Here is a 72,089-nt window from a genome sequence, read left to right as displayed (position 1 = left end):
CCCCCTAAAGCGTTGTCGTACCCTCACCTGGACCCTAAACCGTCCTCGTCACCTAACCCTAACCCTAGCCCGAGCCCTAACCCTAACCCTTCCCCGAAGCCTGACCCTCACCCGTCCCCTAATCCTAACCCGTACGCTGACACTAACCCGCGCCCTCACACGTACGCTCCCCCTAAAGCGTTGTCGTACACTCACCTGGACCCTAAACCGTCCCCGTCCCCTAACCCTAACCCTAGACCGCACCCTAACCCTAACCCTTCCCCGAAGCCTGACCCTCACCCGTCCCCTAATCCTAACCCGTACGCTGACACTAACCCGCGCCGTCATACGCACGCTCCCCCTAAAGCCTTGTCGTACCCTCACCTGGACCCTAAACCGTCCCCGTCCCCTAACCCTAACCCGAACCCTAACCCTAACCCTTCCCCGAAGCCTGACCCTCACCCGTCCCCTAATCCTAACCCGTACGCTGACACTAACCCGCGCCCTCACACGTACGCTCCCCCTAAAGCGTTGTCGTACACTCACCTGGACCCTAAACCTTCCCCGTCCCCTAACCCTAACCCTAGCCCGAACCCTAACCCTAACCCTTCCCCGAAGCCTGACCCTCACCCGTCCCCTAATCCTAACCCGTACGCTGACGCTAACCCGCGCCCTCACACGTACGCTCCCCCTAAAGCGTTGTCGTACCCTCATCTGGACCCTAAACCGTCCCTGTCCCCTAACCCTAACCCTAGCCCGAACCCTAACCCTAACCCTTCCCCGAAGCCTGACCCTCACCCGTCCCCTAATCCTAACCCGTACGCTGACACTAACCCGCACCCTCACACGTACGCTCCCCCTAAAGCACTGCGATACCCTCACCTGGACCCTAAACCGTCCCCGTCCCCTAACCCTAACCCTAGTCCGAACCCTAACCCTAACCCTTCCCCGAAGCCTGACCCTCACCCGTCCCCTAATCCTAACCCGTACGCTGACGCTAACCCACGCCCTCACACGTACGCTCCCCCTAAAGCGTTGTCGTACCCTCACCTGGACCCTAAACCGTCCCCGTCCCCTAACCCTAACCCTAGCCGGAACCCTAACCCTAACCCTTCCCCGAAGCCTGACCCTCACCCGTCCCCTAATCCTAACCCGTACGCTGACACTAACCCGCGCCCTCACACGTACGCTCACCCTAAAGCGTTGTCGTACCCTCCCCTGGACCCTAAAGAGTCCCCGTCCCCTAACCCTAACCCTAGCCCGAACCCTAACCCTAACCCTTCCCCGAAGCCTGACCCTCACCCGTCCCCTAATCCTAACCCGTACGCTGACACTAACCCGCACCCTCACACGTACGCTCCCCCTAAAGCACTGCGATACCCTCACCTGGACCCTAAACCGTCCCCGTCCCCTAACCCTAACCCTAGTCTGAACCATAACCCTAACACTTCCCCGAAGCCTGACCCTCACCCGTCCCCTAATCCTAACCCGTACGCTGACACTAACCCGCGCCCTCACACGTACGCTCCCCCTAAAGCGTTGTCGTACCCTCACCTGGACCCTAAACCTTCCCCGTCCCCTAAACCTAACCCTAGCCCGAACCCTAACCCTAACACTTCCCCGAAGCCTGACCCTCACCCGTCCCCTAATCCTAACCCGTACGCTGACACTAACCCACGCCCTCACACGTACGCTCCCCCAAAGCGCTGTCGTACCCTCACCTGGACCCTAAACCGTCCCCGTCCCCTAACCCTAACCCTAGCCCGAACCCTAACCCTAACCCTTCCCCGAAGCCTGACCCTCACCCTTTCCCTAATCCTAACCCGTACGCAGACGCTAACCCGCGCCCTGACACGTACGCTCCCCCTAAAGCGTTGTCGTACCCTCATCTGGACCCTAAACCTTCCCCGTCCCCTAACCCTAACCCTAGCCCGAACCCTAACCCTAACCCTTCCCCGAAGCCTGACCTTCACCCGTCCCCTATTCCTAACCAGTACGCTAACGCTAACCCGCGCCCTCACACGTACGCTCCCCCTAAAACGTTGTCGTACCCTCACCTGGACGCTAAACCATCCCAGTCCCCTAACCCTAACCCTAGCCCGAACCTTAGCCCTAACCCATCCCCGAAGCCTGACCCTCACACGTCCCCTAATCCTAACCCGTACGCGGACACTAACCCGCGCCCTCACACGTACGCTCCCCCTAAAGCGTTCTCGTACCCTCACCTGGACCCTAAACCGTCCCCGTCCCCTAACCCTAACCCTAGCCCGAACCCTAACCCTAAACCTTCCCCGAAGCCTGACCCTCACCCATCCCCTAATCCTAACCCGTACGCTTACACTAAACCGCGCGCTCACACGTACGCTCCCCCTAAAGCGTTGTCGTACCCTCACCTGGACCCTAAACCGTCCCCGTCCCCTAACCCTAACCCTAGCCCGAACCCTAACCCTAACACTTCCCCGAAGCCTGACCCTCACCCGTCCCCTAATCCTAATCCGTACGCTGACGCTAACCCGCGCCCTGAAACGTACTCTCCCCCTAAAGCGTTGTCGTACCCTCACCTGGACCCTAAGCCGTCCCCGTCCCCTAACCCTAACCCTAGCCCGAACACTAACCCTAACCCTTCCCCGAAGCCTGACCCTCACCCGTCCCCTAATCCTAACCCGTACGCTGACACTAACCCGCGCCCTCACACGTACGCTCCCCCTAAAGCGTTGTCGTACACTCACCTGGACCCTAAACCGTCCCCGTCCCCTAACACTAACCCTAGCCCGCACCCTAACCCTAACCCTTCCCCGAAGCCTGACCCTCACCCGTCCCCTAATCCTAACCCGTACGCTGACACTAACCCGCGCCCTCACACGTACGCTCCCCCTAAAGCGTTGTCGTACCCTCACCTGGACCCTAAACCGTCCCCGTCCCCTAACCCTAACCCTAGCCCGAACCCTAACCCTAAACCTTCCCCGAAGCCTGACCCTCACCCGTCCCCTAATCCTAACCCGTACGCTTACACTAAACCGCGCGCTCACACGTACGCTCCCCCTAAAGCGTTGTCGTACCCTCACCTGGACCCTAAACCGTCCCCGTCCCCTAATCCTAACCCTAGCACGAACCCTAACCGTAACCCTTCCCCGAAGCCTGACCCTCACCCGTCCCCTAAGCCTAACCCGTACACTGACCTTAACCCGCGCCCTCACACGTACGCTCCCCCTAAAGCGTTGTCGTACCCTCACCTGGACCCTAAACCGTCCCCGTCCCCTAACCCTAACCCTAGCCCGCACCCTAACCCTAACCCTTCCCCGAAGCCTGACCCTCACCCGTCCCCTAATCCTAACCCGTACGCTGACACTAACCCGCGCCCTCACACGTACGCTCCCCCTAAAGCGTTGTCGTACACTCACCTGGACCCTAAACCGTCCCCGTCCCCTAACCCTTACCTTAGACCGCACCCTAACCCTAACCCTTCCCCGAGGCCTGACACTCACCCGTCCCCTAATCCTAACCCGTACGCTGACACTAACCCGCGCCCTCATACGTACGCTCCCCCTAAAGCATTGTCGTACCCTCAGCTGGACCCTAAACCGTCCCCGTCCCCTAACCCTAACCCTAGCCCGAACTCTAACCCTAACCCTTCCCCGAAGCCTGACCCTCACCCGTCCCCTAATCCTAACCCGTACGCTGACACTAACCCGCGCCCTCACACGTACGCTCCCCCTAAAGCGTTGTCGTACCCTCACCTGGACCCTACACCGTCCCCGTCCCCTAACCCTAACCCTAGCCCGAACCCTAACCCTAACCCTTCCCCGAAGCCTGACCTTCACCCGTCCCCTATTCCTAACCAGTACGCTAATGCTAACCCGCGCCCTCACACGTACGCTCCCCCTAAAGCGTTGTCGTACCCTCACCTGGACGCTAAACCATCCCAGTCCCCTAACCCTAACCCTAGCCCGAACCTTAGCCCTAACCCATCCCCGAAGCCTGACCCTCACCCGTCCCCTAATCCTAACCCGTACACTGACCTTAACCCGCACCCTCACACGTACGCTCCCGCTAAAGCGTTGTCGTACCCTCACCTAGACCCTAAACCGTCCCTGTCCCCTAACCCTAACCCTAGCCCGAACCCGAACCCTAACACTTCCCCGAAGCCTGACCCTCACCCGTCCCCTAATCCTAACCCGTACACTAACGCTAACCCATTCCCTCACACGTACGCTCCCCCTAAAGCATTGTCATACCCTCACCTGGACCCTAAACCGTTCCCGTCCCCTAACCCTAACCCTAGCCCGCACCCTAAACCTAACCCTTCCCCGAAGCCTGACCCTCACCCGTCACCTAATCCTAACCCGTACGCTGACGCTAACCCGCGCCCTGACACGTACGCTCCCCCTAAAGCGTTGTCGTACCCTCACCTGGACCCTAAACCGTCCCCGTCCCCTAACCCTTACCCTAGCCCGAACACTAACCTTAACCCTTCCCCGAAGCCTGACCCTCACCCGTCCCCTAATCCTAACCCGTACGCTGACACTAACCCGCGCCCTCACACGTACGCTCCCCCTAAAGCGTTGTTGTACACTCACCTGGACCCTAAACCGTCCCCGTCCCCTAACCCTTACCTTAGACCGCACCCTAACCCTAACCCTTCCCCGAGGCCTGACACTCACCCGTCCCCTAATCCTAACCCGTACGCTGACACTAACCCGCGCCCTCATACGTACGCTCCCCCTAAAGCGTTGTCGTACCCTCAGCTGGACCCTAAACCGTCCCCGTCCCCTAACCCTAACCCTAGCCCGAACTCTAACCCTAACCCTTCCCCGAAGCCTGACCCTCACCCGTCCCCTAATCCTAACCCGTACGCTGACACTAACCCGCGCCCTCACACGTACGCTCCCCCTAAAGCGTTGTCGTACCCTCACCTGGACCCTAAACCGTCCCCGTCCCCTAACCCTAACCCTAGCCCGAACCCTAACCCTAACACTTCCCCGAAGCCTGACCCTCACCCGTCCCCTAATCCTAATCCGTACGCTGACGCTAACCCGCGCCCTGAAACGTACTCTCCCCCTAAAGCGTTGTCGTACCCTCACCTGGACCCTAAGCCGTCCCCGTCCCCTAACCCTAACCCTAGCCCGAACACTAACCCTAACCCTTCCCCGAAGCCTGACCCTCACCCGTCCCCTAATCCTAACCCGTACGCTGACACTAACCCGCGCCCTCACACGTACGCTCCCCCTAAAGCGTTGTCGTACACTCACCTGGACCCTAAACCGTCCCCGTCCCCTAACACTAACCCTAGCCCGCACCCTAACCCTAACCCTTCCCCGAAGCCTGACCCTCACCCGTCCCCTAATCCTAACCCGTACGCTGACACTAACCCGCGCCCTCACACGTACGCTCCCCCTAAAGCGTTGTCGTACCCTCACCTGGACCCTAAACCGTCCCCGTCCCCTAACCCTAACCCTAGCCCGAACCCTAACCCTAAACCTTCCCCGAAGCCTGACCCTCACCCGTCCCCTAATCCTAACCCGTACGCTGACGCTAACCCGCGCCCTCACACGTACGCTCCCCCTAAACCGTTGTCGTACCCTCACCTGGACCCTAAACCGTCCCCGTCCCCTAAACCTAACCCTAGCCCGAACCCTAACCCTAACCCTTCCCCGAAGCCTGACCCTCACCCGTCCCCTAATCCTAACCCGTACACTGACACTAACACACGCCCTCACACGTGGCTCCCCCTAAAGCGCTGTCGTACCCTCACCTGGACCCTAAACCGTCCCCGTCCCCTAACCCTAACCCTAGCCCGAACCCTAACCCTAAACCTTCCCCGAAGCCTGACCCTCACCCGTCCCCTAATCCTAACCCGTACGCTGACGCTAACCCGCGCCCTCACACGTACGCTCCCCCTAAAGCGTTGTCATACCCTCACCTGGACCCTAAATCGTCCCCGTCCCCTAACCCTAACCCTAGCCCGAACCCTAACCCTAACCCTTCCCCGAAGCCTGACCCTCACCCGTCCCCAAATCCTAGCCCGTACGCTGAGACTAATCCGCGCCCTCAAACGTACGCGCCCCCTAAAACGTTGTCGTACCCTCACCTGGACCCTAAACCGTCCCCGTCCCCTAACCCTAACCCTAGCCCGAACCCTAACCCTAACCCTTCCCCGAAGCCTGACCCTCACCCGTTCCCTAATCCTAACCAATACGCTAACGCTAACCCGCACCCTCACACGTACGCTCCCCCTAAAGCGTTGTCGTACCCTCACCTGGACCCTAAACCGTCCCCATCCCCTAACCCTAACCCTAGCCCGAACCCGAACCCTAACCCTTCCCCGAAGCCTGACCCTCACCCGTCCCCTAATCCTAACCCGTACGCTAACGCTGACCCAGGCCCTCACACGTACGCTCCCCCTTAAGCATTGTCATACCCTCACATGGACCCTAAACCGTCCCCGTCCCGTAACCCTAAACCTAGCCCGAACCCGAACACTAACCCTTCCCCGAAGCCTGACCCTCACCCGTCCCCTAATCCTAACACGTACGCTAACGCTAACCCGCGCCCTCACACGTACGCTCCCCCTAAAGCGTTGTCGTACCCTCACCTGGACCCTAAACCGTCCCTGTCCCCTAACCCTAACCCTAGCTCGAACCCTAACCCTAACACTTCCCCTAAGCCTGACACTCACCCGTCCCCTAATCCTAACCCGTACGCTAACGCTAACCCGCCCCCTCACACGTACGCTCCCCCTAAAGCTTTGTCGTACCCTCACCTGTACCCTAAACCGTCCCCGTCCCCTAACCCTAACCGTAGCCCGAACCCTAACCCTAACCCTTCCCCGAAGCCTGACACTAACCCGTCCCCTAATCCTAACCAGAACGCTAACGCTAACCCACGCCCTCACACGTACGCTCCCCCTAAAGCGTTGTCGTACCCTCACCTGGACCCTAAACCGTCCCCGTCCCCTAACCCTAACCCTAGCCCGAACCCTAACCCTAACCCTTCCCCGAAGCCTGACCCTCACCCGTCCCCTAATCCTAGCCCGTACGCTGAGACTAATCCGCGCCCTCAAACGTTCGCGCCCCCTAAAGCGTTGTCGTACCCTCACCTGGACCCTAAACCGTCCCCGTCCCCTAACCTTAACCCTAGCCCGAACCCTAACCCTAACCCTTCCCCGAAGCCTGACCCTCACCCGTCCCCTAATCCTAACCCGTACGCTGACGCTAACCTGCGCCCTCACACGTACGCTCCCCCTAAAGCGTTGTCGTACCCTCACCTGGACCCTAAACCTTCCCCGTCCCCTAACCCTAACCCTAGTCCGAACCCTATCCCTAACCCTTCCCCGAAGCCTGACCCCCACCCGTCCCCTAATCCTAACCCGTACGCTGACGCTAACCCGCGCCCTCACACGTACGCTCCCCCTAAAGCGTTGTCGTACCCTCAGCTGGACCCTAAACCGTCCCCGTCCCCTAACCCTAACCCTAGCCCGAACCCTAACCCTAACCCTTCCCCGAAGCTTGACCCTCACCCGTCCCCTAATCCTAACCCGTACGCTGACGCTAACCCACGCCCTCACACGTACGCTCCCCCTAAAGCGTTGTCGTACCCTCACCTGGACCCTAAACTGTCCCCGTCCCCTAACCCTAACCCTAGCCCGAACCCTAACCCTAACCCTTCCCCGAAGCCTGACCCTCACCCGTCCCCTAATCCTAACCCGTACGCTGACACTAACCCGCGCCCTCACACGTACGCTCCCCCTAAAGCGTTGTCGTACCCTCACCTGGACCCTAAACCGTCCCCGTCCCCTAACACTAACCCTAGCCCGAACCCTAACCCTAACCCTTCCCCGAAGCCTGACCCTCACCCGTCCCCTAATCCTAACCCGTACGCTGACACTAACCCGCGCCCTCACACGTACGCTCCCCCTAAAGCGCTGTCGTACCCTCATCTGGACTCTAAACCGTCCCCGTCCCCTAACCCTAACCCTAGCCCGAACCCTAACCCTAACACTTCCCCGAAGCCTGACCCTCACCCGTCCCCTAATTCTAACCCGTACGCTAACGCTAACCCGCGCCCTCACACGTACGCTCCCCCTAAAGCGTTGTCGTACCCTCATCTGGTCCCTAAACCGTCCCCGTGCCCTAACCCTAACCCTAGCCCGAACCCTAACCCTAACCCTTCCCCGAAGCCTGACCTTCACCCGTCCCCTATTCCTAACCAGTACGCTAACGCTAACCCGCGCCCTCACACGTACGCTCCCCCTAAAGCGTTGTCGTACCCTCACCTGGACGCTAAAACATCCCCGTCCCATAACCCTAACCCTAGCCCGAACCTTAGCCCTAACCCATCCCCGAAGCCTGACCCTCACACGTCCCCTAAACCTAACCCGTACGTGGACACTAACTCGCGCCCTCACATGTACGCTCCCCCTAAAGCGTTCTCGTACCCGCACCTGGACCCTAAAGCGTCCCCGTCCCCTAACCCTAACCCTAGCCCGAACCCTAACCCTAAACCTTCCCCGAAGCCTGACCCTCACCCGTCCCCTAATCCTAACCCGTACGCTTACACTAACCCGCGCCCTCACACGTACGCTCCCCCTAAAGCGTTGTCGTACCCTCACCTGGACCCTAAACCGTCCCCGTCCCCTAACCCTAACCCTAGCCCGAACCCTAACCCTAACCCTTCCCCGAAGCCTGACCCTCACCCGTCCCCTGATCCTAATCCGTACGCTGACGCTAACCCGCGCCCTGACACGTACGCTCCCCCTAAAGCGTTGTCGTACCCTCACCTGGACCCTAAACCGTCCTCGTCACCTAACCCTAACCCTAGCCCGAGCCCTAACCCTAACCCTTCCCCGAAGCCTGACCCTCACCCGTCCCCTAATCCTAACCCGTACGCTGACACTAACCCGCGCCCTCACACGTACGCTCCCCCTAAAGCGTTGTCGTACACTCACCTGGACCCTAAACCGTCCCCGTCCCCTAACCCTAACCCTAGACCGCACCCTAACCCTAACCCTTCCCCGAAGCCTGACCCTCACCCGTCCCCTAATCCTAACCCGTACGCTGACACTAACCCGCGCCGTCATACGCACGCTCCCCCTAAAGCCTTGTCGTACCCTCACCTGGACCCTAAACCGTCCCCGTCCCCTAACCCTAACCCGAACCCTAACCCTAACCCTTCCCCGAAGCCTGACCCTCACCCGTCCCCTAATCCTAACCCGTACGCTGACACTAACCCGCGCCCTCACACGTACGCTCCCCCTAAAGCGTTGTCGTACACTCACCTGGACCCTAAACCTTCCCCGTCCCCTAACCCTAACCCTAGCCCGAACCCTAACCCTAACCCTTCCCCGAAGCCTGACCCTCACCCGTCCCCTAATCCTAACCCGTACGCTGACGCTAACCCGCGCCCTCACACGTACGCTCCCCCTAAAGCGTTGTCGTACCCTCATCTGGACCCTAAACCGTCCCTGTCCCCTAACCCTAACCCTAGCCCGAACCCTAACCCTAACCCTTCCCCGAAGCTTGACCCTCACCCGTCCCCTAATCCTAACCCGTACGCTGACGCTAACCCACGCCCTCACACGTACGCTCCCCCTAAAGCGTTGTCGTACCCTCACCTGGACCCTAAACTGTCCCCGTCCCCTAACCCTAACCCTAGCCCGAACCCTAACCCTAACCCTTCCCCGAAGCCTGACCCTCACCCGTCCCCTAATCCTAACCCGTACGCTGACACTAACCCGCGCCCTCACACGTACGCTCCCCCTAAAGCGTTGTCGTACCCTCACCTGGACCCTAAACCGTCCCCGTCCCCTAACACTAACCCTAGCCCGAACCCTAACCCTAACCCTTCCCCGAAGCCTGACCCTCACCCGTCCCCTAATTCTAACCCGTACGCTGACACTAACCCGCGACCTCACACGTACGCTCCCCCTAAAGCGTTGTCGTACACTCACCTGGACCCTAAACCGTCCCCGTCCCCTAACCCTAACCCTAGCCCGAACACTAACCCTAACCCTTCCCCGAAGCCTGACCCTCACCCGTCCCCTAATCCTAACCCGTACGCTGACACTAACCCGCACCCTCACACGTACGCTCCCCCTAAAGCACTGCGATACCCTCACCTGGACCCTAAACCGTCCCCGTCCCCTAACCCTAACCCTAGTCCGAACCCTAACCCTAACCCTTCCCCGAAGCCTGACCCTCACCCGTCCCCTAATCCTAACCCGTACGCTGACGCTAACCCACGCCCTCACACGTACGCTCCCCCTAAAGCGTTGTCGTACCCTCACCTGGACCCTAAACCGTCCCCGTCCCCTAACCCTAACCCTAGCCGGAACCCTAACCCTAACCCTTCCCCGAAGCCTGACCCTCACCCGTCCCCTAATCCTAACCCGTACGCTGACACTAACCCGCGCCCTCACACGTACGCTCACCCTAAAGCGTTGTCGTACCCTCCCCTGGACCCTAAAGAGTCCCCGTCCCCTAACCCTAACCCTAGCCCGAACCCTAACCCTAACCCTTCCCCGAAGCCTGACCCTCACCCGTCCCCTAATCCTAACCCGTACGCTGACACTAACCCGCACCCTCACACGTACGCTCCCCCTAAAGCACTGCGATACCCTCACCTGGACCCTAAACCGTCCCCGTCCCCTAACCCTAACCCTAGTCCGAACCCTAACCCTAACACTTCCCCGAAGCCTGAACCTCACCCGTCCCCTAATCCTAACCCGTACGCTGACACTAACCCGCGCCCTCACACGTACGCTCCCCCTAAAGCGTTGTCGTACTCTCACCTGGACCCTAAACCTTCCCCGTCCCCTAAACCTAACCCTAGCCCGAACCCTAACCCTAACCCTTCCCCGAAGCCTGACCCTCACCCGTCCCCTAATCCCAACCCGTACGCTGACACTAACCCACGCCCTCACACGTACGCTCCCCCAAAGCGCTGTCGTACCCTCACCTGGACCCTAAACCGTCCCCGTCCCCTAACCCTAACCCTAGCCCGAACCCTAACCCTAACCCTTCCCCGAAGCCTGACCCTCACCCTTTCCCTAATCCTAACCCGTACGCAGACGCTAACCCGCGCCCTGACACGTACGCTCCCCCTAAAGCGTTGTCGTACCCTCATCTGGACCCTAAACCTTCCCCGTCCCCTAACCCTAACCCTAGCCCGAACCCTAACCCTAACCCTTCCCCGAAGCCTGACCTTCACCCGTCCCCTATTCCTAACCAGTACGCTAACGCTAACCCGCGCCCTCACACGTACGCTCCCCCTAAAACGTTGTCGTACCCTCACCTGGACGCTAAACCATCCCAGTCCCCTAACCCTAACCCTAGCCCGAACCTTAGCCTTAACCCATCCCCGAAGCCTGACCCTCACACGTCCCCTAATCCTAACCCGTACGCGGACACTAACCCGCGCCCTCACACGTACGCTCCCCCTAAAGCGTTCTCGTACCCTCACCTGGACCCTAAACCGTCCCCGTCCCCTAACCCTAACCCTAGCCCGAACCCTAACCCTAAACCTTCCCCGAAGCCTGACCCTCACCCGTCCCCTAATCCTAACCCGTACGCTTACACTAAACCGCGCGCTCACACGTACGCTCCCCCTAAAGCGTTGTCGTACCCTCACCTGGACCCTAAACCGTCCCCGTCCCCTAATCCTAACCCTAGCACGAACCCTAACCCTAACCCTTCCCCGAAGCCTGACCCTCACCCGTCCCCTAAGCCTAACCCGTACACTGACCTTAACCCGCGCCCTCACACGTACGCTCCCCCTAAAGCGTTGTCGTACCCTCACCTGGACCCTAAACCGTCCCCGTCCCCTAACCCTAACCCTAGCCCGCACCCTAACCCTAACCCTTCCCCGAAGCCTGACCCTCACCCGTCCCCTAATCCTAACCCGTACGCTGACACTAACCCGCGCCCTCACACGTACGCTCCCCCTAAAGCGTTGTCGTACACTCACCTGGACCCTAAACCGTCCCCGTCCCCTAACCCTTACCTTAGACCGCACCCTAACCCTAACCCTTCCCCGAGGCCTGACACTCATCCGTCCCCTAATCCTAACCCGTACGCTGACACTAACCCGCGCCCTCATACGTACGCTCCCCCTAAAGCATTGTCGTACCCTCAGCTGGACCCTAAACCGTCCCCGTCCCCTAACCCTAACCCTAGCCCGAACTCTAACCCTAACCCTTCCCCGAAGCCTGACCCTCACCCGTCCCCTAATCCTAACCCGTACGCTGACACTAACCCGCGCCCTCACACGTACGCTCCCCCTAAAGCGTTGTCGTACCCTCACCTGGACCCTAAACCGTCCCCGTCCCCTAACCCTAACCCTAGCCCGAACCCTAACCCTAACCCTTCCCCGAAGCCTGACCTTCACCCGTCCCCTATTCCTAACCAGTACGCTAACGCTAACCCGCGCCCTCACACGTACGCTCCCCCTAAAGCGTTGTCGTACCCTCACCTGGACGCTAAACCATCCCAGTCCCCTAACCCTAACCCTAGCCCGAACCTTAGCCCTAACCCATCCCCGAAGCCTGACCCTCACCCGTCCCCTAATCCTAACCCGTACACTGACCTTAACCCGCACCCTCACACGTACGCTCCCGCTAAAGCGTTGTCGTACCCTCACCTAGACCCTAAACCGTCCCCGTCCCCTAACCCTAACCCTAGCCCGAACCCGAACCCTAACACTTCCCCGAAGCCTGACCCTCACCCGTCCCCTAATCCTAACCCGTACACTAACGCTAACCCGTTCCCTCACACGTACGCTCCCCCTAAAGCGTTGTCATACCCTCACCTGGACCCTAAACCGTTCCCGTCCCCTAACCCTAACCCTAGCCCGCACCCTAAACCTAACCCTTCCCCGAAGCCTGACCCTCACCCGTCACCTAATCCTAACCCGTACGCTGACGCTAACCCGCGCCCTGACACGTACGCTCCCCCTAAAGCGTTGTCGTACCCTCACCTGGACCCTAAACCGTCCCCGTCCCCTAACCCTTACCCTAGCCCGAACACTAACCTTAACCCTTCCCCGAAGCCTGACCCTCACCCGTCCCCTAATCCTAACCCGTACGCTGACACTAACCCGCGCCCTCACACGTACGCTCCCCCTAAAGCGTTGTTGTACACTCACCTGGACCCTAAATCGTCCCCGTCCCCTAACCCTAACCCTAGCCCGAACCCTAACCCTAACCCTTCCCCGAAGCCTGACCCTCACCCGTCCCCAAATCCTAGCCCGTACGCTGAGACTAATCCGCGCCCTCAAACGTACGCGCCCCCTAAAACGTTGTCGTACCCTCACCTGGACCCTAAACCGTCCCCGTCCCCTAACCCTAACCCTAGCCCGAACCCTAACCCTAACCCTTCCCCGAAGCCTGACCCTCACCCGTCCCCTAATCCTAACCCGTACGCTGACGCTAACCTGCGCCCTCACACGTACGCTCCCCCTAAAGCGTTGTCGTACCCTCACCTGGACCCTAAACCTTCCCCGTCCCCTAACACTAACCTTAGCCCGAACCCTAACCCTAACCCTTCCCCGAAGCCTGACACTCACCCGTCCCCTAATCCTAACCCGTACGCTGACGCTAACCCGCGCCCTCACACGTACGCTCCCCCTAAAGCGTTGTCGTACCCTCAGCTGGACCCTAAACCGTCCCCGTCCCCTAACCCTAACCCTAGCCCGAACCCTAACCCTAACCCTTCACCGAAGCCTGACCCTCACCCGTCCCCTAATCCTAACCCGTACGCTGACGCTAACCCGCGCCCTCACACGTACGCTCCCCCTAAAGCGTTGTCGTACCCTCACCTGGACCCTAAACCGTCCCCGTCCCCTAACCCTAACCCTAGCCCGAACCCTAACCCTAACCCTTCCCCGAAGCCTGACCCTAAACCGTCCCCGTCCCTTAACCCTAACCCTAGCCCGCACCCTAACCCTAACCCTTCCCCGAAGCCTGAACCTCACCCGTCCCCTAATCCTAACCCGTACGCTGACACTAACCCGCGCCCTCACACGTACGCTCACCCTAAAGCGTTGTCGTACACTCACCTGGACCCTAAACCGATCCCGTCCCCTAACCCTAACCCTATCCCGCACCCTAACCCTAACCCTTCCCCGAAGCCTGACCCTCACCCGTCACCTAATCCTAACCCGTACGCTGACACTAACCCGCGCTCTCACATGTACGCTCCCCCTAAAGCGTTGTCGTACCCTCACCTGGACCCTAAACCGTCCCCGTCCCCTAACCCTAACCCTAGCCCGAACCCTAACCCTAACCCTTCCTCGAAGCCTGACCCTCACCCGTCTCCTAATCCTAACCCGTACGCCGACACTAACCCGCACCCTCACACGTATGCTCCCCCTAAAGCGTTGTCGTACCCTCCCCAGTACCCTAAACCGTCCCCGTCCCCTAACCCTAACCCTAGCCCGAACCCTAACCCTAACACTTCCCCGAAGCCTGACCCTCACCCGTCCCCTAATCCTAACCCTTACGCTAACACTAACCCGCGCCCTCACAGGTACGCTCCCCCTAAAGCGTTGTCGTACCCTCACCTGCACCCTAAACCGTCCCCGTCCCCTAACCCTAAACCTAGCCCGAACCCTAACCCTAACCCTTCCCCGAAGCCTGACCCTCACCCGTCCCCTAATCCTAACCCGTACGCTGACACTAACCCGCGCCCTCACACGTCCGCTCCCCCTAAAGCGCTGTCGTACCCTCACCTGGACCCTAAACCGTCCCCGTCCCCTAACCCTAACCCTAGCCCGCACCCTAACCCTAACCCTTCCCCGAAGCCTGACACTCACCCGTCCCCTAATCCTAATCCGTACGCTGACGCTAACCCGCGCCCTGACACGTACGCTCCCCCTAACGCGTTGTCGTACCCTCACCTGGACCCTAAACCGTCCCCGTCCCCTAAACCTAACCCTAGCCTGAACCCTAACCCTAAGCCTTCCCCGAAGCCTGACCCTCACCCGTCCCCTAATCCTAATCCGTACGCTGACGCTAACCCGCGCCCTGACACGTACGCTCCCCCTAAAGCGTTGTCGTACCCTCACCTGGACCCTAAACCGTCCCCGTCCCCTAACCGTAACCCTAGCCCGAACCCTAACCCTAACCCTTCCCCGAAGCCTGACCCTCACCCGTCCCCTAAACCTAACCCGTACGTTGATACTAACCCGCGCCCTCACACGTACGCTCCCACTAAAGCGTTGTCGTACACTCACCTGGACCCTAAACCGTCCCCGTCCCCTAACCCTAACCCTAGCCCGCACCCTAACCCTAACCCTTCCCCGAAGCCTGACCCTCACCCGTCCCCTAATCCTAACCCGTACGCTGACACTAACCCACGCCCTCACACGTACGCTCCCCCTAAAGCGTTGTCGTACCCTCACCTGGACCCTAAACCGTCCCCATCCCCTAACCCTAACCCTAGCCCGAACCCTAACCCTAACCCTTCCCCGAAGCCTGACCCTCACCCGTCCCCTAATCCTAACCCGTACGCTGACACTAACCCGCGCCCTCACACGTACGCTCCCCCTAAAGCGTTGTCGTACCCTCACCTGGACCCTAAACCGTCCCCGTCACCTAACCCTAACCCTGGCCCGAACCCTAACCCTAACCCTTCCCAGAAGCCTGACCCTCACTCGTCCCCTAATCCTAACCCGTACGCTGACACTAACCCGTGCCCTCACACGTACACTCCCCCTAAAGCGTTGTCGTACCCTCACCTGAACCCTAAACCGTCCCCGTCCCCTAACCCTAACCCTAGCCCGAACCCTAACCCTAACTCTTCCCCGAAGCCTGACCCTCACCCGTCCCCTAATCCTAACCCGTACGCTGACACTAACCCGCGCCCTCACACGTACGCTCCCGCTAAAGCGTTGTCGTACCATCACCTGGACCCTAAACCGTCCCCGTCCCCTAACCCTAACCCTAGCCCGAACCCTAACCCTAACCCTTCCCCGAAGCCTGACCCTCACCCGTCCCCTAATCCTAACCCGTACGCTGACACTAACCCGCGCCCTCACACGTACGTGCCCCCTAAAGCGTTGTCGTACCCTCACCTGGACGCTAAACCGTCCCCGTCCCCTAACCCTAACCCTAGCCCGAACCCTAACCCTAACCCTTCCCCGAAGCCTGACCCTCACCCGTCCCCTAATCCTAACCCGTACGCTGACGCTAAGCCGCGCCCTCACACGTACGCTCCCCCTAAAGCGTTGTCGTACCCTCACCTGGACCCTAAACCGTCCCCGTCCCCTAACCCTAACCCTAGCCCGAACCCTATCCCTAAACCTTCCCCGAAGTCTGACCCTCACCCGTCCCCTAATCCTAACACGTACGCTGACGCTAAACCGCGCCCTCACACGTACGCTCCCCCTAAAGCGTTGTCGTACCCTCACCTGGACCCTAAACCGTCCCCGTCCCCTAACCCTAACCCTAGCCCGAACCTAAACCCTAACCCTTCCCCGAAGCCTGACCCTCACCCGTCCCCTAATCCTAACCCGTACGCTGACACTAACCCGCGCCCTCACACGTACGCTCCCCCTAAAGCGTTCTCGTACCCTCAGCTGGACCCTAAACCGTCTCCGTCCCCTAACCCTAACCCTAGCCCGAACCCCAACCCTAACCCTTCCCCGAAGCCTGACCCTCACCCGTCCCCTAATCCTAACCCGTACGCTGACACTAACCCGAGCCCTCACACGTACGCTCCCCCTAAAGCGTTGTCGTACCCTCCCATGGACCCTAAACCGTCCCCGTCCCCTAACCCTAACCCTAGCCCGAACCCTAACCCTAACCCTTCCCCGAAGCCTGACCCTCACCCGTCCCCTAATCCTAACCCGTACGCTGACACTAACCCGCGCCCTCACACGTACGCTCCCCCTAAAGCGCTGCGGTACCCTCACCTGGACCCTAAACCGTCCCCGTCCCCTAACCCTAACCCTAGACCGAACCCTAACCCTAACCCTTCCCCGAAGCCTGACCCTCACCCGTCCCCTAATCCTAACCCGTACGCTGACACTAACCCGCGCCCTCACACGTACGCTCCCCCTAAAGCGTTGTCGTACCCTCACCTGGACCCTAAACCGTCCCCTCCCCTAACCCTAACCCTAGCCCGAACCCTAACCCTAACCCTTCCCCGAACCCTGACCCTCACCCGTCCCCAATCCTAACCCGTACGCTGAGACTAACACGCGCCCGCACACGTACGCTCCCCCTAAAGCGTTGTCGTACCCTCACCTGGACCCTAAACCGTCCCCGTCCCCTAACCCTAACCCTAGCCCGAACCCTAACCCTAACCCTTCCCCGAAGCCTGACCCTCACCCGTCCCCTAATCCTAACCCGTAGGCTGAGATTAACACGCGCCCTCACACGTATGCTCCCCCTAAAGTGTTGTCGTACCCTCACCTGGACCCTAAACCGTCCCCGTCCCCTAACCCTAACTCTAGCCCGAACCCTAACCCTAACCCTTCCCCGAAACCTGACCCTCACCCGTCCCCTAATCGTAACCCGTACGCTGACACTAACCCGTGCCCTCACACGTACGCTCCCCCTAAAGCGCTGTCGTACCCTCACCTGGACCCTAAACCGTCCCCGTCCCCTAACCCTAACCCTAGCCCGAACCCTAACCCTAAACCTTCCCCGAAGCCTGACCCTCACCCGTCCCCTAATCCTAACCAGTACGCTGACGCTAACCCGCGCCCTCACACGTACGCTCCCCCTAAAGCGTTGTCGTACCCTCACCTGGACCCTAAACCGTCCCCGTCCCCTAACCCTAACCCTAGCCCGAACCCTAACCCTAACCCTTCCCCGAAGCCTGACCCTCACCCGTCCCCTAATCCTAACCCGTACGCTGAGACTAACCCGCGCCCTCACACGTACGCGCCCCCTAAAGCGTTGTCGTACCCTCACTTGGACGCTAAACCGTCCACGTCCCCTAACCCTAACCCTAGCCCGAACCCTAACCCTAACCCTTCCCCGAAGCCTAACCCTCACCCGTCCCCTAATCCTAACCCGTACGCTGACGCTAAGCCGCGCCCTCACACGTACGCTCCCCCTAAAGCGTTGTCGTACCCTCACCTGGACCCTAAACCGTCCCCGTCCCCTAACCCTAACCCTAGCCCGAACCCTATCCCTAAACCTTCCCCGAAGTCTGACCCTCACCCGTCCCCTAATCCTAACACGTACGCTGACGCTAAACCGCGCCCTCACACGTACGCTCCCCCTAAAGCGTTGTCGTACCCTCACCTGGACCCTAAACCGTCCCCGTCCCCTAACCCTAACCCTAGCCCGAACCTAAACCCTAACCCTTCCCCGAAGCCTGACCCTCACCCGTCCCCTAATCCTAACCCGTATGCTGACACTAACCCGCGCCCTCACACGTACGCTCCCCCTAAAGCGTTGTCGTACCCTCACCTGGACCCTAAACCGTCCCCGTACCCTAACCCTAACCCTAGCCCGAACACTAACCCTAACCCTTCCCCGAAGCCTGACCCTCACCCGTCCCCTAATCCTAACCCGAACGCTGACGATAAACCGCGACCTCACACGTACGCTCCCCCTAAAGCGTTGTCGTACCCTCACCTGGACCCTAAACCGTCCCCGTCCCCTAACCCTAACCCTAGCCCGAACCCTAACCTTAACCCTTCCCCGAAGCCTGACCTTCACCCCTACACTAATCCTAACCCGTATGCAGACACTAACCCGCGCCCTCACACGTACGCTCCCCCTAAAGCGTTGTCGTACCCTCACCTGGACCCTAAACCGTCCCCGTCCCCTAACCCTAACCCTAGCCCGAACCCTAACCCTAACCCTTCCCCGAAGCCTGACCCTCACCCGTCCCCTAATCCTAACCCGTACGCTGACACTAACCCGCGCCCTCACACGTACGCTACCCCTAAAGCATTCTCGTACCCTCACCTGGACCGTAAACCGTCCCCGTCCCCTAACCCTAACCCTACCCCGAACCCTAACCCTAACCCTTCCCCGAAGCCTGACCCTCACCCGTCCCCTAATCCTAACCCGTACGCTGACACTAACCCGCTCCCTCACACGTACGCTCCCCCTAAAGCGCTGTCGTACCCTCACCTGGACCCTAAACCGTCCCCGTCCCCTAACCCTAACCCTAGCCCGAACCCTAAACCTAAGCCCTCCCCGCAGCCTGACCCTCACCCGTCCCCTAATCCTAACCCGTACGCTGACGCTAACCCACGCCCTCACACGTCCGATCCCCCTAAAGCGCTGTCGTACCCTCACCTGGACTCTAAACCGTCCCCGTCCCTTAACACTAACCCTAGCCCGAACCCTAACCCTAACCCTTCCCCGAAGCCTGACCCTCACCCGTCCCCTAATCCTAGCCCGTACGCTGGCACTAACCTGCGCCCTCACACGTACGCTCCCCTAAAGCGTTGTCGTACCCTCACCTGGACCCTAAACCGTCTCCATCCCCTAACCCTAACCCTAGCCCGAACCCTAACCCTAACCCTTCCCCGAAGCCTGACCCTCACACCTCCCCTAATCCTAACCCGTACGCTAACACTAACCCGCGCCCTCACACGTACGCTCCCCCTAAAGCGTTGTCGTACCCTCACCTGGACCCTAAACCGTCCCCGTCCCCTAACCCTAACCCTAGCCCGAACCCTAACCCTAACCCTTCCCCGAAGCCTGACCCTCACCCGTCCCCTAATCCTAACCCGTACGCTAACACTAACCCGCGCCCTCACACGTACGCTCCCCCTAAAGCGTTGTCGTACCCTCACCTGGACCCTAAATCGTCCCCGTCCCCTAACCCTAACCCTAGCCCGAACCCTAACCCTAAGCCTTCCCCGAAGCCTGACCCTCACCCGTCCCCTAATCCTAACCAGTACACTGAGACTAACACGCGCCCTCACACGTACGCTCCCCCTAAAGCGTTGTCGTACCCTCACCTGGACCCTAAATCGTCCCCGTCCCCTAACCCTAACCCTAGCCCGAAACCTAACCCTAACCCTTCCCTGAAGCCTGACCCTCACCCGTCCCCTAATCCTAGCCCGTACGCTGAGACTAATCCGCGCCCTCAAATGTACGCGCCCCCTAAAGCGTTGTCGTACCCTCACCTGGACCGTAAACCGTCCCTGTCCCCTAACCCTAACCCTAGCCCGAACCCTAACCCTAACCCTTCCCCGAAGCCTGACCCTCACCCGTCCTCTAATCCTAACCCGTACGCTGATGCTAACCCACGCCCTCACAGGTACGCTCCCCCTAAAGCGTTGTCGTACCCTCACCTGGACCCTAAACCTTCCCCGTCCCCTAACCCTAACCCTAGCCCGAACCCTAACCCTAACCCTTCCCCGAAGCCTGACCCTCACCCGTCCCCTAATCCTAACCCGTACGCTGACGCTAATCCGCGCCCTCACACGTACGCTCCCCCTAAAGCGTTGTCGTACCCTCAGCTGGACCCTAAACCGTCCCCGTCCCCTAACCCTAACCCTAGCCCGAACCCTAACCCTAACCCTTCCCCGAAGCCTGACCCTCACCCGTCCCCTAATCCTAACCCGTACGCTGACGCTAAACCGCGCCCTCACACGTAAGCTCCCCCTAAAGCGTTGTCGTACCCTCACCTGGACCCTAAACCGTCCCCGTCCCCTAACCCTAACCTTAGCCCGAACCCTAACCCTAAGCCTTCCCCGAAGCCTGACCCTCACCCGTCCCCTAATCCTAACCAGTACGCTGAGACTAACACGCGCCCTCACACGTACGCTCCCCCTAAAGCGTTGTCGTACCCTCACCTGGACCCTAAATCGTCCCCGTCCCCTAACCCTAACCCTAGCCCGAACCCTAACCCTAACCCTTCCCCGAAGCCTGACCCTCACCCGTCCCCTAATCCTAGCCCGTACGCTGAGACTAATCCGCGCCCTCAAATGTACGCGCCCCCTAAAGCGTTGTCGTACCCTCACCTGGACCCTAAACCGTCCCCATCCCCTAACCCTAACCCTAGCCCGAACCCTAACCCTAACCCTTCCCCGAAGCCTGACCCTCACCCGTCCCCTAATCCTAACCCGTACGCTGATGCTAACCCACGCCCTCACACGTACGCTCCCCCTAAAGCGTTGTCGTACCCTCACCTGGACCCTAAACCTTCCCCGTCCCCTAACCCTAACCCTAGCCCGAACCCTAACCCTAACACTTCCCCGAAGCCTGACCCTCACCCGTCCCCTAATCCTAACCCGTACGCTGACGCTAATCCGCGCCCTCACACGTACGCTCCCCCTAAAGCGTTGTCGTACCCTCAGCTGGACCCTAAACCGTCCCCATCCCCTAACCCTAACCCTAGCCCGAACCCTAACACTAACCCTTCCCCGAAGCCTGACCCTCACCCGTCCCCTAATCCTAACCCGTACACTGACGCTAAACCGCGCCCTCACACGTACGCTCCCCCTAAAGCGTTGTCGTACCCTCACCTGGACCCTAAACCGTCCCCTTCCCCTAACACTAACCCTAGCCCGAACCCTAACCCTAACCCTTCCCCGAAGCCTGACCCTCACCCGTCCCCTAATCCTAACCCGTACGCTGACGCTAAACCGCGCCCTCACACGTACGCTCCCCCTAAAGCGTTGTCGTACCCTCACCTGGACCCTAAACCGACCCCGTCCCGTAACGCTAACCCTAGCCCGAACCCTAACCCTAACCCTTCCCCGAAGCCTGACCCTCACCCGTCCCCTAATGCTAAACCGTACGCTGACACTAACCCGCGCCCTCACACGTACGCTCCCCCTAAAGCGTCGTCGTACCCTCACCTGGACCCTAAACCGTCCCCGTCCCCTAACCCTAACCCTAGCCCGCACCCTAACCCTAACCCTTCCCCGAAGCCTGACCCTCACCCGTCCCCTATTCCTAACCCGTACACTGACACTAACCCGCGCCCTCACACTTAGGCTCTCCCTAAAGCGCTGTCGTACCCTCACCTGGACTCTAAACCGTCACCGTCCCCTAACCCTAACCCTAGACCGATCCCTAACCCTAACCCTTCCCCGAAGCCTGACTCTCACCCGTCCCCTAATCCTAACACGTACGCTGACGCTAAGCCACGCCCTCACACGTACGCTCCCCCTAAAGCGTTGTCGTACCCTCACCTGCACCCTAAACCGTCCCCGTCCCCTAACCCTAACCCTAGCCCGAACCCTATCCCTAAACCTTCCCCGAAGCCTGACCCTCACCCGTCCCCTAATCCTAACCAGTACGCTGACGCTAAACCGCGCCCTCACACGTACGCTCCCCCTAAAGCGTTGTCGTACCCTCCCCTGGACCCTAAACCGTCCCCGTCCCCTAACCCTAACCCTAGCCCGAACCCTAACCCTAACCCTTCCCCGAAGCCTGACCCTCACCCGTACCCTAATCCTAACCCGTACGCAGACACTAACCCGCGCCCTCACACGTACGCTCCCCCTAAAGCGTTGTCGTACCCTCACCTGGACCCTAAACCGTCCCCGTCCCCTAACCCTAACCCTAGCCCGAACCCTAACCCTAACCCTTCCCCGAAGCCTGACCCTCACCCGTCCCCTAATCCTAACCCGTACGCTGACACTAACCCGCGCCCTCACACGTACGCTCCCCCTAAAGCATTCTCGTACCCTCACCTGGACCCTAAACCGTCCCCGTCCCCTAACCCTAACCCTAGCCCGAACCCTAACCCTAACACTTCCCCGAAGCCTGACCCTCACCCGTCCCCTAATCCTAACCCGTACGCTGACACTAACCCGCTCCCTCACACGTACGCTCCCCCTAAAGAGCTGTCGTACCCTCACCTGGACCCTAAACCGTCCCCGTCCCCTAACCCTAACCCTAGCCCGAACCCTAAACCTAAGCCCTCCCCGAAGCCTGACTCTCACCCGTCCCCTAATCCTAACCCGTACGCTGACGCTAACCCACGCCCTCACACGTACGCTCCCCCTAAAGCGCTGTCGTACCCTCACCTGGACTCTAAACCGTCCCCGTCCCTTAACACTAACCCTAGTCCGAACCCTAACCCTAACCCTTCCCCGAAGCCTGACCCTCACCCGTCCCCTAATCCTAACCCGTACGCTGACACTAACCCGCGCCCTCACACGTACGCTCCCACAAAAGCGTTGTCGTACCCTCACCTGGACCCTAAACCGTCCCCGTCCCCTAACCCTAACCCTAGCCCGAAACTGAACCCGAACCCTTCCCTAAAGCCTGACCCTCACCCCTCCCCTAATCCTAACCCGTACGCTAACACTAACCCGCGCCCTCACACGTACGCTCCCCCTAAAGCGTTGTCGTACCCTCACCTGGACCCTAAACCGTCCCCGTCCCCTAACCCTAACCTTAGCCCGAACCCTAACCCTAACCCTTCCCCGAAGCCTGACACTCACCCGTCCCCTAATCCTAACCCGTACGCTGACACTAACTCGCGCCCTCACACGTACGCGCCCCCTAAAGCGTTGTCGTACCCTCACCTGGACCCTAAACCGTCCCCGTCCCCTAACCCTAACCTTAGCCCGAACCCTAACCCTAACACTTTCCCGAAGCCTGACCCTCACCCGTCCCATAATCCTAAGCCGTACGCTGACAATAACCGGCGCTCTCACACGTACGCTCCCCCTAAAGCGTTGTCGTACCCTCACCTGGACCCTAAACCGTCCCCGTCCCCTAACCCTAACCCTAGCCCACACCCTAACCCTAACCCTTCCCCGAAGCCTGACCCTCACCCGTCCCCTAATCCTAATCCGTATGCTGACGCTAACCCGCGCCCTGACACGTACGCTCCCCCTAAAGCGTTGTCGTACCCTCACCTGGACCCTAAACCGTCCCCGTCCCCTAACCCTAACCCTAGCCCGAACCCTAACCCTAACCCTTCCCCGAAGCCTGACCCTCACACGTCCCCTAATCCTAACCCGTACGCTGACACTAACCCGCGCCCTCACACGTACGCTCCCCCTAAAGCGTTGTCGTACCCTCACCTGGACCCTAAACCGTCCCCGTCCCCTAACCCTAACCCTAGCCCAAACCCTAACCCTAAGCCTTCCCCGAAGCCTGACCCTCACCCGTCCCCTAATCCTAACCAGTACGCTGAGACTAACACGCGCCCTCACACGTACGCTCCCCCTAAAGCGTTGTCGTACCCTCACCTGGACCCTAAATCGTCCCCGTCCCCTAACCCTAACCCTAGCCCGAACCCTAACCCTAACCCTTCCCCGAAGCCTGACCCTCACCCGTCCCCTAATCCTAGCCCGTACGCTGAGACTAATCCGCGCCCTCAAATGTACGCGCCCCCTAAAGCGTTGTCGTACCCTCACCTGGACCCTAAACCGTCCCCGTCCCCTAACCCTAACCCTAGCCCGAACCCTAACCCTAACCCTTCCCCGAAGCCTGACCCTCACCCGTCCCCTAATCCTAACCCGTACGCTGATGCTAACCCACGCCCTCACACGTACGCTCCCCCTAAAGCGTTGTCGTACCCTCACCTGGACCCTAAACCTTCCCCGTCCCCTAACCCTAACCCTAGCCCGAACCCTAACCCTAACCCTTCCCCGAAGCCTGACCCTCACCCGTCCCCTAATCCTAACCCGTACGCTGACGCTAATCCGCGCCCTCACACGTACGCTCCCCCTAAAGCGTTGTCGTACCCTCAGCTGGACCCTAAACCGTCCCCGTCCCCTAACCCTAACCCTAGCCCGAACCCTAACCCTAACCCTTCCCCGAAGCCTGACCCTCACCCGTCCCCTAATCCTAACCCGTACGCTGACGCTAAACCGCGCCCTCACACGTACGCTCCCCCTAAAGCGTTGTCGTACCCTCACCTGGACCCTAAACCGTCCCCGTCCCCTAACCCTAACCTTAGCCCGAACCCTAACCCTAAGCCTTCCCCGAAGCCTGACCCTCACCCGTCCCCTAATCCTAACCAGTACGCTGAGACTAACACGCGCCCTCACACGTACGCTCCCCCTAAAGCGTTGTCGTACCCTCACCTGGACCCTAAATCGTCCCCGTCCCCTAACCCTTTCCCTAGCCCGAACCCTAACCCTAACCCTTCCCCGAAGCCTGACCCTCACCCGTCCCCTAATCCTAGCCCGTACGCTGAGACTAATCCGCGCCCTCAAATGTACGCGCCCCCTAAAGCGTTGTCGTACCCTCACCTGGACCCTAAACCGTCCCCATCCCCTAACCCTAACCCTAGCCCGAACCCTAACCCTAACCCTTCCCCGAAGCCTGACCCTCACCCGTCCCCTAATCCTAACCCGTACGCTGATGCTAACCCACGCCCTCACACGTACGCTCCCCCTAAAGCGTTGTCGTACCCTCACCTGGACCCTAAACCTTCCCCGTCCCCTAACCCTAACCCTAGCCCGAACCCTAACCCTAACCCTTCCCCGAAGCCTGACCCTCACCCGTCCCCTAATCCTAACCCGTACGCTGACGCTAATCCGCGCCCTCACACGTACGCTCCCCCTAAAGCGTTGTCGTACCCTCAGCTGGACCCTAAACCGTCCCCGTCCCCTAACCCTAACCCTAGCCCGAACCCTAACACTAACCCTTCCCCGAAGCCTGACCCTCACCCGTCCCCTAATCCTAACCCGTACGCTGACACTAAACCGCGCCCTCACACGTTCGCTCCCCCTAAAGCGTCGTCGTACCCTCACCTGGACCCTAAACCGTCCCCGTCCCCTAACCCTAACCCTAGCCCGAACCCTAACCCTAACCCTTCTCCGAAGCCTGACCCTCACCCGTCCCCTAATCCTAACCCGTACGCTGACACTAACCCGCGCCCTCACACGTACGCTCCCCCTAAAGCATTCTCGTACCCTCACCTGGACCCTAAACCGTCCCCGTCCCCTAACCCTAACCCTAGCCCGAACCCTAACCCTAACACTTCCCCGAAGCCTGACCCTCACCCGTCCCCTAATCCTAACCCGTACGCTGACACTAACCCGCTCCCTCACACGTACGCTCCCCCTAAAGAGCTGTCGTACCCTCACCTGGACCCTAAACCGTCCCCGTCCCCTAACCCTAACCCTAGCCCGAACCCTAAACCTAAGCCCTCCCCGAAGCCTGACTCTCACCCGTCCCCTAATCCTAACCCGTACGCTGACGCTAACCCACGCCCTCACACGTACGCTCCCCCTAAAGCGCTGTCGTACCCTCACCTGGACTCTAAACCGTCCCCGTCCCTTAACACTAACCCTAGTCCGAACCCTAACCCTAACCCTTCCCCGAAGCCTGACCCTCACCCGTCCCCTAATCCTAACCCGTACGCTGACACTAACCCGCGCCCTCACACGTACGCTCCCACAAAAGCGTTGTCGTACCCTCACCTGGACCCTAAACCGTCCCCGTCCCCTAACCCTAGCCCGAACCCTAACCCTAACCCTTCCCCGAAGCCTGACCCTCACCCGTCCCCTAATGCTAACCCGTACGCTGGCACTAACCCGCGCCCTCACACGTACGCTCCCCTAAAGCGTTGTCGTACCCTCACCTTGACCGTAAACCGTCTCCGTCCCCTAACCCTAACCCTAGCCCGAACCCTAACCCTAACCCTTCCCCGAAGCCTGACCCTCACCCCTCCCCTAATCCTAACCCGTACGCTAACACTAACCCCCGCCCTCAGACGTACGCTCCCCCTAAAGCGTTGTCGTACCCTCACCTGGACCCTAAACCGTCCCCGTCCCCTAAACCTAACCCTAGCCCGAAACTGAACCCTAACCCTTCCCTAAAGCCTGACCCTCACCCCTCCCCTAATCCTAACCCGTACGCTAACACTAACCCGCGCCCTCACACGTACGCTCCCCCTAAAGCGTTGTCGTACCCTCACCTGGACCCTAAACCGTCCCCGTCCCCTAACCCTAACCTTAGCCCGAACCCTAACCCTAACACTTTCCCGAAGCCTGACCCTCACCCGTCCCATAATCCTAAGCCGTACGCTGACAATAACCGGCGCTCTCACACGTACGCTCCCCCTAAAGCGTTGTCGTACCCTCACCTGGACCCTAAACCGTCCCCGTCCCCTAACCCTAACCCTAGCCCACACCCTAACCCTAACCCTTCCCCGAAGCCTGACCCTCACCCGTCCCCTAATCCTAATCCGTATGCTGACGCTAACCCGCGCCCTGACACGTACGCTCCCCCTAAAGCGTTGTCGTACCCTCACCTGGACCCTAAACCTTCCCCGTCCCCTAACCCTAACCCTAGCCCGAACCCTAACCCTAACCCTTCCCCGAAGCCTGACCCTCACACGTCCCCTAATCCTAACCCGTACGCTGACACTAACCCGCGCCCTCACACGTACGCTCCCCCTAAAGCGTTGTCGTACCCTCACCTGGACCCTAAACCGTCCCCGTCCCCTAACCCTAACCCTAGCCCAAACCCTAACCCTAACCCTTCCCCGAAGCCTGACCCTCACCCGTCCCCTAATCCTAACCCGTACGCTGACACTAACCCGCGCCCTCACACTTACGCTCCCCCTAAAGCGTTGTCGTACCCTCACCTGGACCCTAAACGGTCCCCGTCCCCTAACCCTAACCCTAGCCCGAACCCTAACCCTAAGCCTTCCCCGAAGCCTGACCCTCACCCGTCCCCTAATCCTAACCAGTACGCTGAGACTAACACGCGTCCTCACACGTACGCTCCCCCTAAAGCGTTGTCGTACCCTCACCTGGACCCTAAATCTTCCCCGTCACCTAACCCTAACCCTAGCCCGAACCCTAACCCTAACCCTTCCCCGAAGCCTGACCCTCACCCGTCCCCTAATCCTAGCCCTTACGCTGAGACTAATCCGCGCCCTCAAACGTACGTGCCCCCTAAAGCGTTGTCGTACCCTCACCTGGACCCTAAACCGTCCCCGTCCCCTAACCCTAACCCTAGCCCGAACCCTAACCCTAACCCTTCCCCGAAGCCTGACCCTCACCCGTCCCCTAATCCTAACCCGTACGCTGACGCTAACCCGCGCCCTCACACGTATGCTCCCCCTAAAGCGTTGTCGTACCCTCACCTGGACCCTAAACCTTCCCCGTCCCCTAACCCTAACCCTAGCCCGAACCCTAACCCTAACCCTTCCCCGAAGCCTGAAGCTCACCCGTCCCCTAATCCTAACCCGTACGCTGACGCTAACCCGCGCCCTCACACGTACGCTCCCCCTAAAGCGTTGTCGTACCCTCAGCTGGACCCTAAACCGTCCCCGTCCCCTAACCCTAACCCTAGCCCGAACCCTAACCCTAACCCTTCCCCGAAGCCTGACCCTCACACGTCCCCTTATCCTAACCCGTACGCTGACGCTAAACCGCGCCCTCACACGTACGCTCCCCCTAAAGCGTTGTCGTACCCTCACCTGGACCCTAAACCGTCCCCTTCCCCTAACCCTAACCCTAGCCCGAACCCTAACCCTAACCCTTCCCCGAAGCCTGACCCTCACCCGTCCCGTAATCCTAACCCGTACGCTGACGCTAAACCGCGCCCTCACACGTACGCTCCCCCTAAAGCGTTGTCGTACCCTCACCTGGACCCTAAACCGACCCCGTCCCCTAACGCTAACCCTAGCCCGAACCCTAACCCTAACACTTCCCCGAGGCCTGACCCTCACCCGTCCCCTAATGCTAACCCGTACGCTGACACTAACCCGCGCCCTCACACGTACGCTCCCCCTAAAGCGTTGTCGTACCCTCACCTGGACCCTAAACCGTCCCCGTCCCCTAACCCTAACCCTAGCCCGAACCCTAACCCTAACCCTTCCCCGAAGCCTGACCCTCACCCGTCCCCTAATCCTAACCCGTACGCTGACACTAACCCGCGCCCTCACACGTACGCTCCCCCTAAAGCGCTGCGGTACCCTCACCTGGACCCTAAACCGTCCCCGTCCCCTAACCCTAACCCTAGGCCGAACCCTAACCCTAACCCTTCCCCGAAGCCTGACCCTCACCCGTCCCCTAATCCTAACCCGTACGCTGACACTAACCCGCGCCCTCACACGTACGCTCCCCCTAAAGCGTTGTCGTACCCTCACCTGGACCGTAATCCGTCCCCGTCCCCTAACCCTAACCCTAGCCCGAACCCTAACCCTAACCCTTCCCCGAAGCCTGAAGCTCACCCGTCCCCTAATCCTAACCCGTACGCTGACGCTAACCCGCGCCCTCACACGTACGCTCCCCCTAAAGCGTTGTCGTACCCTCAGCTGGACCCTAAACCGTCCCCGTCCCCTAACCCTAACCCTAGCCCGAACCCTAACCCTAACCCTTCCCCGAAGCCTGACCCTCACACGTCCCCTAATCCTAACCCGTACGCTGACGCTAAACCGCGCCCTCACACGTACGCTCCCCCTAAAGCGTTGTCGTACCCTCACCTGGACCCTAAACCGTCCCCTTCCCCTAACCCTAACCCTAGCCCGAACCCTAACCCTAACCCTTCCCCGAAGCCTGACCCTCACCCGTCCCCTAATCCTAACCCGTACGCTGACGCTAAACCGCGCCCTCACACGTACGCTCCCCCTAAAGCGTTGTCGTACCCTCACCTGGACCCTAAACCGACCCCGTCCCCTAACGCTAACCCTAGCCCGAACCCTAACCCTAACACTTCCCCGAAGCCTGACCCTCACCCGTCCCCTAATGCTAACCCGTACGCTGACACTAACCCGCGCCCTCACACGTACGCTCCCCCTAAAGCGTTGTCGTACCCTCACCTGGACCCTAAACCGGCCCCTTCCCCTAAACCTAACCCTAGCCCGAACCCTAACCCTAACCCTTCCCCGAAGCCTGACCCTCACCCGTCCCCTAATCCTAACCCGTACGCTGACACTAACCCGCGCCCTCACACGTACGCTCCCCCTAAAGCGCTGCGGTACCCTCACCTGGACCCTAAACCGTCCCCGTCCCCTAACCCTAACCCTAGGCCGAACCCTAACCCTAACCCTTCCCCGAAGCCTGACGCTCACCCGTCCCCTAATCCTAACCTGTACGCTGACACTAACCCGCGCCCTCACACGTACGCTCCCCCTAAAGCGTTGTCGTACCCTCACCTGGACCGTAAACCGTCCCCGTCCCCTAACCCTAACCCTAGCCCGAACCCTAACCCTAACCCTTCCCCGAAGCCTGACCCTCACCCGTCCCCTAATCCTAACCATTACACTGACACTAACCCGCGCCCTCACACGTACGCTCCCCCTAAAGCGTTGTCGTACCCTCAGGTGGACCCTAAACCGTCCCCGTCCCCTAACCCTAACCCTAGCCCGAACCCTAACCCTAACCCTTCCCCGAAGCCTGACCCTCACCCGTCCCCTAATCCTAACCCGTACGCTGACGCTAACCCGCGCCCTGACACGTACGCTCCCCCTAAAGAGTTGTAGTACCCTCAGCTGGACCCTAAACCGTCCCCGTACCCTAATCCTAACCCTAGCCCGAACCCTAACCCTAACACTTCCCCAAAGCCTGACCCTCACCCGTCCCCTAATCCTAACCCGTACGCTGACGCTAACCCGCGCCCTCACACGTACGCTCCCCCTAAAGCGTTGTCGTACCCTCACCTGGACCCTAAACCGTCCCCGTCCCCTAACCCTAACCCTAGGCCGAACCCTAACCCTAACCCTTCCCCGAAGCCTGACCCTCACCCGTCCCCTAATCCTAACCCGTACGCTGACACTAACCCGCGCCCTCACACGTACGCTCCCCCTAAAGCGTTGTCGTACCCTCCCCTGGACCCTAACCGTCCCCGTCCCCTAACCCTAACCCTAGCCCGAACCCTAACCCTAACCCTTCCCCGAAGCCTGACCCTCACCCATCCCCTAATCCTAACCCGTACGCTGACACTAACCCGCGCCCTCACACGTACGCTCCCCCTAAAGCGTTCTCGTACCCTCACCTGGACCCTAAACCGTCCCCGTACCCTAACCCTAACCCTAGCCCGAACCCTAACCCTAACCCTTCCCCGAAGCCTGACCCTCACCCGTCCCCTAATCCTAACCCGTACGCTGACACTAACCCGCGCCCTCATACGTACGCTCCCCCTAAAGTGCTGTCGTACCCTCACCTGGACCCTAAACCGTCCCCGTCCCCTAACCCTAACCCTAGCCCGAACCCTAACCCTAAACCTTCCCCGAAGCCTGACCCTCACCCGTCCCCTAATCCTAACCCGTACGCTGACGCTAACCCGCGCCCTCACACGTACGCTCCCCCTAAAGCGTTGTTGTACCCTCACCTGGACCCTAAACCGTCCCCGTCCCCTAACCGTAACCCTAGCCCGAACCCGAACCCTAACCCTTCCCCGAAGCCTGACCCTCACTCGTTCCCTAATCCTAACACGTACGCTAACGCTGACCCGCGCACTCACACGTACGCTCCCCCTAAAGCGTTGTCGTACCCTCACCTGGACCCTAAACCGTCCCCGTCCCCTAACCCTAACCCTAGCCCGAACACTAACCCTAACCCTTCCCCGAAGCCTGACCCTCACCCGTCCCCTAATCCTAACCCGTACGCTGATGCTAACCCACGCCCTCACACGTACGCTCCCCCTAAAGCGTTGTCGTACCCTCACCTGGACCCTAAACCTTCCCCGTCCCCTAACCCTAACCCTAGCCCGAACCCTAACCCTAACCCTTCCCCGAAGCCTGACCCTCACCCGTCCCCTAATCCTAACCCGTACGCTGACGCTAATCCGCGCCCTCACACGTACGCTCCCCCTAAAGCGTTGTCGTACCCTCAGCTGGACCCTAAACCGTCCCCGTCCCCTAACCCTAACCCTAGCCCGAACCCTAACCCTAACCCTTCCCCGAAGCCTGACCCTCACCCGTCCCCTAATCCTAACCCGTACGCTGACGCTAAACCGCGCCCTCACACGTACGCTCCCCCTAAAGCGTTGTCGTACCCTCACCTGGACCCTAAACCGTCCCCGTCCCCTAACCCTAACCTTAGCCCGAACCCTAACCCTAAGCCTTCCCCGAAGCCTGACCCTCACCCGTCCCCTAATCCTAACCAGTACGCTGAGACTAACACGCGCCCTCACACGTACGCTCCCCCTAAAGCGTTGTCGTACCCTCACCTGGACCCTAAATCGTCCCCGTCCCCTAACCCTTTCCCTAGCCCGAACCCTAACCCTAACCCTTCCCCGAAGCCTGACCCTCACCCGTCCCCTAATCCTAGCCCGTACGCTGAGACTAATCCGCGCCCTCAAATGTACGCGCCCCCTAAAGCGTTGTCGTACCCTCACCTGGACCCTAAACCGTCCCCATCCCCTAACCCTAACCCTAGCCCGAACCCTAACCCTAACCCTTCCCCGAAGCCTGACCCTCACCCGTCCCCTAATCCTAACCCGTACGCTGATGCTAACCCACGCCCTCACACGTACGCTCCCCCTAAAGCGTTGTCGTACCCTCACCTGGACCCTAAACCTTCCCCGTCCCCTAACCCTAACCCTAGCCCGAACCCTAACCCTAACCCTTCCCCGAAGCCTGACCCTCACCCGTCCCCTAATCCTAACCCGTACGCTGACGCTAATCCGCGCCCTCACACGTACGCTCCCCCTAAAGCGTTGTCGTACCCTCAGCTGGACCCTAAACCGTCCCCGTCCCCTAACCCTAACCCTAGCCCGAACCCTAACACTAACCCTTCCCCGAAGCCTGACCCTCACCCGTCCCCTAATCCTAACCCGTACGCTGACACTAAACCGCGCCCTCACACGTTCGCTCCCCCTAAAGCGTCGTCGTACCCTCACCTGGACCCTAAACCGTCCCCGTCCCCTAACCCTAACCCTAGCCCGAACCCTAACCCTAACCCTTCTCCGAAGCCTGACCCTCACCCGTCCCCTAATCCTAACCCGTACGCTGACACTAACCCGCGCCCTCACACGTACGCTCCCCCTAAAGCATTCTCGTACCCTCACCTGGACCCTAAACCGTCCCCGTCCCCTAACCCTAACCCTAGCCCGAACCCTAACCCTAACACTTCCCCGAAGCCTGACCCTCACCCGTCCCCTAATCCTAACCCGTACGCTGACACTAACCCGCTCCCTCACACGTACGCTCCCCCTAAAGAGCTGTCGTACCCTCACCTGGACCCTAAACCGTCCCCGTCCCCTAACCCTAACCCTAGCCCGAACCCTAAACCTAAGCCCTCCCCGAAGCCTGACTCTCACCCGTCCCCTAATCCTAACCCGTACGCTGACGCTAACCCACGCCCTCACACGTACGCTCCCCCTAAAGCGCTGTCGTACCCTCACCTGGACTCTAAACCGTCCCCGTCCCTTAACACTAACCCTAGTCCGAACCCTAACCCTAACCCTTCCCCGAAGCCTGACCCTCACCCGTCCCCTAATCCTAACCCGTACGCTGACACTAACCCGCGCCCTCACACGTACGCTCCCACAAAAGCGTTGTCGTACCCTCACCTGGACCCTAAACCGTCCCCGTCCCCTAACCCTAGCCCGAACCCTAACCCTAACCCTTCCCCGAAGCCTGACCCTCACCCGTCCCCTAATGCTAACCCGTACGCTGGCACTAACCCGCGCCCTCACACGTACGCTCCCCTAAAGCGTTGTCGTACCCTCACCTTGACCGTAAACCGTCTCCGTCCCCTAACCCTAACCCTAGCCCGAACCCTAACCCTAACCCTTCCCCGAAGCCTGACCCTCACCCCTCCCCTAATCCTAACCCGTACGCTAACACTAACCCCCGCCCTCAGACGTACGCTCCCCCTAAAGCGTTGTCGTACCCTCACCTGGACCCTAAACCGTCCCCGTCCCCTAAACCTAACCCTAGCCCGAAACTGAACCCTAACCCTTCCCTAAAGCCTGACCCTCACCCCTCCCCTAATCCTAACCCGTACGCTAACACTAACCCGCGCCCTCACACGTACGCTCCCCCTAAAGCGTTGTCGTACCCTCACCTGGACCCTAAACCGTCCCCGTCCCCTAACCCTAACCTTAGCCCGAACCCTAACCCTAACACTTTCCCGAAGCCTGACCCTCACCCGTCCCATAATCCTAAGCCGTACGCTGACAATAACCGGCGCTCTCACACGTACGCTCCCCCTAAAGCGTTGTCGTACCCTCACCTGGACCCTAAACCGTCCCCGTCCCCTAACCCTAACCCTAGCCCACACCCTAACCCTAACCCTTCCCCGAAGCCTGACCCTCACCCGTCCCCTAATCCTAATCCGTATGCTGACGCTAACCCGCGCCCTGACACGTACGCTCCCCCTAAAGCGTTGTCGTACCCTCACCTGGACCCTAAACCTTCCCCGTCCCCTAACCCTAACCCTAGCCCGAACCCTAACCCTAACCCTTCCCCGAAGCCTGACCCTCACACGTCCCCTAATCCTAACCCGTACGCTGACACTAACCCGCGCCCTCACACGTACGCTCCCCCTAAAGCGTTGTCGTACCCTCACCTGGACCCTAAACCGTCCCCGTCCCCTAACCCTAACCCTAGCCCAAACCCTAACCCTAACCCTTCCCCGAAGCCTGACCCTCACCCGTCCCCTAATCCTAACCCGTACGCTGACACTAACCCGCGCCCTCACACTTACGCTCCCCCTAAAGCGTTGTCGTACCCTCACCTGGACCCTAAACGGTCCCCGTCCCCTAACCCTAACCCTAGCCCGAACCCTAACCCTAAGCCTTCCCCGAAGCCTGACCCTCACCCGTCCCCTAATCCTAACCAGTACGCTGAGACTAACACGCGTCCTCACACGTACGCTCCCCCTAAAGCGTTGTCGTACCCTCACCTGGACCCTAAATCTTCCCCGTCACCTAACCCTAACCCTAGCCCGAACCCTAACCCTAACCCTTCCCCGAAGCCTGACCCTCACCCGTCCCCTAATCCTAGCCCTTACGCTGAGACTAATCCGCGCCCTCAAACGTACGTGCCCCCTAAAGCGTTGTCGTACCCTCACCTGGACCCTAAACCGTCCCCGTCCCCTAACCCTAACCCTAGCCCGAACCCTAACCCTAACCCTTCCCCGAAGCCTGACCCTCACCCGTCCCCTAATCCTAACCCGTACGCTGACGCTAACCCGCGCCCTCACACGTATGCTCCCCCTAAAGCGTTGTCGTACCCTCACCTGGACCCTAAACCTTCCCCGTCCCCTAACCCTAACCCTAGCCCGAACCCTAACCCTAACCCTTCCCCGAAGCCTGAAGCTCACCCGTCCCCTAATCCTAACCCGTACGCTGACGCTAACCCGCGCCCTCACACGTACGCTCCCCCTAAAGCGTTGTCGTACCCTCAGCTGGACCCTAAACCGTCCCCGTCCCCTAACCCTAACCCTAGCCCGAACCCTAACCCTAACCCTTCCCCGAAGCCTGACCCTCACACGTCCCCTTATCCTAACCCGTACGCTGACGCTAAACCGCGCCCTCACACGTACGCTCCCCCTAAAGCGTTGTCGTACCCTCACCTGGACCCTAAACCGTCCCCTTCCCCTAACCCTAACCCTAGCCCGAACCCTAACCCTAACCCTTCCCCGAAGCCTGACCCTCACCCGTCCCGTAATCCTAACCCGTACGCTGACGCTAAACCGCGCCCTCACACGTACGCTCCCCCTAAAGCGTTGTCGTACCCTCACCTGGACCCTAAACCGACCCCGTCCCCTAACGCTAACCCTAGCCCGAACCCTAACCCTAACACTTCCCCGAGGCCTGACCCTCACCCGTCCCCTAATGCTAACCCGTACGCTGACACTAACCCGCGCCCTCACACGTACGCTCCCCCTAAAGCGTTGTCGTACCCTCACCTGGACCCTAAACCGTCCCCGTCCCCTAACCCTAACCCTAGCCCGAACCCTAACCCTAACCCTTCCCCGAAGCCTGACCCTCACCCGTCCCCTAATCCTAACCCGTACGCTGACACTAACCCGCGCCCTCACACGTACGCTCCCCCTAAAGCGCTGCGGTACCCTCACCTGGACCCTAAACCGTCCCCGTCCCCTAACCCTAACCCTAGGCCGAACCCTAACCCTAACCCTTCCCCGAAGCCTGACCCTCACCCGTCCCCTAATCCTAACCCGTACGCTGACACTAACCCGCGCCCTCACACGTACGCTCCCCCTAAAGCGTTGTCGTACCCTCACCTGGACCGTAATCCGTCCCCGTCCCCTAACCCTAACCCTAGCCCGAACCCTAACCCTAACCCTTCCCCGAAGCCTGAAGCTCACCCGTCCCCTAATCCTAACCCGTACGCTGACGCTAACCCGCGCCCTCACACGTACGCTCCCCCTAAAGCGTTGTCGTACCCTCAGCTGGACCCTAAACCGTCCCCGTCCCCTAACCCTAACCCTAGCCCGAACCCTAACCCTAACCCTTCCCCGAAGCCTGACCCTCACACGTCCCCTAATCCTAACCCGTACGCTGACGCTAAACCGCGCCCTCACACGTACGCTCCCCCTAAAGCGTTGTCGTACCCTCACCTGGACCCTAAACCGTCCCCTTCCCCTAACCCTAACCCTAGCCCGAACCCTAACCCTAACCCTTCCCCGAAGCCTGACCCTCACCCGTCCCCTAATCCTAACCCGTACGCTGACGCTAAACCGCGCCCTCACACGTACGCTCCCCCTAAAGCGTTGTCGTACCCTCACCTGGACCCTAAACCGACCCCGTCCCCTAACGCTAACCCTAGCCCGAACCCTAACCCTAACACTTCCCCGAAGCCTGACCCTCACCCGTCCCCTAATGCTAACCCGTACGCTGACACTAACCCGCGCCCTCACACGTACGCTCCCCCTAAAGCGTTGTCGTACCCTCACCTGGACCCTAAACCGGCCCCTTCCCCTAAACCTAACCCTAGCCCGAACCCTAACCCTAACCCTTCCCCGAAGCCTGACCCTCACCCGTCCCCTAATCCTAACCCGTACGCTGACACTAACCCGCGCCCTCACACGTACGCTCCCCCTAAAGCGCTGCGGTACCCTCACCTGGACCCTAAACCGTCCCCGTCCCCTAACCCTAACCCTAGGCCGAACCCTAACCCTAACCCTTCCCCGAAGCCTGACGCTCACCCGTCCCCTAATCCTAACCTGTACGCTGACACTAACCCGCGCCCTCACACGTACGCTCCCCCTAAAGCGTTGTCGTACCCTCACCTGGACCGTAAACCGTCCCCGTCCCCTAACCCTAACCCTAGCCCGAACCCTAACCCTAACCCTTCCCCGAAGCCTGACCCTCACCCGTCCCCTAATCCTAACCATTACACTGACACTAACCCGCGCCCTCACACGTACGCTCCCCCTAAAGCGTTGTCGTACCCTCAGGTGGACCCTAAACCGTCCCCGTCCCCTAACCCTAACCCTAGCCCGAACCCTAACCCTAACCCTTCCCCGAAGCCTGACCCTCACCCGTCCCCTAATCCTAACCCGTACGCTGACGCTAACCCGCGCCCTGACACGTACGCTCCCCCTAAAGAGTTGTAGTACCCTCAGCTGGACCCTAAACCGTCCCCGTACCCTAATCCTAACCCTAGCCCGAACCCTAACCCTAACACTTCCCCAAAGCCTGACCCTCACCCGTCCCCTAATCCTAACCCGTACGCTGACGCTAACCCGCGCCCTCACACGTACGCTCCCCCTAAAGCGTTGTCGTACCCTCACCTGGACCCTAAACCGTCCCCGTCCCCTAACCCTAACCCTAGGCCGAACCCTAACCCTAACCCTTCCCCGAAGCCTGACCCTCACCCGTCCCCTAATCCTAACCCGTACGCTGACACTAACCCGCGCCCTCACACGTACGCTCCCCCTAAAGCGTTGTCGTACCCTCCCCTGGACCCTAACCGTCCCCGTCCCCTAACCCTAACCCTAGCCCGAACCCTAACCCTAACCCTTCCCCGAAGCCTGACCCTCACCCATCCCCTAATCCTAACCCGTACGCTGACACTAACCCGCGCCCTCACACGTACGCTCCCCCTAAAGCGTTCTCGTACCCTCACCTGGACCCTAAACCGTCCCCGTACCCTAACCCTAACCCTAGCCCGAACCCTAACCCTAACCCTTCCCCGAAGCCTGACCCTCACCCGTCCCCTAATCCTAACCCGTACGCTGACACTAACCCGCGCCCTCATACGTACGCTCCCCCTAAAGCGCTGTCGTACCCTCACCTGGACCCTAAACCGTCCCCGTCCCCTAACCCTAACCCTAGCCCGAACCCTAACCCTAAACCTTCCCCGAAGCCTGACCCTCACCCGTCCCCTAATCCTAACCCGTACGCTGACGCTAACCCGCGCCCTCACACGTACGCTCCCCCTAAAGCGTTGTTGTACCCTCACCTGGACCCTAAACCGTCCCCGTCCCCTAACCGTAACCCTAGCCCGAACCCGAACCCTAACCCTTCCCCGAAGCCTGACCCTCACTCGTTCCCTAATCCTAACACGTACGCTAACGCTGACCCGCGCACTCACACGTACGCTCCCCCTAAAGCGTTGTCGTACCCTCACCTGGACCCTAAACCGTCCCCGTCCCCTAACCCTAACCCTAGCCCGAACACTAACCCTAACCCTTCCCCGAAGCCTGACCCTCACCCGTCCCCTAATCCTAACACGTACGCTGACACTAACCCGCGCCCTCACACGTACGCTCCCCCTAAAGCGTTGTCGTACCCTCACCTGGACCCTAAACCGTCCCCGTCCCCTAACCCTAACCCTAGCCCGAACCCTAACCCTAACCCTTCCCCGAAGCCTGACCTTCACCCGTTCCCTAATCCTAACACGTACGCTAACGCTGACCCGCGCACTCACACGTACGCTCCCCCTAAAACGTTGTCGTACCCTCACCTGGACCCTAAACCGTCCCCGTCCCCTAACCCTAACCCTAGCCCGAACCTGAACCCTAACCCTTCCCTAAAGCCTGACCGTCAACCGTCCCCTAATTCTAACAAGGATGCTAACGCTAACCCGCGCCCTCAAACGTACGCTCCCCCTAAAGAGTTGTCGTACCCTCACCTGGACCCTAAAAAGTCCCCGTCCCCTAACTCTAACCCTAGCCCGAACCCGAACCCTAACACTTCCCCGAGGCCTGACCCTCACCCGTCCCCTAATCCTAACCCGTACGCTAACGCTGACCCGCGCCCTCACATGTACGCTCCCCCTAAAGGGTTGTCGTACCCTCACCTGAACCCTAAACCGTCCCCGTCACCTAACCCTAAGCCTAGCCCAAACACGAACCCTAACACTTCCCCGAAGCCTGACCCTCACCTGTCCCCTTATCCTAACCCGTACGCTAACGCCAACCCGCGCCCTCACACGTACGTTCCCCCTAAAGCCTTGTCGTACCCTCACCTGGACCCTAAACCGTCCCCGTCCCCTAACCCTAACCCTAGCCCGAACCCTAACCCTAACCCTTCCCCGAAGCCTGACCCTCACCAGTCCGCTAATCCTAACCCGTACACTAACGCTAACCCGCGCCCTCACACGTACGCTCCCCCTAAAGCATTGTCGTATCCTCACCTGGACCCTAAACCGTCCCCGTCCCCTAACCCTAACCCTAGCCCGAACCCTAACCCTAACCCTTCCCCGAAGCCTGACCCTCACCCATCCCGTAATCCTAAACCGTATGCTAACGCTAACCCGTGCCCTCACAGGCACGCTCCCCCTAAAGCGTTGTCGTAACCTCACCTGGACCCTAAACCGTCCCCGTCCCCTAACCCTAACCCTAGCCCGAACCCGAACCCTAACACTTCCCCGAAGCCTGACACTCACCCGTCCCCTAGCCTAACGCGTACGCTAACGCTAACCCATGCCCTCACACGTACGCTCCCCCTAAAGCGTTGTCGTACCCTCACCTGGACCCTAAACCGTCCCCGTCCCCTAACCCTAACCCTAGCGCGAACCCTAACTCTAACCCTTCCCCGAAGCCTGACACTCACCCGTACCCTAATCCTAACCCGTACGCTAACGCTAACCCGCGCCCTCACACGTACGCTCCCCCTAAAGCGTTGTCGTACCCTCACCTGGACCCTAAACCGTCCCCGTCCCCTAACCCTAACCCTAGCCCGAACCTGAACCCTAACACTTCTCTAAAGCCTGACCGTCACCCGTCCCCTAATTCTAACCAGGACTCTAACGCTAACCCGCGCCCTCAAACCTACGCTCCCCCTAAAGCGTTGTCGTACCCTCACCTGGACCCTAAACCGTCCCCGTCCCCTAACCCTAGCCCGAACCCGAACCCTAACCCTTCCCCGAAGCCTGACCCTCACCCGTCCCCTAATCCTAACCCGTACGCTAACGCTGACCCGTGCCCTCACACATACGCTCCCCCTAAAGCGTTGTCGTACCCTCACCTGGACCCTAAACCGTCCCCGTCCCCTAACCCTAACCCTAGCTCGAACTCTATACCTAACCCTTCCCCGAAGCCTGACACTCACCCGTCCCCTAATCCTAACCCGTACGCTAATGCTAACCCGCGCCCTCACACGTACACTCCCCCTAAAGCGTTGTTGTACCATCACCTGGACCCTAAACCGTCCCCGTCCCCTAACCCTAACCCTGCCCGAACCCGAACCCTAACCCTTCCCCGAACCCTGACCCTAACCCGTCCCCTATTCCTAAACCGTACGCTAAGGCTAACCCACACCCTCACACGTACGCTCCCCCTAAAGCGTTGTCGTACCCTCACCTGGACCCTAAACCGTCCCCGTCACCTAACCCTAAGCCTAGCCCAAACCCGAACCCTAACACTTCCCCAAAGCATGACCCTCACCTGTCCCCTTATCCTAACCCGTACGCTAACGCTAACCCGCGCCCTCACACGTACGCTCCCCCTAAAGCGTTGTCGTACCCTCACCTGGACCCTAAACCGTCCCCGTCCCCTAACCCTAACCCTAGCCCAAACCCTAAACCTAACCCATCCCCGAAGCCTGACCCTCACCCGTCCCCTAATCCTAACCCGTACGCTGACACTAACCCGCGCCCTCACACGTACGCTCCCCCTAAAGTGTTTTCGTACCCTCACCTGGTCCCTAAACCGTCCCCGTCCCCTAACCCTAACACTAGCCCGAACCCTAACCCTAACCCTTCCCCGAACCCTGACCCTCACCCGTCCCCAATCCTAACCCGTACGCTGAGACTAACACGCGCCCGCACACGTACGCTCCCCCTAAAGCGTTGTCGTACCCTCACCTGGACCCTAAACCGTCCCCGTCCCCTAACCCTAACCCTAGCCCTAACCCGAACCCTAACCCTTCCCCGAAGCCTGACCCTCACCCATCCCCTAATCCTAACCCGTACGCTAATGCTGACCCGCACCCTCACACGTACGCTCCCCCTAAAGCGTTGTCGTACCCTCACCTGGACCCTAAACCGTCCCCGTCCCATAACCCTAACCCTAGCCCGAACCCTAACCCTAACCATTCCCCGAAGCCTGACCCTCACTCGTCCCCTAATCCTAACCCGTACGCTAACGCTAACCCGCGCCCTCACACGTACGCTCCCCCTAAAGCGTTGTCGTACCCTCACCTGGACCCTAAACCGTCCCCGTCCCCTAACCCTAACCCTAGCCCGAACCCTAACCCTAAACCTTTCTCGAAGCATGACCCTCACCAGTCCCCTAATCCTAAACCGTATGCTAACGCTAACCCGCGCCCTCACACGTACGCTCCCCCAAAGCGTTGTCGTACCCTCACCTGGACCCTAAACCGTCCCCGTCCCGTAACCCTAGCCCGAACCCTAACCCTAACCCTTCCCCGAAGCCTGACACTCACCCGTCCCCTAATCCTAATCCGTACGCTAACGCTAACCCGCGCCCTCACACGTACGCTCCCCATAAAGCGTTGTCGTACCCTCACCTGGACCCTAAACCGTCCCCGTCCCCTAACCCTAACCCTAGCCCGAACCCTAACCCTAAACCTTCCCCGAAGCCTGACCCTCACCCGTCCCCTAATCCTAACCCGTACGCTAACGCTAACCCACGCCCTCACACGTACACTCCCCCTAAAGCGTTGTTGTACCATCACCTGAACCCTAAACCGTCCCCATCCCCTAACCCTAACCCTGCCCGAACCCGAACCCTAACCCTTCCCCGAACCCTGACCCTAACCCGTCCCCTAATCCTAACCCGTACGCTGACACTAACCCGCGCCCTCACACGTACGCTCCCCCTAAAGTGTTGTCGTACCCTCACCTGGTCCCTAAACCGTCCCCGTCCCCTAACCCTAACACTAGCCCGAACCCTAACCCTAACCCTTCCCCGAACCCTGACCCTCACCCGTCCCCAATCCTAACCCGTACGCTGAGACTAACACGCGCCCGCACACGTACGCTCCCCCTAAAGCGTTGTCGTACCCTCACCTGGACCCTAAACCGTCCCCGTCCCCTAACCCTAACCCTAGCCCTAACCCGAACCATAACCCTTCCCCGAAGCCTGACCCTCACCCATCCCCTAATCCTAACCCGTACGCTAATGCTGACCCGCACCCTCACACGTACGCTCCCCCTAAAGCGTTGTCGTACCCTCCCCTGGACCCTAAACCGTCCCCGTCCCATAACCCTAACCCTAGTCCGAACCCTAACCCTAACCATTCCCCGAAGCCTGACCCTCACTCGTCCCCTAATCCTAACACGTACGCTAACGCGAACCCGCGCCCTCACACGTACGCTCCCCCTAAAGCGTTGTCGTACCCTCACCTGGACCCTAAACCGTCCCCGTCCCCTAACCCTAACCCTAGCCCGAACCCTAACCCTAAACCTTTCTCGAAGCATGACCCTCACCCGTACCCTAATCCTAAACCGTATGCTAACGCTAACCCGCGCCCTCACACGTACGCTCCCCCAAAGCGTTGTCGTACCCTCACCTGGACCCTAAACCGTCCCCGTCCCGTAACCCTAGCCCGAAACCTAACCCTAACCCTTCCCCGAAGCCTGACACTCACCCGTCCCCTAATCCTAATCCGTACGCTAACGCTAACCCGCGCCCTCACACGTACGCTCCCCATAAAGCGTTGTCGTACCCTCACCTGGACCCTAAACCGTCCCCGTTCCCTAACCCTAACCCTAGCCCGAACCCTAACCCTAAACCTTCCCCGAAGCCTGACCCTCACCCGTCCCCTAATCCTAACCCGTACGCTAACGCTAACCCGCGCCCTCACACGTACACTCCCCCTAAAGCGTTGTTGTACCATCACCTGAACCCTAAACCGTCCCCGTCCCCTAACCCTAACCCTGCCCGAACCCGAACCCTAACCCTTCCCCGAACCCTGACCCTAACCCGTCCCCTAATCCTAAACCGTACGCTAACGCTAACCCGCACCCTCACACGTACGCTCCCCCTAAAGCGTTGTCGTACCCTCACCTGGACCCTAAACCGTCCCCGTCCCCTAACCCTAACCCTAGCCCGAACCCGAACCCTAACCCTTCCCCGAAGCCTGACCCTCACCCGTCCCCTAATCCTAACCCGTACGCTAACGCTGACCCGTGCCCTCACACATACGCTCCCCCTAAAGCGTTGTCGTACCCTCACCTGGACCCTAAACCGTCCCCGTCCCCTAACCCTAACCCTAGCTCGAACTCTATACCTAACCCTTCCCCGAAGCCTGACACTCACCCGTCCCCTAATCCTAACCCGTACGCTAATGCTAACCCGCGCCCTCACACGTACACTCCCCCTAAAGCGTTGTTGTACCATCACCTGGACCCTAAACCGTCCCCGTCCCCTAACCCTAACCCTGCCCGAACCCGAACCCTAACCCTTCCCAGAACCCTGACCCTAACCCGTCCCCTATTCCTAAACCGTACGCTAACGCTAACCCACACCCTCACACGTACGCTCCCCCTAAAGCGTTGTCGTACCCTCACCTGGACCCTAAACCGTCCCCGTCACCTAACCCTAAGCCTAGCCCAAACCCGAACCCTAACACTTCCCCAAAGCATGACCCTCACCCGTCCCCTAATCCTAACCCGTACGCTGACACTAACCCGCGCCCTCACACGTACGCTCCCCCTAAAGTGTTGTCGTACCCTCACCTGGTCCCTAAACCGTCCCCGTCCCCTAACCCTAACCCTAGCCCGAACCCTAAACCTAACCCTTCCCCGAACCCTGACCCTCACCCGTCCCCAATCCTAACCCGTACGCTGAGACTAACACGCGCCCGCACACGTACGCTCCCCCTAAAGCGTTGTCGTACCCTCACCTGGACCCTAAACCGTCCCCGTCCCCTAACCCTAACCCTAGCCCTAACCCGAACCCTAACCCTTCCCCGAAGCCTGACCCTCACCCATCACCTAATCCTAACCCGTACCCTAATGCTGACCCGCACCCTCACACGTACGCTCCCCCTAAAGCGTTGTCGTACCCTCACCTGGACCCTAAACCGTCCCCGTCCCATAACCCTAACCCTAGCCCGAACCCTAACCCTAACCATTCCCCGAAGCCTGACCCTCACTCGTCCCCTAATCCTAACCCGTACGCTAACGCTAACCCGCGCCCTCACACGTACGCTCCCCCTAAAGCGTTGTCGTACCCTCACCTGGACCCTAAACCGTCCCCGTCCCCTAACCCTAACCCTAGCCCGAACCCTAACCCTAAACCTTTCTCGAAGCATGACCCTCACCCGTCCCCTAATCCTAAACCGTATGCTAACGCTAACCCGCGCCCTCACACGTACGCTCCCCCAAAGCGTTGTCGTACCCTCACCTGGACCCTAAACCGTCCCCGTCCCGTAACCCTAGCCCGAACCCTAACCCTAACCCTTCCCCGAAGCCTGACACTCACCCGTCCCCTAATCCTAATCCGTACGCTAACGCTAACCCGCGCCCACACACGTACGCTCCCCATAAAGCGTTGTCGTACCCTCACCTGGACCCTAAACCGTCCCCGTCCCCTAACCCTAACCGTAGCCCGAACCCTAACCCTAAACCTTCCCCGAAGCCTGACCCTCACCCATCCCCTAATCCTAACGCGTACGCTAACGCTAACCCGCGCCCTCACACGTACACTCCCCCTAAAGCGTTGTTGTACCATCACCTGAACCCTAAACCGTCCCCGTCCCCTAACCCTAACCCTGCCCGAACCCGAACCCTAACCCTTCCCCGAACCCTGACCCTAACCCGTCCCCTAATCCTAAACCGTACGCTAACGCTAATCCGCACCCTCACACGTACGCTCCCCCTAAAGCGTTGTCGTACCCTCACCTGGACCCTAAACCGTCCCCGTCACCTAACCCTAAGCCTAGCCCAAACCTGAACCCTAACCCTTCCCCAAAGCATGACCCTCACCTGTCCCCTTATCCTAACCCGTACGCTAACGCTAACCCGCGCCCTCACACGTACGCTCCCCCTAAAGCGTTGTCGTACCCTCACCTGGACCCTAAACCTTCCCCGTCCCCTAACCCTAACCCTAGCCCGAAGCCTAACCCTAAGCCTTCCCCAAAGCCTGACCTTCACCCGTCCCCTAATCCTAACCCGTACGCTAACGCTAACCCGCGCCCTCACACGTACGCTCCCCCTAAAGCGTTGTCGTACCCTCACCTGGACCCTAAACCGTCCCCGTCCCCTAACCCTAACCCTAGCCCGAACCCTAACCCTAACCCTTCCCCGAAGCCTGACCCTCACCCGTCCCCTAATCCTAAACCGTATGTTAACGCTAACCCGCGCCCTCACACGTACGCTGCCCCTAAAGCGTTGTCGTACCCTCACCTGGACCCTAAACCGTCCCCGTCCCCTAACCCTAACCCTAGCCCGAACCCTAACCCTAACCCTTCCCCGAAGGCTGACACTCACCCGTCACCTAATCCTAAACCGTACGCTAACGTTAACCCGCCCCGTCACACGTACGCTCCACCTAAAGCGTTGTCGTACCCTCACCTGGACCCTAAACCGACCCCGTCCCCTAACCCTAACCCTAGCCCGAACCCTAACCCTAAACCTTCCCCGAAGCCTGACCCTCACCCGTCCCCTAATCCTAAACCGTATGTTAACGCTAACCCGCGCCCACACTCGTACGCTCCCCCTAAAGCGTTGTCATACCCTCACCTGGACCCTAAACCGTCCCCGTCCCCTAACCCTAACCCTAGCCCGAACCCGAACCCTAAATCTTCCCCGAAGCCTGACCCTCACCCGTCCCCTAATCCTAACCCGTACGCTAACGCTAACCCGCGCCCTCACACGTACGCTCCCCCTAAAGCGTTGTCGTACCCTCACCTGGACCCTAAACCGTCCCCGTCCCCTAACCCTAACCCTAGCCCGAAGCCTAACCCTAACCCTTCCCCGAAGCCTGACACTCACCCGTCCCCTAATCCTAACCAGTACGCTAATGCTAACCCGCGCCCTCACACGTACGCTCCCCCTAAAGCGTTGTCGTACCCTCACCTGGACCCTAAACCGTCCCCGTCCCCTAACCCTTACCGTAGCCCGAACAATAACCCTAAGGCTTCCCCGAAGCCAGACTCTCACCCATCCCCTAATCCTAAACCGTACGCTAACGCTAACACACGACCTCACACGTACGCTCCCCCTAAAGCGTTGTCGTACCCTCACCTGGACCCTAAACCGTCCCCGTCCCCTAACCCTAACCCTAGCCTGAACCCTAACCCTAACCCTTCCCCGAAGCCTGACCCTCACCCGTCCCCTAATCCTAACCCGTACGCTAACGCTAACCCGCGCCCTCACACGTACACTCCCCCTAAAGCGTTGTCGTACCCTCACCTGGACCCTAAACCGTCCCCGTCCCCTAACCCTAACCCTAGCCCGAACCCGAACCCTAAACCTTCCCCGAAGCCTGACCCTCACCCGTCCCCTAATACTAACCCGTACGCTAACGCTAACCCGCGCCCTCACACGTACGCTCCCCCTAAAGCGTTGTCGTACCCTCTCCTGGACCCTAAATCGTCCCCGTACCCTAACCCTAACCCTAGTCCGAACCCTAACCCTAACACTTCCCCGAAGCCTGACCCTCACCCGTCCCCTAATCGTAAACCATACGCTAACGCTAACCCGCGCCCTCACACGTACGCTCCCCCTAAAGCGTTGTCGTACCCTCATCTGGACCGTAAACCGTCCCCGTCCCCTAACCCTAACCCTAGCCCGAACCCTAACCCTAACCCTTCCCCGAAGCCTGACCCTCACCCGTCCCCTATTCCTAACCAGTACGCTAACGCTAACCCGCGCCCTCACACGTACGCTCCCCCTAAAGCTTTGTCGTACCCTCACCTGGACCCTAAACCGTCCCCGTCCCCTAACCCTAACCCTAGCCCAAACAATAACCCTAAGGCTTCCAGGAAGCCTGACTCTCACCCGTCCCCAAATCCTAAACCGTACGCTAACGCTAACACACGTACTCACACGTACGCTCCCCCTAAAGCGTTGTCGTACCTTCACCTGGACCCTAAACCGTCCCAGTCCCCTAACCCTAACCCTAGCCCGAACCCTAACCCTAACCCTTCCCCGAAGCCTGACACTCACCCATCCCCTAATCCTAAGCCGTACGCTAACGCTGACCCGCGCCCTCACACGTACGCTCCCCCTAAAGCGTTGTCGTACCCTCACCTGGACCCTAAACCGTCCCCGTCCCCTAACCCTAACCCTAGCCCGAACCCTACACCTAACCGTTCCCCGAAGCCTGACCCTCACCCGTCCCCTAATCCTAACCCGTACGCTAACGCTAACCCGCGCCCTCGCACGTACGCTCCCCCTAAAGCGTTGTCGTTCCCTCTCCTGGTCCCTAAACCGTCCCCGTCCCCTAACCCTAACCCTAGTCCGAACCCTAACCCTAACCCTTCCCCGAAGCCTGACCCTCACCCGTCCCCTAATCCTAACCCGTACGCTAACGCTAACCCGCGCCCTCACACGTACGCTCCCCCTAAAGCGTTGTCGTACCCTCACCTGGACCCTAAACCGTCCCAGTCCCCTAACCCTAACCCTAGCCCGAACCCCAACCCTAACCCTTCCCCGAAGCCTGACCCTCACCCGTCCCCTAATCCTAATCCGTACGCTAACGCTAACCCGCGCCCTCACACGTACGCTTCCCCTAAAGCCTTGTCGTACCCTCACCTGGACCCTAAACCGTCCCCGTCCCCTAACCCTAACCCTAGCCCGAACCCTAAACCTAACCCTTCCCCGAAGCCTGACCCTCACGCGTCCCCTAATCCTAACCCGTACGCTAACGCTAACCCGCGCCCTCGCACGTACGCTCCCCCTAAAGCGTTGTCGTACCCTCTCCTGGACCCTAAACCGTCCCCGTCCCCTAACCCTAACCCTAGTCCGAACCCTAAACCTAACCCTTCCCCGAAGCCTGACACTCACGCGTCCTCTAATCCTAACCCGTACGCTAATGCTAACCCGCGCCCTCACACGTACGCTCCCCCTAAAGCGTTGTCGTACCCTCACCTGGACCCTAAACCGTCCCCGTCCCCTAACCCTTACCGTAGCCCGAACAATAACCCTAAGGCTTCCCCGAAGCCAGACTCTCACCCGTCCCCTAATCCTAAACCGTACGCTAACGCTAACACACGCCCTCACACGTACGCTCCCCCTAAAGCGTTGTCGTACCCTCACCTGGACCCTAAACCGTCCCCGTCCCCTAACCCTAAACCTAGCCTGAACCCTAACCCTAACCCTTCCCCGAAGCCTGACCCTCACCCGTCCCCTAATCCTAACGCGTACGCTAACGCTAACCCGCGCCCTCACACGTACACTCCCCCTAAAGCATTGTCGTACCCTCACCTGGACCCTAAACCGTCCCCGTCCCCTAACCCTAAACCTAGACCGAACCCGAACCCTAAACCTTCCCCGAAGCCTGACCCTCACCCGTCCCCTAATACTAACCCGTACGCTAACGCTAACCCGCGCCCTCACACGTACGCTCCCCCTAAAGCATTGTCGTACCCTCTCCTGGACCCTAAATCGTCCCCGTCCCCTAACCCTAACCCTAGTCCGAACCCTAACCCTAACACTTCCCCGAAGCCTGACCCTCACCCGTCCCCTAATCGTAAACCATACGCTAACGCTAACCCGCGCCCTCACACGTACGCTCCCCCTAAAGCGTTGTCGTACCCTCATCTGGACCGTAAACCGTCCCCGTCCCCTAACCCTAACCCTAGCCCGAACCCTAACCCTAAACCTTCCCCGAAGCCTGACCCTCACCCGTCCCCTATTCCTAACCAGTACGCTAACGCTAACCCGCGCCCTCACACGTACGCTCCCCCTAAAGCGTTGTCGTACCCTCACCTGGACCCTAAACCGTCCCCGTCCCCTAACCCTAACCCTAGCCCGAACCCTAACCCTAAACCTTCCCCGAAGCCTGACCCTCACCCGTCCCCTAATCCTAACCCGTACGCTAACGCTAACCCACGCCCTCACACGTATGCTCCCCCTAAAGCGTTGTCGTACCCTCACCTGGACCATAAACCGTCCCCGTCCCCTAACCCTAACCCTAGCCCGAACCCGAACCCTAACACTTCCCCGAAGCCTGACCCTCACCCGTTCCCTAATCCTAACCCGTACGCTAACGCTAACCCGCCCCCTCACACGTTCGCTCCCCCTAAAGCGTTGTCGTACACTCACCTGGACCCTAAACCGTCCCCGTCCCGTAACCCTAACCCTAGCCCGAACCCTAGCCCTAACCCATACCCGAAGCCTGACCCTCACACGTCCCCTAAACCTAATCCGTACGCTAACACTAACCCGCGCCCTCACACGTACGCTCCCCCTAAAGCGTTGTCGTACCCTCACCTGGACCCTAAACCGTCCCCGTCCCCTAACCCTATCCCTAGCCCGAACCCTAACCCTAAGCCTTCCCCAAAGCCTGACCCTCACCCGTCCCCTAATCCTAACCTGTACGCTAACGCTAACCCGCGCCCTCACACGTACGCTCCCCCTAAAGCGTTCTCGTACCCTCACCTGGACCCTAACCGTCCCCGTCCCCTAACCCTAAACCTAGCCCGAACCCTAACCCTAACCCTTCCCCGAAGCCTGACCCTCACCCGTCCCATAATCCTAAACCGTATGCTAATGCTAACCCGCGCCCTCACACGTACGCTCCCCCTAAAGCGTTGTCGTACCCTCACCTGGACCCTAAACGGTTCTCGTACCCTAACCCTAACCCTAGCCCGAACCCGAACCCTAACCCTTCCCCGAAGCCTGACCCTCACCCGTCCCCTAATCCTAACCCGTACGCTAACGCTAACCCGCGCCCTCACACGTACGCTCCCCCTAAAGCGTTGTCGTATCCTCACCTGGACCCTAAACCGTCCCCGTCCCCTAACCCTAACCCTAGCCCGAACCCTAACCCTAACCCTTCCCCGAAGCCTGACCCTCACCCGTCCCCTAATCCTAACCAGTACGCTAACGCTAACCCACGCCCTCACACGTACGCTCCACCTAAAGCGTTGTCGTACCCTCACCTGGACCCTAAACCGTCCCCATCCCCTAACCCTAACCCTAGCCCGAACACTAGCCCTAACCCATCCCCGAAGCCTGACCCTCACACGTCCCCTAAACCTAACCCGTACACTAACACTAACCCGCGCCCTCACACGTACGCTCCCCCTAAAGCGTTGTCGTACCCTCACCTGGATCCTAAACCGTCCCCGTCCCCTAACCCTAACCCTAGCCCGAACCCTAACCCTAAGCCTTCCCCGAAGCCTGACTCTCACCTGTCCCCTAATCCTAACCCGTTCCGTAACGCTAACCCACGCCCTCACACGTACGCTACCCCTAAAGCGTTGTCGTACCCTCACCTGGACCCTAAACCGTCTCTGTCTCCTAACCCTAACCCTAGCCTGAACCCTAACCCTAACCCTTCCCCAAAGCCTGACACTCACCCGTCCCCTAATCCTAACCCGTACGCTAACGCTCACCTGCCCCCTCACACGTACGCTCCCCCTAAAGCGTTTTCGTACCCTCACCTGGACCCTAAACCGTCCCCGTCCCCTAACCCTAACCCTAGCCCGAACCCTAACCCTAACCCTTCCCCGAAGCCTGACCCTCACCCGTCCCCTAATCCTAAACCGTATGCTAACGCTAACCCGCCCCCTCACACGTACGTTCCCCCTAAAGCGTTGTCGTACCCTCTCCTGGACCCTAAACGTCCCCGTCCCCTAACCCTAACCCTAGCCCGAACCCGAACCCTAACCCTTCCCCGAAGCCTGACCCTCACCCGTCCCCTAATCCTAACCCGTACGCTAACGCTAACCCGTGCCCTCACACGTACGCTCCCCCTAAAGCGTTGTCGTACCCTCACCTAGACCCTAAACCGTCCCCGTCCCCTAACCCTAACCCTAGCCCGAACCCTAACCCTAACACTTCCCCGAAGCCTGACCCTCACCCGTCCCCTAATCCTAACCCGTACGCTAACGCTAACCCGCGCCCTCACACGTACGCTCCCCATAAAGCGTTGTCGTACCCTCACATGGACCCTAAACCGTCCCCGTCCCGTAACCGTAACCCTAGCCCGAACACTAAGCCTAAACCTTCCCCGAAGCCTGACCCTCACCCGTCCCCTAATCCTAACCCGTACGCTAACGCTGACCCACGCCCTCACACGTACGCTCACCCTAAAGCGTCGTACCCTCACCAGGACCCTAAACCGTCCCCGTCCCCTAACCCTAACCCTAGCCCGAACCCTAACCCTAACCCTTTCTCGAAGCATGACCCTCACCCGTCCCCTAATCCTAAACCGTATGCTAACGCTAACCCGCGCCCTCACACGTATGCTCCCCCAAAGCGTTGTCGTACCCTCACCTGGACCCTAAACCGTCCCCGTCCCCTATCCCTAACCCTAGCCCGAACCCTAACCCTAACCCTTCCCCGAAGCCTGACCCTCACCCGTCCCCTAATCCTAATCCGTACGCTAACGCTAACCCGCGCCCTCACACGTACGCTCCCCCTAAAGCGTTGTCGTACCCTCACCTGGACCCTAAACCGTCCCCGTCCCCTAACCCTAACCCTAGCCCGAACCCTAACCCTAACCCTTCCCCGAAGCCTGACACTCACCCGTCCCCTAATCCTAACCCGTACGCTAACGCTAACCCGCGCCCTCACACGTACGCTCCCCCTAAAGCGTTGTCGTACCCTCACCTGGTCCCTAAACCGTCCCCGTCCCCTAACCCTAACCCTAGCCCGATCCCGAACACTAACCCTTCCCCGAAGCCTGACCCTCACACGTCCTCTAATCCTAATCCGTACGCTAAAGCTAACCCGCGCCCTCACACGTACGCTCCCCCTAAAGCGTTGTCGTACCCTCACCTGGACCCTAAACCGTCCCCGTCCCCTAACCCTAACCCTAGCCCGAACCCGAACCCTAACCCTTCCCCGAAGCCTGACCCTCACCCGTCCCCTAATCCTAACCCGTACGCTAACACTGACCCGCGCCCTCACACGTACGCTCCCCCTAAAGCGTTGTCGTCCCCTCACCTGGACCCTAAACCGTCCCTGTCCCGTAACTCTAACCCTAGCCCGAACCCTAACCCTAACCATTCCCCGAAGCCTGACCCTCACCCGTCCCCTAATCCTAACCCGTACGCTAACGCTAACCCGCACTCTCACACGTACGCTCCCCCTAAAGCGTTGTCGTACCCTCACCTGGACCCTAAACCGTCCCCATCCGCTAACACTAACCCTAGCCCGAACCCTAACCCTAACCCTTCCCCGAAGCCTGACACTCACCCGTCCCCTAATCCTAACTCGTACGCTAACGCTAACCCACGCCCTCACACGTACGCTCCTCATAAAGCGTTGTGGTACCCTCACCTGGACCCTAAACCGTCCCTGTCCCCTAACCCTAACCCTAGCCCGAACCCTAAACCTAACCCTTCCCCGAAGCCTGACCCTCACCCGTCCCCTAATCCTAACCCGTACGCTAACGCTAACCCGCGCCCTCACACGTACGCTCACCATAAAGCGTTGTCGTACCCTCACATGGACCCTAAACCGTCCCCGTCCCGTAACCGTAACCCTAGCCCGAAGACTAACCCTAACCCTTCCCCGAAGCCTGACCCTCACCCATCCCTTAATCCTTACCCGTACGCTAACGCTGACCCACGCCCTCACACGTACGCTCACCCTAAAGCGTTGTCGTACCCTCACCTGGACCCTAAACCGTCCCCGTCCCCTAACCGTAACCCTAGCCCGAACCCTAACCCTAACCCTTTCTCGAAGCATGACCCTCACCCGTCCCCTAATCCTAAACCGTATGCTAACGCTAACCCGCGCCCTCACACGTACGCTCCCCCAAAGCGTTGTCGTATCCTCACGTGGACCCTAAACCGTCCCCGTCCCCTATCCCTAATCCTAGCCCGAATCCTAACCCTAACCCTTCCCCGAAGCCTGACCCTCACCCGTCCCCTAATCCTAACCCGTACGCTAACGCTAACCCGCGCCCTCACACGTACGCTCCTCATAAAGCGTTGTGGTACCCTCACCTGGACCCTAAACCGTCCCTGTCCCCTAACCCTAACCCTAGCCCGAACCCTAACCCTAACCCTTCCCCGAAGCCTGACCCTAACCCGTCCCCTAATCCTAACCCGTACGCTAACGCTAACCCGCGCCCTCACACGTACGCTCACCATAAAGCGTTGTCGTACCCTCACATGGACCCTAAACCGTCCCCGTCCCGTAACCGTAACCCTAGCCCGAACACTAACCCTAACCCTTCCCCGAAGCCTGACCCTCACCCATCCCTTAATCCTAACCCGTACGCTAACGCTGACCCACGCCCTCACACGTACGCTCACCCTAAAGCGTTGTCGTACCCTCAGCTGGACCCTAAACCGTCCCCGTCCCCTAACCGTAAACCTAGCCCGAACCCTAACCCTAACCCTTCCCCGAAGCCTGACCCTCACCCGTCCCCTAATCCTAACCCGTACGCTAACGCTAACCCGCCCCCTCACACGTTCGCTCCCCCTAAAGCGTTGTCGTACCCTCACCTGGACCCTAAACCGTCCCCGTCCCGTAACCCTAACCCTAGCCCGAACCCTAGCCCTAACCCATACCCGAAGCCTGACCCTCACACGTCCCCTAAACCTAATCCGTACGCTAACACTAACCCGCGCCCTCACACGTACGCTCCCCCTAAAGCGTTGTCGTACCCTCACCTGGACCCTAAACCGTCCCCGTCCCCTAACCCTATCCCTAGCCCGAACCCTAACCCTAAGCCTTCCCCAAAGCCTGACCCTCACCCGTCCCCTAATCCTAACCTGTACGCTAACGCTAACCCGCGCCCTCACACGTACGCTCCCCCTAAAGCGTTCTCGTACCCTCACCTGGACCCTAACCGTCCCCGTCCCCTAACCCTAAACCTAGCCCGAACCCTAACCCTAACCCTTCCCCGAAGCCTGACCCTCACCCGTCCCCTAATCCTAACCCGTACACTAACACTAACCCGCGCCCTCACACGTATGCTCCCCCTAAAGCGTTGTCGTACCCTCACCTGGACCCTAAACCGTCCCCGTCCCCTAACCCTAACCCTAGCCCGAACCCTAACCCTAAGCCTTCCCCGAAGCCTGACTCTCACCCGTCCCCTAATCCTAACCCGTTCCGAAACGCTAACCCACGCCGTCACACGTACGCTACTCCTAAAGCGTTGTCGTACCCTCACCTGGACCCTAAACCGTCTCCGTCCCCTAACCCTAACCCTAGCCTGAACCCTAACCCTAAACCTTCCCCAAAGCCTGACACTCACCCGTCCCCTAATCCTAACCCGTACGCTAACGCTCACCTGCCCCCTCACACGGACGCTCACCCTAAAGCGTTGTCGTACCCTCACCTGGACCCTAAACCGTCCCCGTCCCCTAACCCTAACCCTAGCCCGAACCCTAACCCTAACCCTTTCTCGAAGCATGACCCTCAACCCGTCCCCTAATCCTAAACCGTATGCTAACGCTAACCCGCGCCCTCACACGTACGCTCCCCCGAAGCGTTGTCGTACCCTCACCTGGACCCTAAACCGTCCCCGTCCCCTATCCCTAACCCTAGCCCGAACCCTAACCCTAACACTTCCCCGAAGCCTGACCCTCACCCGTCCCCTAATCCTAATCCGTACGCTAACGCTAACCCGCGCCCTCACACGTACGCTCCCCCTAAAGCGTTGTCGTACCCTCACCTGGACCCTAAACCCTCCCCGTCCCCTAACCCTAACCCTAGCCCGAACCCTAACCCTAACCCTTCCCCGAAGCCTGACACTCACCCGTCCCCTAATCCTAACCCGTACGCTAACGCTAACCCACGCCCTCACACGTACGCTCCCCCTAAAGCGTTGTCGTACCCTCACCTGGACCCTAAACCGTCCCCGTCCCCTAACCCTAACCCTAGCCCGATCCCTAACACTAACCCTTCCCCGAAGCCTGACCCTCACACGTCCTCTAATCCTAATCCGTACGCTAATGCTAACCCGCGCCCTCACACGTACGCTCCCCCTAAAGCGTTGTCGTACCCTCACCTGGACCCTAAACCGTCCCCGTCCCCTAACCCTAACCCTAGCCCGAACCCGAACCCTAACCCTTCCCCGAAGCCTGACCCTCACCCGTCCCCTAATCCTAACCCGTACGCTAACATTGACCCGCGCCCTCACACGTACGCTCCCCCTAAAGCGTTGTCGTACCCTCACCTGGACCCTAAACCGTCCCTGTCCCGTAACCCTAACCCTAGCCCGAACCCTAACCCTAACCATTCCCCGAAGCCGGACCCTCACCCGTCCCCTAATCCTAACCCGTACGCTAACGCTAACCCGCACCCTCACACGTACGCTCCCCCTAAAGCGTTGTCGTACCCTCACCTGGACCCTAAACCCTCCCCATCCGCTAACACTAACCCTAGCCCGAACCCTAACCCTAACCCTTCCCCGAAGCCTTAACCTCACCCGTCCCCTAATCCTAACCCGTACGCTAACGCTAACCCGCGCCCTCACAGGTACGCTCACCATAAAGCGTTGTCGTACCCTCACATGGACCCTAAACCGTCCCCGTCCCGTAACCGTAACCCTAGCCCGAACACTAACCCTAACCCTTCCCCGAAGCCTGACCCTCACCCATCCCTTAATCCTAACCGGTACGCTAACGCTGACCCACGCCCTCAAACGTACGCTCACCCTAAAGCGTTGTCGTACCCTCACCTGGACCCTAAACCGTCCCCGTCCCCTAACCGTAACCCTAGCCCGAACCCTAACCCTAACCCTTTCTCGAAGCATGACCCTCACCCGTCCCCTAATCCTAAACCGTATGCTAATGCTAACCCGCGCCCTCACACGTACGCTCCCCCAAAGCGTTGTCGTACCCTCACCTGGACCCTAAACCGTCCCCGTCCCCTATCCCTAACCCTAGCCCGAACCCTAACCCTAACCCTTCCCCGAAGCCTGACCCTCACCCGTCCCCTAATCCTAACCAGTACGCTAACGCTAACGCGCGCCCTCACACGTACGCTCCCCCTAAAGCGTTGTCGTACCCTCACCTGGACCCTAAACCGTCCCCGTCCCCTAAGCCTAACCCTAGCCCGAACCCTTACCCTAACCCTTCCCCGAAGCCTAACACTCACCTGTCCCCTAATCCAAACCCGTACGCTAACGCTAACCCGCGCCCTCACACGTACGCTCCCCCTAAAGCGTTGTCGTACCCTCACCTGGACCCTAAACCGTCCCCGTCCCCTAACCCTAACCCTAGCCCGAACCCTAACCCTAACCCTTCCCCGAAGCCTGACCCTCACCCGTCCCCTAATTCTAACCAGTACGCTAACGCTAACCCGCGCCCTCAAACGTACCCTCCCTCTAAAGCGTTGTCGTACCCTCACCTGTACCCTAAACCGTCCCCGTCCCCTAACCCTAACCCTAGGCCGAACCCTAACCGTAAACCTTCCCCGAAGCCTGACACTACCCGTCCCCTAATCCTAAACCGTACGCTAACGCTAACCCGCGCCCTCACACGTACACTCTCCCTAAAGCGTTGTCGTACCCTCACCTGGACCCTAAACTGTCCCCGTCCCCTAACCCTAACCCTAGCCCGAACCCTAACCCTAACCCTTCCCCGAAGCCTGACCCTCACACGTCCCCTAATCCTAACCAGTACGCTAACGCTAACCCACGCCCTCACACGTACGCTCCACCTAAAGCGTTGTCGTACCCTCATCTGGATCCTAAACCGTCCCCGTCCCCTAACCCTAACCCTAGCCCGAACCCTAGCCCTAACCCATCCCCGAAGCCTGACCCTCACACGTCCCCTAAACCTAACCCGTACACTAACACTAACCCGCGCCCTCACACGTATGCTCCCCCTAAAGCGTTGGCGTACCCTCACCTGGACCCTAAACCGTCCCCGTCCCCTAACCCTAACCCTAGCCCGAACCCTAACCCTAACCCTTCCCCGAAGCCTGACACTCACCCATCCCCTAATCCTAACCAGTACGCTAACGCTAACCCGCGCCCTCACACATACGCTCCCCCTAAAGCGTTGTCGTACGCTCACCTGGACCCTAAACCGTCCCCGTCCCCTAACCCTAACCCTAGCCCGAACCCTAGCCCTAACCCATACCCGAAGCCTGACCCTCACACGTCCCCTAATCATAACCCGTACGCTAACGCTAACCGGCGCCCTCCCACGTACACTCCCCCTAAAGCGTTGTCGTACCCTCACCTGGACCCTAAAACGTCCCCGTCCCCTAACCCTAACCCTAGCCCGAACCCTAACCCTAACCCTTCCCCGAAGCCTGACCCTCACCCGTCCCCTAATCCTAACCCGTACGCTAACGCTAACCCGCGCCCTCACACGTACGCTCCCGCTAAAGCGTTGTCGTACCCTCACCTGGACCCTAAAACGTCCCCGTCCCCTAACCCTAACCCTAGCCCGAACCCTAACCCTAACCCTTCCCCGAAGCCTGACCCTCACCCGTCCCATAATCCTAACCCGTACGCTAACGCTAACTCGCGCCCTCACACGTACGCTCCCCCTAAAGCGTTGTCGTACCCTCACCTGGACCCTAAACCGTCCCCGTCCCCTAAACCTAACCCTAGCCCGAACCCAAACCCTAACCCTTCCCTGAAGCCTGACACTCACCCGTCCCCTAATCCTAACCAGTACGCTAACGCTAACCCGCGCCCTCACACATACGCTCCCCCTAAAGCGTTGTCGTACCCTCACCTGGACCCTAAAACGTCCCCGTCCCCTAACCCTAACCCTAGCCCGAACCCTAGCCCTAAACCATACCCGAAGCCTGACCCTCACCCGTCCCCTAATCCTAACCCGTACGCTAACGCAAACCCGCGCCCTCACACGTACGCTCCCGCTAAAGCGTTGTCGTACCCTCACCTGGACCCTAAAACGTCCCCGTCCCCTAACCCTAACCCTAGCCCGAACCCTAACCCTAAGCCTTCCCCGAAGCCTGACTCTCACCCGTCCCCTAATCCTAACCCGTACGCTAACGCTCACCTGCCCCCTCACACGTACGCTCCCCCTAAAGCGTTGTCGTACCCTCACCTGGACCCTAAACCGTCCACGTCCCCTAAGCCTAACCCTAGCCCGAACCCTTACCCTAACCCTTCCCCGAAGCCTGACACTCACCTGTCCCCTAATCTAAACCCGTACGCTAACGCTAACCCGCGCCCTCACACGTACGCTCCCCCTAAAGCGTTGTCGTACCCTCACCGGGACCCTAAACCGTCCCCGTCCCCTAACCCTAACCCTAGCCCGAACCCTAACCCTAACCCTTCCCCGAAGCCTGACCCTCACCCGTCACCTAATTCTAACCAGTACGCTAACGCTAACCCGCGCCCTCAAACGTACCCTCCCCCTAAAGCGTTGTCGTACCCTCACCTGTACCCTAAACCGTCCCCGTCCCCTAATCCTAACCCTAGCCCGAACCCTAACCGTAACCCTTCCCCGAAGCCTGACACTCACCCGTCCCCTAATCCTAACCCGTACGCTAACGCTAAACTGCGCCCTCACACGTACACTCTCCCTAAAGCGTTGTCGTACCCTCACCTGGACCCTAAACTGTCCCCGTCCCCTAACCCTAACCCTAGCCCGAACCCTAACCCTAACCCTTCCCCGAAGCCTGACCCTCACCCGTCCCCTAATCCTAACCAGTACGCTAACGCTAACCCACGCCCTCACACGTACGCTCCACCTAAAGCGTTGTCGTACCCTCATCTGGATCCTAAACCGTCCCCGTCCCCTAACCCTAACCCTAGCCCGAACCCTAGCCCTAACCCATCCCCGAAGCCTGACCCTCACACGTCCCCTAAACCTAACCCTTAAACTAACACTAACCCGCGCCCTCACACGTATGCTCCCCCTAAAGCGTTGTCGTACCCACACCTGGACCCTAAACCGTCCCCGTCCCCTAACCCTAACCCTAGCCCGAACCCTAACCCTAACCCTTCCCCGAAGCCTGACACTCACCCGTCCCCTAATCCTAACCAGTACGCTAACGCTAACCCGCGCCCTCACACATACGCTCCCCCTAAAGCGTTGTCGTACGCTCACCTGGACCGTAAACCGTCCCCGTCCCCTAACCCTAACCCTAGCCCGAACCCTAGCGCTAACCCATACCCGAAGCCTGACCCTCACACGTCCCCTAATCATAACCCGTACGCTAACGCTAACCGGCGCCCTCCCACGTACACTCCCCCTAAAGCGTTGTCGTACCCTCACCTGGAACCTAAAACGTCCCCGTCCCTTAACCCTAACCCTAGCCCGAACCCTAACCCTAACCCTTCCCCGAAGCCTGACCCTCACCCGTCCCCTAATCCTAACACGTACGCTAACGCTAACCCGTGCCCTCACACGTACGCTCCCGCTAAAGCGTTGTCGTACCCTCACCTGGACCCTAAAACGTCCCCGTCCCCTAACCCTAACCCTAGCCCGAACCCTAACCCTAACCCTTCCCCGAAGCCTGACCCTCACCCGTCCCCTAATCCTAACCCGTACGCTAACGCTAACCCACGCCCTCACACGTACGCTCTCCCTAAAGTGTTGTCGTACCCTCACCTGGACCCTAAACCGTCCCCGTCCCCTAACCCTAACCATAGCACGAACCCTAACCCTAACCCTTCCCCGAAGCCTGACACTCACCCGTCCCCTAATCCTAACCAGTACGCTAACGCTAACCCGCGCCCTCACACATACGCTCCCCCTAAAGCGTTGTCGTACGCTCACCTGGACCCTAAACCGTCCCCGTCCCCTAACCCTAACCCTAGCCCGAACCCTAGCCCTAACCCATACCCGAAGCCTGACCCTCACCTGTCCCCTTATCCTAATCCATACGCTAACGCTAACCCGCGCCCTCACACGTACGCTCCCCCTAAAGCGTTGTTGTACCCTCACCTGGACCCTAAACCGTCCCCGTCCCCTAACCCTAACCCTAGCCCGAACCCTAACCCTAACCCTTCCCCGAAGCCTGACACTCACCCGTCCCCTAATCCTAACCCGTACGCTAACGCTAACTCGCGCCCTCACACGTACGCTCCCCCTAAAGCGTTGTCGTACCCTCACCTGGACCCGAAACCGTCCCCGTCCCCTAAACCTAACCCTAGCCTGAACCCTAACCCTAACCCTTCCCCGAAGCCTGACACTCATCCGTCCCCTAATCCTAACTAGTACGCTAACGCTAACCCGCGCCCTCACACATACGCTCCCCCTAAAGCGTTGTCGTACCCTCACCTGGACCCTAAACCGTCCCCGTACCCTAAACCTAACCCTAGCCCGAACCCGAACCCTAACCCTTCCCCAAAGCCTGACCCTCACCCGTCCCTAATCCTAACCAGTACGCTAACTCTAACCCGCGCCCTCACACATACGCTCCCCCTAAAGCGTTGTCGTACCCTCACCTGGACCCTAAACCGTCCCCGTCCCCTAACCCTAACCCTAGCCCGAACCCTAACCCTAACCCTTCCCCGAAGCCTGACCCTCACCCTTCCCCTAATTCTAACCAGTACGCTAACTCTAACCCGCGCCCTCAAACGTACCCTCCCCCTATAGCGTTGTCGTACCCTGAACTGGACCCTAAACCGTCCCCGTCCCCTAACCCTAACCCTAGCTCGAACCCTAACCCTAATCCTTCCCCGAAGCCTGACACTCACCCGTCCCCTAATCCTAATCCGTACGCTAACGCAAACCCGCGCCCTCACACGTACGCTCCCGCTAAAGCGTTGTCGTACCCTCACCTGGACCCTAAAACGTCTCCGTCCCCTAACCCTAACCCTAGCCCGAACCCTAACCCTAACCCTTCCCCGAAGCCTGACCCTCACCCGTCCCCTAATCCTAACCCGTACGCAGACACTAACCCGCGCCCTAACACGTACGCTCCCCCTAAAGCGTTGTCGTACCCTCACCTGGACCCTAAACCGTCCCCGTCCCCTAACCCTAACCCTAGCCCGAACCCTAACCCTAACCCTTCCCCGAAACCTGACCCTCACCCGTCCCCTAATCCTAACCCGTACGCTGACACTAACCCGCACCCACACACGTACGCTCCCCCTAAAGCGCTGCGGTACCCTCACCTGGACCCTAAACCGTCCCCGTCCCCTAACCCTAACCCTAGCCCGAACCCTAACCCTAACCCTTCCCCGAAGCCTGACCCTCACCCGTCCCCTAATCCTAACCCGTACGCTGACACTAACCCGCGCCCTCACACGTACGCTCCCCCTAAAGCGTTGTCGTACCCTCACCTGGACCCTAAACCGTCCCCGTCCCCTAACCCTAACCCTAGCCCGAACCCTAACCCTAACCCTTCCCCGAAGCCTGACCCTCACCCGTCCCCTAATCCTAACCCGTAAGCTAACGCTAACCCGCGCCCTCACACGTACGCTCCCCATAAAGCGTTGTGGTACCCTCACCTGGACCCTAAACTGTCCCCGTCCCCTAACCCTAACCCTAGCCCGAACCCGAACCCTAACCCTTCCCTGAAGCCTGACCCTCACCCGTCCCCTAATCCTAACCCGTACGCTAACGCTAACCCGTGCCCTCACACGTACGCTCCCCCTAAAGCGTTGTCGTACCCTCACCTAGACCCTAAACCGTCCCTGTCCCCTAACCCTAACCCTAGCCCGAACCCTAATCCTAACACTTCCCCGAAGCCTGACACTCACCCGTCCCCTAATCCTAACCAGTACGCTAACGCTAACCCGCGCCCTCACACATACGCTCCCCCTAAAGCGTTGTCGTACCCTCACCTGGACCCTAAACCGTCCCCATCCCCTAACGCTAACCCTAGCCCGAACCCTAGCCCTAACCCATACCCGAAGCCTGACCCTCACACGTACCCTAATCATAACCCGTACGCTAACGCTAACTGGCGCCCTCCCACGTACACTCCCCCTAAAGCGTTGTCGTACACTCACCTGGAACCTAAAACGTCCCCGTCCCCTAACCCTAACCCTAGCCCGAACCCGAACCCTAACCCTTCCCCGAAGCCTGACCCTCACCCGTCCCCTAATCCTAACCCGTACCCTAACGCAAACCCGCGCCCTCACACGTACGCTCCCGCTAAAGCTTTGTCGTACCCTCACCTGGACCCTAAAACGTCCCCGTCCCCTAACCCTAACCCTAGCCCGAAGCCTAACCCTAACCCTTCACCGAAGCCTGACCCTCACCCGTCCCCTAATCCTAACCCGTATACTGACACTAACCCGCGCCCTCACACGTACGCTCCCCCTAAAGCGCTGTCGTACCCTCACCTGGACCCTAAACCGTCCCCGTCCCCTAACCCTAACCCTAGCCCGAACCCTAACCCTAAACCTTCCCCGAAGCCTGACCCTCACCCGTCCCCTAATCCTAACCCGTACGCTGACGCTAACCCGCGGCCTCACACGTACGCTCCCCCTAAAGCGTTGTCGTACCCTCACCTGGACCCTAAATCGTCCCCGTCCCCTAACCCTAACCCTAGCCCGAACCCTAACCCTAACCCTTCCCCGAAGCCTGACCCTCACCCGTCCCCTAATCCTAGCCATTACGCTGAGACTAATCCACGCCCTCAAATGTACGCGCCCCCTAAAGCGTTGTCGTACCCTCACCTGGACCCTAAACCGTCCCGTCCCCTAACCCTAACCCTAGCCCGAACCCTAACCCTAACCCTTCCCCGAAGCCTGACCCTCACCCGTCCCCTAATCCTAACCCGTACACTGACACTAACCCACGCCCTCACACTTACGCTCCCCCTAAATCGCTGTCGTACCCTCACCTGGACCCTAAACCGTCCCCGTCCCCTAACCCTAACCCTAGCCCGAACGCTAACCCTAAACCTTCCCCGAAGCCTGACCCTCACCCGTCCCCTAATCCTAACCCGTACGCTGACGCTAACCCGCGGCCTCACACGTACGCTCCCCCTAAAGCGTTGTCGTACCCTCACCTGGACCCTAAATCGTCCCCGTCCCCTAACCCTAACCCTAGCCCGAACCCTAACCCTAACCATTCCCCGAAGCCTGACCCTCACCCGTCCCCTAATCCTAGACATTACGCTGAGACTAATCCGCGCCCTCAAACGTACGCGCCCCCTAAAGCGTTGTCGTACCCTCACCTGGACCCTAAACCGTCCCCGTCCCCTAACCCTAACCCTAGCCCGAACCCTAACCCTAACCCTTCCCCGAACCCTGACCCTCACCCGTCCCCTAATCCTAACCCGTACGCTGACGCTAACCTGCGCCCTCACAAGTACGCTCCCCCTAAAGCGTTGTCGTACCCTCACCTGGACCGTAAACCTTCCCCATCCCCTAACCCTAACCCTAGCCCGAACCCTAACACTAACCCTTCCCCGAAGCCTGACCCTCACCCGTCCCCTAATCCTAACCCGTACACTGACGCTAACCCGCGCCCTCACACGTACGCTCCCCCTAAAGCGTTGTCGTACCCTCACCTGGACCCTAAACCGTCCCCGTCCCCTAACCCTAACCCTAGCCCGAAACCTAACCCTAACCCTTCCCCGAAGCCTGACCCTCACCAGTCCCCTAATCCTAACCCGTACACTGACGCTAACCCGCGCCCTCACACGTACGCTCCCCCTAAAGCGTTGTCGTACCCTCACCTGGACCCTAAACCTTCCCCGTCCCCTAACACTAACCCTAGCCCGAACCCTAACCCTAACCCTTCCCCGAAGCCTGACCCTCACCCGTCCCCTAATCCTAACCCGTACACTGACGCTAACCCGCGCCCTCACACGTACGCTCCCCCTAAAGCGTTGTCGTACCCTCACCTGGACCCTAAACCGTCCCCGTCCCCTAACCCTAACCCTAGCCCGAACCCTAACCCTAACCCTTCCCCGAAGCCTGACCCTCACCAGTCCCCTAATCCTAACCCGTACGCTGACGCTAACCCGCGCCCTCACACGTACGCTCCCCCTAAAGCGTTGCCGTACCCTCACCTGGACCCTAAACCGTCCCCGTCCCCTAACCCTAACCCTAGCCCGAACCCTAAACCTAACCCTTCCCCGAAGCCTGACCCTCACCCGTCTCCTAATCCTAACCCGTACGCTAACACTAAGCCGCGACCTCACACGTACGCTCCCCCTAAAGCGTTGTCGTACCCTCACCTGGACCCTAAACCGTCCCCGTCCCCTAACCCTAACCCTAGCCCGAACCCTAACCCAAACCCTTCCCCGAAGCCTGACCCTCACCCGTCCCCTAATCCTAACCCGTACACTGACACTAACCCACGCCCTCACACGTACGCTCCCCCTAAAGCGTTGTCGTACCCTCACCTGGACCCTAAACCGTCCCCGTCCCCTAACCCTAACCCTAGCCCGAACCCTAACCCTAACCCTTCCCCGAAGCCTGACCCTCACCCGTCCCCTAATCCTAACCCGTACGCAGACACTAACCCGCGCCCTAACACGTACGCTCCCCCTAAAGCGTTGTCGTACCCTCACCTGGACCCTAAACCGTCCCCGTCCCCTAACCCTAACCCTAGCCCGAACCCTAACCCTAACCCTTCCCCGAAACCTGACCCTCACCCGTCCCCTAATCCTAACCCGTACGCTGACACTAACCCGCACCCACACACGTACGCTCCCCCTAAAGCGCTGCGGTACCCTCACCTGGACCCTAAACCGTCCCCGTCCCCTAACCCTAACCTTAGCCCGAACCCTAACCCTAACCCTTCCCCGAAGCCTGACCCTCACCCGTCCCCTAATCCTAACCCGTACGCTGACACTAACCCGCGCCCTCACACGTACGCTCCCCCTAAAGCGTTGTCGTACCCTCACCTGGACCCTAAACCGTCCCCGTCCCCTAACCCTAACCCTAGCCCGAACCCTAACCCTAATCCTTCCCCGAAGCCTGACCCTCACCCGTCCCCTAATCCTAACCCGTATACTGACACTAACCCACGCCCTCACACGTACGCTCCCCCTAAAGCGTTGTCGTACCCTCACCTGGACCCTAAACCGTCCCCGTCCCCTAACCCTAACCCTAGCCCGAACCCTAACCCTAACCCTTCCCCGAAGCCTGACACTCACCCGTCCCCTAATCCTAACCCGTACGCTGACGCTAACCCGCGCCCTCACACGTACGCTCCCCCTAAAGCGTTGTCGTACCCTCACCTGGACCCTAAACCGTCCCCGTCCCCTAACCCTAACCCTAGCCCGAACCCTAACCCTAACCCTTCCCCGAAGCCTGACCCTCACCCGTCCCCTAATCCTAACCCGTACACTGACACTAACCCGCGCCCTCACACGTACGCTCCCCCTAAAGCGCTGTCGTACCCTCACCTGGACCCTAAACCGTCCCCGTCCCCTAACCCTAACCCTAGCCCGAACCCTAACCCTAAACCTTCCCCGAAGCCTGACCCTCACCCGTCCCCTAATCCTAACCCGTACGCTGACGCTAACCCGCGGCCTCACACGTACGCTCCACCTAAAGCGTTGTCGTACCCTCACCTGGACCCTAAATCGTCCCCGTCCCCTAACCCTAACCCTAGCCCGAACCCTAACCCTAACCCTTCCCCGAAGCCTGACCCTCACCCGTCCCCTAATCCTAGCCATTACGCTGAGACTAATCCGCGCCCTCAAACGTACGCGCCCCCTAAAGCGTTGTCGTACCCTCACCTGGACCCTAAACCGTCCCGTCCCCTAACCCTAACCCTAGCCCGAACCCTAACCCTAACCCTTCCCCGAAGCCTGACCCTCACCCGTCCCCTAATCCTAACCCGTACACTGACACTAACCCACGCCCTCACACGTACGCTCCCCCTAAAGCGCTGTCGTACCCTCACCTGGACCCTAAACCGTCCCCGTCCCCTAACCCTAACCCTAGCCCGAACCCTAACCCTAACACTTCCCCGAAGCCTGACCCTCACCCGTCCCCTAATCCTAGCCATTACGCTGAGAATAATCCGCGCCCTCAAACGTACGCGCCCCCTAAAGCGTTGTCGTACCCTCACCTGGACCCTAAACCGTCCCCGTCCCCTAACCCTAACCCTAGCCCGAACCCTAACCCTAACCCTTCCCCGAAGCCTGACCCTCATCCGTCCCCTAATCCTAACCCGTACGCTAACACTAACCCGCGCCCTCACACGTACGCTCCCCCTAAAGCGTTCTCGTACCCTCACCTGGACCCTAAACCGTCCCCGTCCCCTAACCCTAACCCTAGCCCGAACCCTAACCCTAACCCTTCCCCGAAGCCTGACCCTCACCCGTCCCCTAATCCTAACCCGTACGCTGACACTAACCCGCTCCCTCACACGTACGCTCCCCCTAAAGCGTTCTCGTACCCTCAGCTGGACCCTAAACCGTCCCCGTCTCCTAACCCTAACCCTAGCCCGAACCCTAACCCTAACCCTTCCCCGAAGCCTGACCCTCACCCGTCCCCTAATCCTAACCAGTACACTGACACTAACCCACGCCCTCACACGTACGCTCCCCCTAAAGCGTTGTCGTACCCTCTCCTGGACCCTAAACCGTCCCCGTCCCCTAACCCTAACCCTAGTCCGAACCCTAACCCTAACCCTTCCCCGAAGCCTGACCCTCACCCGTCCCCTAATCCTAACCCGTACGCTAACGCTAACCCGCGACCTCACACGTACGCTCCCCCTAAAGCGTTGTTGTACCCTCACCTGGACCCTAAACCGTCCCCGTCCCCTAACCCTAACCCTAGCCTGAACCCGAACCCTAACACTTCCCCGAAGCCTGACATTCACCCGTCCCCTAATCCTAACGCGTACGCTAACGCTAACCCGTGCCCTCACACATACGCTCCCCCTAAAGCGTTGTCGTACCCTCACCTGGACCCTAAACCGTCCCCGTCCCCTAACCCTAATCCTAGCTCGAACCCTAACCCTAACACTTCCCCGAAGCCTGACACTCACCCGTCCCCTAATCCTAACCCGTACGCTAACGCTAACCCGCGCCCTCACACGTTCGCTCCCCCTAAAGCGTTGTCGTACCCTCACCTGGACCCTAAACCGTCCCCGTCCCCTAACCCTAACCCTAGCCCGAACCCTAACCCTAACCCTTCCCCGAAGCCTGACCCTCACCCGTCCCCTATTCCTAACCCGTACGCTGACACTAACCCGCGCCCTCACACGTACGCTCCCCCTAAAGCGTTGTCGTACCCTCACCTGGACCCGAAACCGTCCCCGTCCCCTAACCCTAACCCTAGCCCGAACCCTAACCCTAACCCTTCCCCGAAGCCTGACCCTCACCCGTCCCCTAATCCTAACCCGTACGCTGACACTAACCCGCGCCCTCACACGTACGCTCCCCATAAAGCGTTGTCGTACACTCACCTGGACCCTAAACCGTCCCCGTCCCCTAACCCTAACCCTAGCCCGCACCCTAACCCTAACCCTTCCCCGAAGCCTGACCCTCACCCGTCCCCTAATCCTAACCCGTACGCTGACACTAACCCGCGCCCTCACACGTACGCTCCCCCTAAAGCGTTGTCGTACCCTCACCTGGACCCTAAACCGTCCCCGTCCCCTAACCCTAACCCTAGCCTGAACCCTAACCCTAACCCTTCCCCGAAGCCTGACCCTCACCCGTCCCCTAATCCTAACCCGTACGCTGACACTAACCCGCGCCCTCACACGTACGCTCCCCCTGAAGCGTTGTCGTACCCTCACCTGGACCCTAAACCGTCCCCGTCCCCTAACACTAACCCTAGCCCGAACCCTAACCCTAACCCTTCCCCGAAGCCTGACCCTCACCCGTTCCCTAATCCTAACCCGTACGCTGACACTAACCCGCGCCCTCACACGTACGCTCCCCCTAAAGCGTTGTCGTACCCTCACCTGGACCCTAAACCGTCCCCGTCCCCTAACCCTAACCCTAGCCCGAACCCTAACCCTAAATCTTCCCCGAAGCCTGACCCTCACCCGTCCCCTAATCCTAACCCGTACGCTGACACTAACCTGCGCCCTCACACGTACGCTCCCCCTAAAGCGTCGTCGTACCCTCACCTGGACCCTAAACCATCCCCGTCCCCTAACCCTAACCCTAGCCCGAACCCTAACCCTAACCCTTCCCCGAAGCCTGACCCTCACCCGTCCCCTAATCCTAACCCGTACGCTGAGACTAACATGCGCCATCACATGTACGATCCCCCTAAAGCATAGTCGTACCCTCACCTGGACCCTAAACCGTCCCGTCCCCTAACCCTAACCCTAGCCCGAACCCTAACCCTAACCCTTCCTCGAAGCCTGACCCTGACCCGTCCCCTAATCCTAACCCGTACGCTGACACTAACCCGCGCCCTCACACGTACGCTCCCCCTAAAGCGTTGTCGTACCCTCACCTGGACCCTAAACCGTGCCCGTCCCCTAACCCTAACCCTAGCCCGAACCCTAACCCTAAAACTTCCCCGAAGCCTGACCCTCACCCGTCCCCTAATCCTAACCCGTACGCTGACGCTAACCAGCGCCCTCACACTTACACTCCCCCTAAAGCGTTGTCGTACCCTCACCTGGACCCTAAACCGTCCCCGTCCCCTAACCCTAACCCTAGCCCGAACCCTAACCCTAACCCTTCCCCGAAGCCTGACCCTCACCCGTCCCCTAATCCTAACCCGTACACTGACACTAACCCACGCCCTCACACGTACGCTCCCCCTAAAGCGTTGTCGTACCCTCACCTGGACCCTAAACCGTCCCCGTCCCCTAACCCTAACCCTAGCCCGAACCCTAACCCTAACCCTTCCCCGAAGCCTGACCCTCACCCGTCCCCTAATCCTAACCCGTACGCTGACGCTAACCCACGCCCTCACACGTACGCTCCCCCTAAAGCGTTGTCGTACCCTCACCTGGACCCTAAACCGTCCCCGTCCCCTAACCCTAACCCTAGCCCGAACCCTAACCCTAACCCTTCCCCGAAGCCTGAACCTCACCCGTCCCCTAATCCTAACCCGTACGCTGAGACTAACACGCGCCCTCACACGTACGCTCCCCCTATAGCGTTGTCGTACCCTCACCTAGACCCTAAACCGTCCCCGTCCCCTAACCCTAACCCTAGCCCGAACCCTAACCCTAACCCTTCCCCGAAGCCTGACCCTCACCCGTCCCCTAATCCTAACCCGTACGCTGACACTAACCCGCGCCCTCACACGTACGCTCCCCCTAAAGCGTTGTCGTACCCTCACCTGGACCCTAAACCGTCCCCGTCCCCTAACCCTAACCCTAGCCCGAACCCTAACCCTAACCCTTCCCCGAAGCCTGACCCTCACCCGTCCCCTAATCCTAACCCGTACGCTGACGCTAATCCGCGCCCTCACACGTACGCTCCGCCTTAACCGTTGTCGTAACCTCACCTGGACCCTAAACCGTCCCCGTCCCCTAACCCTAACCCTAGCCCGAACCCTAACCCTAACCCTTCCCCGAACCCTGACCCTCACCCGTCCCCTAATCCTAACCCGTACGCTGAGACTAACACGCGCCCTCACACGTACGCTCCCCCTAAAGCGTTGTCGTACCCTCACCTGGACCCTAAACCGTCCCCGTCCCCTAACTCTAACCCTAGCCCGAACCCTAACCCTAACCCTTCCCCGAAGCCTGACCCTGACCCGTCCCCTAATCCTAACCCGTACGCTGACGCTAACCCGCGCCCTCACACGTACGCTCCCCCTAAAGCGTTGTCGTACCCTCACCTGGACCCTAAACCGTCCCCGTCCCCTAACCCTAACCCTAGCCCGAACCCTAACCCTAAACCTTCCCCGAAGCCTGACCCTCACCCATCCGCTAATCCTAACCCGTACGCTGACACTACCCGCGCCCTCACACTTACGCTCCCCCTAAAGCGTTGTCGTACCCTCACCTGGACCCTAAACCGTCCCCGTCCCCTAACCCTAACCCTAGCCCGAACCCTAACCCTAACCCTTCCCCGAAGCCTAACCCTCACCCGTCCCCTAATCCTAACCCGTACGCTGAGACTAACACGCGCCCTCACACGTACGCTCCCCCTAAAGCGTTGTCGTACCCTCACCTGGACCCTAAACCGTCCCCGTCCCCTAACCCTAACCCTAGCCCGAACCCTAACCCTAACCCTTCCCCGAAGCCTGACCCTCACCCGTCCCCTAATCCTAACCCGTACGCTGACACTAACCCACGCCCTCACACGTACGCTCCCCCTAAAGCGTTGTCGTACCCTCACCTGGACCCTAAACTGTCCCCGTCCCCTAACCCTAACCCTAGCCCGAACCCTAACCCTAACCCTTCCCCGAAGCCTGACCCTCACCCGTCCCCTAATCCTAACCCGTACGCTGACGCTAACCCGCGCCCTCACACGTACGCTCCCCCTAAAGCGTTGTCGTACCCTCACCTGGACCCTAAACCTTCCCCGTCCCCTAACCCTAACCCTAGCCCGAACCCTAACCCTAACCCTTCCCCGAAGCCTGACACTCACCCGTCCCCTAATCCTAACCCGTACGCTGACGCTAACCCGCGCCCTCACACGTACGCTCCCCCAAAGCGCTGTCGTACCCTCACCTGGACCCTAAACCGTCCCCATCCCCTGACCCTAACCCTAGCCCGAACCCTAATCCTAACCCTTCCCCGAAGCCTGACCCTCACCCGTCCCCTAATCCTAACCCGTACGCTGACACTAACCCGCACCCTCACACGTACGCTCCCCCTAAAGCGTTGTCGTACCCTCACCTGGACCCAAACCGTCCCCGTACCCTAACCCTAACCCTAGCCCGAACCCTAACCCTAACCCTTCCCCGAAGCCTGACCCTCACCCGTCCCCTAATCCTACCCCGTACGCTGACGCTAATCCGCGCCCTCACACGTACGCTCCGCCTTAACCGTTGTCGTACCCTCACCTGGACCCTAAACCGTCCCCGTCCCCTAACCCTAACCCTAGCCCGAACCCTAACCCTAACCCTTCCCCGAAGCCTGACCCTCACCCGTCCCCTAATCCTAACCCGTACGCTGAGACTAACACGCGCCCTCACACGTACGCTCCCCCTAAAGCGTTGTCGTACCCTCACCTGGACCCTAAACCGTCCCCGTCCCCTAACTCTAACCCTAGCCCGAACCCTAACCCTGACCCTTCCCCGAAGCCTGACCCTGACCCGTCCCCTAATCCTAACCCGTACGCTGACACTAACCCGCGCCCTCACACGTACGCTCCCCCTAAAGCGTTGTCGTACCCTCACCTGGACCCTAAACCGTCCCCGTCCCCTAACCCTAACCCTAGCCCGAACCCTAACCCTAAACCTTCCCCGAAGCCTGACCCTCACCCATCCGCTAATCCTAACCCGTACGCTGACACTACCCGCGCCCTCACACTTACGCTCCCCCTAAAGCGTTGTCGTACCCTCACCTGGACCCTAAACCGTCCCCATCCCCTAACCCTAACCCTAGCCCGAACCCTAACCCTAACCCTTCCCCGAAGCCTAACCCTCACCCGTCCCCTAATCCTAACCCGTACACTGAGACTAACACGCGCCCTCACACGTACGCTCCCCCTAAAGCGTTGTCGTACCCTCACCTGGACCCTAAACCGTCCCCGTCCCCTAACCCTAACCCTAGCCCGAACCCTAACCCTAACCCTTCCCCGAAGCCTGACCCTCACCCGTCCCCTAATCCTAACCCGTACGCTGACACTAACCCGTGCCCTCACACGTACGCTCCCCCTAAAGCGTTGTCGTACACTCACCTGGACCCTAAACCGTCCCCGTCCCCTAACCCTAACCCTAGCCCGCACCCTAACCCTAACCCTTCCCCGAAGCCTGACCCTCACCCGTCCCCTAATCCTAACCCGTACGCTGACGCTAACCCGCGCCCTCACACGTACGCTCCCCCTAAAGCGTTGTCGTACCCTCACCTGGAC

The sequence above is a fragment of the Globicephala melas genome, unplaced genomic scaffold (genome assembly GCF_963455315.2).
Source record: "Globicephala melas unplaced genomic scaffold, mGloMel1.2 SCAFFOLD_80, whole genome shotgun sequence".
Lineage (NCBI taxonomy): Eukaryota > Metazoa > Chordata > Mammalia > Artiodactyla > Delphinidae > Globicephala > Globicephala melas.
The sequence above is the reverse complement of the archived record's forward strand: the minus strand, read 5'-3'. Positions refer to the sequence as shown.